Source organism: Callospermophilus lateralis, unplaced genomic scaffold, assembly GCF_048772815.1.
Source record: "Callospermophilus lateralis isolate mCalLat2 unplaced genomic scaffold, mCalLat2.hap1 Scaffold_105, whole genome shotgun sequence".
NCBI lineage: Eukaryota > Metazoa > Chordata > Mammalia > Rodentia > Sciuridae > Callospermophilus > Callospermophilus lateralis.
The window spans coordinates 3,344,188-3,416,276 of NW_027510702.1; the positions used below are offsets into that span (position 1 = coordinate 3,344,188).

Consider the following 72,089-nt stretch of genomic DNA (forward strand, 5'->3'; position numbering starts at 1 on the left):
TTCTATCAGACGCCATGTCTCTGATTTGATATCAAGTTCCTTGATCCACTTTGAGTTAACTTTTGTGCATGACGAGAGAAAGGGATTCAGTTTCATTTTGTTGCAAATGGATTTCTAGTTTTCCCAACACCATTTGTTGAAGATGCTATCCTTCTTCCATTGCATGCTTTTAGCCCCTTTATCGAATATAAGATAGTTGTAGTTTTGTGGATTGGTTTCTGTGTCCTCTATTCTGTACCATTGGTCCACCCGCCTGTTTTGGTACCAGTACCATGCTGTTTTTGTTACTATTGCTCTGTAGTATAGTTTGAAGTCTGATATAGCTATACCGCCTGATTCACACTTCCTGCTTAGCATTGTTTTTGCTATTCTGGGTCTTTTATTTTTCCATATGAATTTCATGATTGCTTTCTCTATTTCTACAAGAAATGCCGTTGGGATTTTGATTGGCATTGCATTAAACCTATAGAGAACTTTTGGTAATATCGCCATTTTGATGATGTTACTTCTACCTATCCATGAACAGGGTATATTTTTCCATCTTCTAAGATCTTCTTCTATTTCTCTCTTTAGGGTTCTGTAGTTTTCATTGTATAAGTCTTTCACCTCTTTTGTTAGGTTGATTCCCAAGTATTTTATTTTTTTTGAGTATATTGTGAATGGGGTGGTTGTCCTCATTTCCATTTCAGAGGATTTGTCGCTGATATACAGGAATGCCTTTGATTTATGCGTGTTGATTTTATAGCCTGCCACTTTGCTGAATTCATTTATTAGCTCTAATAGTTTCTTTGTAGACCCTTTTGGGTCTGCTAGGTATAGAATGATGTCATCTGCAAATAGTGATAATTTGAGTTCTTCTTTTCCTATTTTTATGCCTTTAATTTCTTTCGTCTGTCTAATTGCTCTGGCCAGTGATTCGAGAACTATGTTGAACAGAAGTGGTGAGAGAGGGCATCCCTGTCTTGTTCCAGATTTTAGAGGGAATGCCTTCAGTTTTTCTCCATTCAGAATGATGCTAGCCTGAGGCTTGGCATAGATTGCTTTTACAATATTGAGGTATGTTCCTGTTATCCCTATTTTTTCTAGAGTTTTGAACATAAAGGGATGCTGTACTTTGTCGAATGCTTTTTCCGCATCTATCGAGATGATCATATGGTTCTTATTTTTAAGCCTATTGATGTGTTGAATAACATTTATTGATTTCCGTATATTGAACCAGCCTTGCATTCCAGGGATAAATCCTACCTGATCATGGTGCACAATTTTTTGATATGTTTTTGTATCCGGTTCGCCAGAAGTTTATTGAGGATTTTTGCATCTAGGTTCATTAGAGATATTGGTCTGTAGTTTTCTTTCTTTGTAGTGTCTTTGTCTGGTTTAGGAATCAGGGTGATGTTGGCCTCATAGAATGAATTTGGTAGTTCTCCCTCTTTTTCTATTTCCTGAAATAGCTTGAAAAGTATTGGTATTAGTTCCTCTTTAAAGGTTTTGTAAAACTCTGCTGTATACCCATCCGGTCCTGGGCTTTTCTTAGTTGGTAGTCTTTTGATGGTATCTTCTATTTCCTCAATTGATATTGGTCTGTTTAGGTTGTCAATATCCTCCTGACTCAATCTGGGCAAATCATATGACTTAAGAAATTTATCGATGCCTTCACTATCTTCTATTTTATTGGAGTATAAGGATTCAAAATAGTTTCTGATAATCTTCTGTATTTCTGAAGTGTCTGTTGTGATATTGCCTTTTTCATCCCGTATGCTAGTAATTTGAGTTCTCTCTCTTCTTCTCTTCGTTAGCGTGGCTAAGGGTCTGTCGATTTTATTTATTTTTTCAAAGAACCAACTTTTAGTTTTGTCAATTTTTTCAATTGTTTCTTTCGTTTCGATTTCATTAATTTCTGCTCTGATTTTAATTATTTCTTGTCTTCTACTTCTTTTGCTGTTGTTTTGCTCTTCTTTTTCTAGGATTCTGAGTTGAAGTATTAGATCATTTATTTGTTGGTTTTTTCTTTTTCTAAGGAATGAACTCCAAGCAATAAATTTTCCCCTTAGAACTGCTTTCAATGTGTCCCATAGATTCCGATATGTTGTGTCTGTGTTTTCATTTATTTCTAAGAATTTTTTAATTTCCTCCTTGATGTCTTCTATAACCCATTGATCATTCAGTAACCTATTGTTCATTCTCCAGGTGATGCATGATTTTTCCTTACTTCTTTTATCGTTAATTTTCAATTTCATTCCATTATGGTCAGATAAGATGCATGGTATTATCTCTACTCCTTTATATTGTCTAAGAGTTGCCCTGTGACATAATATATGATCTATTTTTGAGAAGGATCCATGTGCTGCTGAGAAAAAAGTGTAACTGCTTGATGTTGGGTGGTATATTCTATATATGTCAATTAAGTCTAGGTTATTAATTGTGTTATTGAGCTCTACAGTTTCCTTATTCAACTTTTGTTTGGAAGATCTGTCCAGTGGTGAGAGAGGTGTGTTGAAGTCTCCCATGATTATTGTATGGTGGTCTATTAGACTCTTGAACTTGAGAAGAGTTTGTTTGATGAACATAGCTGCACCATTGTTTGGGGCATATATATTTATGATTGTTATGTCTTGTTGGTGTATGGTTCCCTTAAGAAGTATGTAGTGTCCCTCTTCATCCCTTTTGATTAACTTTGGCTTGAAATCTATTTTATTTGATATGAGTATGGACACTCCTGCTTGTTTCCGAAGTCCATATGAGTGATATGATTTTTCCCAACCTTTCACCTTCAGTCTATGTATGTCTTTTCCTATCAAATGCGTCTCCTGAAGGCAGCATATTGTTGGGTCTTGTTTTGTGATCCATTCTACTAGCCTGTGTCTCTTAATTGGTGAGTTTAAGCCATTAACATTTAGGGTTATTATTGAGATATGGGTTGTTCTTCCAGCCATATTTGTTTATTTATGTTACTAAACATGGTTTGTTTTCCTCTTTGATTATTCCCCCCCCTTTACTGTACTACCTCCCGCTGTTGGTTTTCATTGATATTTTCCATTTCCTCTTCCTGTAATATTTTGCCAAGGATGTTTTGAAGAGATGGTTTTCTAGCTGCAAATTCTTTTAACTTTTGTTTATCATGGAAGGTTTTAATTTCATCTTCCATCCTGAAGCTTAATTTCGCGGGATACACAATTCTTGGTTGGAACCCCTTTTCTTTCAGTGTTTGAAATATGTTATTCCAGGATCTTCTAGCTTTCAGAGTCTGTGTTGAAAGATCAGCTGTTATCCTGATTGGTTTACCCCTAAATGTAATCTGCTTCCTTTCTCTTGTAGCTTTTAAAATTCTCTCCTTATTCTGTATGTTGGGCATCTTCATTATAATGTGTCTAGGTGTGGATCTCTTATGATTTTGCACATTCGGCGTCCTGTAGGCTTCTAGGATTTGGGATTCTGTCTCATTCTTCAAGTCTGGGAAGTTTTCTCGTATTATTTCGTTGAATAGATTGCTCATTCCTTTGGTATGGACCTCAGTACCTTCCTGTATCCCAATGACTCTTAAGTTTGGTCTCTTTATGTTATCCCATATTTCTTGAATGTTCTGCTCATGGTTTCTTAACAGCTTTGCTGAGCTGTCTATGTTCTTCTCCAGTTGAAATACTTTGTCTTCATTGTCTGATGTTCTATCTTCTAAGTGTTCTACTCTGCTGGTAGTATTCTCAATTGAGTTTTTAAGTTGGTTTATTGTTTCCTGCATTTCCAGGATTTCTGTTTGTTTGTTTTTTATAACCTCTATCTCCCTGTATAATTGATCTTTTACTTCTTGGATTTGTTTATGTAATTGATTGTCAAAGTGGTCGAAGTGGTCTTTCATTGACTGATTTTGCTGTCTAATGTCTTCCTTGAGACTCCAGATCATCTGAAGCATGTATATCCTGAATTCTTTATCTGACATTCCATCTGCTGCAGAAATTACCTCTTCTAAAGTTGAGTTGACCTGCATTGCTTGTGGTCCTTTCTTTCCTTGTCTTTTCATATTGATCGCGTTTCTTTCTGCTTGGTGAAACTGTTGTGTTATTGATTTTTTCCCCTATATATTTATATTGCTCTTGTATAGCTGCAAAGTCTCCCTCGCAGGCTTTGGCGGTGGTTCTTCCCCTCCTCCAATTGAGGCAATGTGCCTACCACGCCAGGAGGCCGCTGTGCCTGTACTTTCGATGGGCCTGTTCTTTCGGTGGTCACAGGTCCGTCTACCTTGCAGGCGTGAGCAGTGGCTTTGCCCCTCCGCTGGCCACTAGGCCTGTTCTGTCTGTTGGTTGCAGGTCTGTCTACCTAAAAGGCGCTGGTGGCGGCTCTGCCCCTCCCCCAACTGGGGCGATGTATCTGGCGGGCCACTGGGCCTGTTTTGTCAGTGGTCACGGTTCCGCCTACCTTGCACGTGCGTAGAGCAGCTGTGTCCCTCCGAGAGTTGCTGGGCCTAACCTGCCAATGGGTGTCAAGTGCACCTACCTTGCAGGCCCGGGGGTAGCTCTGCCGCTCCGCGGGTTGCTGGGCCTGATATGCTGGTGAGACGCAGGTTTGCCTACCTTGCAGGCGCCTGGCGGCTCTGCCCCTCCCCCAACCGGGGCGGGGCGATGTGTCTGGCCGTCCTCTGAGCCTGTTCTGTTGGTGGTCAGGGTACTGCCTACCTTGCAGGCTCGTGGGGCAGCTGGGCCCCTCCGCAATTTGTTGGGCCTGACCTGCCAGTGGGTGGCAAGTGCCCCTACCTTGCAGGCCCGGGGTGGCTCTGCCGCTCCGCGGTTGCTGGGTCTGATCAGCTGGTGATTCGCAGGTCTGCGTAACTTGCAGGCGCCCGGCAGCTCTGCCCCTCCCCCAACCTGAGCGATGTGTCTGGCAGTCCACTGGACCTGTTTTGTCGGTGGTCACAGTTCTGCCTGCCTTGCACACACGTGGAGCAGCTGTTTCATTAGTGCCTGGGCACACTCTCCTTGTTTGCCTCCCTCAGGCCCTTAGTTTGTAGAGCTTGGGGCTGAGCACCCCCAGCAAACTTGCTTACCTTCTGGTACCCACGCCCCCGTATCTGATGCAAGAGACCTCAGTTGTCAGCACCGGTGGGAGCTGTAGCCATGAGTCCCATGCCAAGGCGAGTCGGTGCAAGAGACCTCAGTTGTCAGCACTGGTGGGAGCGGTAGCTGGGAGTCCCGCGCCGCGCGGTTCCCGCCGGCTCCTGTGCCAGCACCGCCGCGGCTCCCACCGGCTCCCGTGCCGCTGCTGCAGCTCCCGCCGGTTCTGGCCGGCTCCCGTGCCGCTGCCCCGGCTGCCGCCGGCTCCCTCGCCGCAGCCCCAGCTCCCGCCGGCTCCCTCGCCGCAGTCGCCGCTGCCGCCGGCTCCCTCGCCGAAGCCGCAGCTCCCGCCGGCTCCGTGCCGCCCTCGGTCTGGCTATTGCGCTCACAGGAGAGCTGGGAGGGGCCCTTAAGTTTTCCCTGCTGATCTATAGCTGAAAGAGCTGTGATCAGTCAAAAAAAAAAAAAAACAGAGATGATGACGTCAGTTCTCCAAGATGGTGGCCGCTGGCTTCCTCTGTGGTCTGACCGATGTGGAGAACCGAATTGGATGGCTTCCTTCCCCGTCTCAAGCCCAGAATTCAGCTCTGAGTACAGTATTTGCACAGCTGGCGGGAGCCTGCAGAATCCGTAGCACTGTATCTTTGCATTGTTGTCTTACCGTCGTTTCCCAGCGAGCGCCGCAGACTCTGGCCGCAGGGCGATTTGCTGCATACGCAGCGTGACCCTCCGTGCGGACAAATCTCTCGTGTTTGAGCTCCAGTAGCAGGTCCTTATGCAATGGAAATCCTTCCTCTAGGTTTCGGAGCACCCCAATTTTGCTGGAAATTCCTAACAAGCTAGCTTTTATCCATTCTACCTTGTCTTTTTCCTGCTCAGTGACGCAGTACACGGGAGTGCTGCACTCCTTTCGCAGCCATCTTCCTAAAGCCTTTCTTGAATTTTTAATAAGATGAGTTTTCATATGTGTAGATAAAAAAAATTGAGAGCCAAGACTTAACTTGACTATGTTAACATAGGACTGTTTTCCATCTTCAACTTGTCTGAGAGTTGTCACCAGGGATATTAATGGCTTTCTGCACTTTTTACTGTATAGTGTTCAGTGGCATTAAAACCATCCATGCATTTTCTTTCATGTAACTTTTAATAAGCTGAGAGCAAAATATCAAGTTAAAAAAATGAATTGAGTGCTTCATGCATGCCTAATTCTATTCAGTTTACTTGAAATCAGCATGTTTTAAATTCTGGTTTCCTGTTTGTATTGAATGCATTTTGTTGATGAGCTATAAAGTATTACAAAAAACCTGCAAACTAATTCATGATTCAAATGAACATTTTGTGAGTAAGACCAATTAGGCTGTGTTAATCTGAGCTATTCTGAATTCACCAGGATTTTTTCAAGCACATGCTCTCTTATTTGACTTTGTTACCCTGTGCCTTGAAGAGAAATATCTGTCCTCTGTGATCTTTTCACTCTCATTTATATAGCTTCTTCTCCTTCATAAGCCTAATATGAACTTCTCCTTCTTGAGATGGTGAGGTTTAAAAAGATAATAACAGGAAGAATTCAAGACACTTAAGTCTAGACACCATACCAGTAAACTTCCATATTGTCTGTCTTCTACTGGCTCTAATGTAATAACCAATTTTATTTACATCTTGACAAACAGATTCTGCCTGTTGAAAAAGACAGCTATAAAAAATATTGTCAAGGGCCTTGATGCAGGAAAGGATATGAAACTGGAGATGTTTTTGCATTTCATACCTTTTTATTTTCCTTTTCTTTTAGAACACAATTGTATTCCTATTCTAAATTAATTAAATTGTACAATACCACAGGTACTAAGAGGCTCGTAAGGTTTTGAACTCAGAATCACAATTGCCTGCCTCATTAACTCAAAGATTTTTCTAGGCCAAAGTAACTATGCAACTTTTCTAAGGCTGTTGATTTAGTTCAATTGGTAGAGTGCTTGCCTTGAATTCACAAGACCCTGGGTTCAGTCTCTAACACCACACAACACACACACACACACACACACACACACACTGCAACTTTTTTAGGAATTCAGGAACTTCTCTGCTAGAGAAGCAAAAATTTTTTTAGCTTCATATCCCTTACTACATTTTTAGTATTCAAACATTTTCAAGAGAACACTCAAATATTTCATTCTTTTTCTTTTGTTTTCTTTTGTTTTATTTTCTAAATAGGGAATAATTTGGGTAAACAGATTTGGGCTATGTTTTGAAAATGAAAGTCAAATTATCCATTTTTATTTCTCATCATGAGATAATAGTAAAAATGTGAATAACACACACTATGTCTGCAACTGAGTTCATTCTTTTTCTTTATTCCTTCTAGTTTACTTATGAGTTTTAACATAGATTAAACCTAGACATTGTTCTAATGAAAGAATTTCTTGATATGAAAGCAAGAGAACAAGACAGGTCTACTGAGAAAACATATTTTTTTTCACCAACAGTTTGACTAAACACTTGAGGATACAAGAAAATCATTCTTTTATTTTTTTAACATGGACAAATTTGTTTTTTATAAACCCCCACATGAAAGGCTGAAGTGGACAAATCAACACAGCATACATGAAAACCACACAGAGCTAATGCATTTTCAATTGTGAAACAATGGTTCTTAGTTCTGGCTGAAGTGTACTGTCACTTAAAGTGCTCTTTAATTTTCAAAAACCAAATTGCATTAAAACAATGGAATCCATATCCCTGGATATGAACTCAGTCATCAGTGTTTTTGAAAAATTTGAAAGGAATTATTATTTGTAGCAAAACTAAAAGCTAGTGCTTTAAATTAACATATTTTGTTGAATGAGTTGCAAAGACACATAAGATATATGCTCATGACTTTGGCCTTTCAGACTCACCCAATTTGCCAGTCAGGTTTTTCTAACTATGAAAAATACCTGTGATAATCACATTAAAGAAAAATCTTTATTTTGAGTAAAAGTTTTGGAGATTCTTCTTGATAAATGATAAGTGTATTTGGTATTACAGCTTTATGTTTGAGGTGAGTGAGTACATTATGGCAGGAGCACATGGAAACAGAAAACTAAAAAAAAAATAACTTTCAAGTACATACTCTACAATGAACTAAATGATTCCCACTATGCTTTACCTTGTAAAGCTTCCACTAAATACAACACCCTGGGGACCAAGCCTTTAGTACATGAAATATTATAGGGCAGTTAATTCAAACTAGAGCCCCTGCATTGTATTATTGATATCCTTTTCAGACGTTGATCTTTGATAGTCACTTTTGTCCACTCAATACAGTTAAAAATTATTTAGAATACACAAGATACAGGACACAGTTCTAAGTGCCTTGTTCATGAACCATATCAATTTAAAAAAATTTAATTGGAAAATATTATTACAGAAAATGTGTTAAGTAATTTGTTGTGGTTCATGCCAGTATTTCTTGCAATGAAGGAATCTTATAAAGCTGGATTGCAGGTACAATGACAGGATTGGCAACATAGTAAGGTGCCATATCAAAATTTTAAATATATATATATATATATATATATATATATATATATATATATATATATATATATATATAAAGCTCAATGGTAAAGTGATATTTAATTCCATCCCCTGTACTCAGAAGAAAAATAAATGAATAAAATATTATATTTTCCAAATTGTTGCTGAATACAACTTCACTACAAAATAAATAAGTAAATACACACACACACACACACACACACACACACACATACATACGACTTCACATGTTAGAACATGGAGAACTTCAAGTGTTAGAACATGGAGAAATGCCCGAGAATAATAAAATATAAAAATCTAAAGTGAATCAATTTGAAATTTGAATAAACTAAAAAATAGTTGTTAATATTCTGTGCTAGTATTCTGAGATACTGAATAATTTCACAGACATAACTTTAAAAAACTTCCATTGAAGTATTATGCACGTATACAAACACACAAAAATGTATGTGAAGATTCAGATATTTTACAAAAGTAAACACATTTTGAATCAGGCTTGCTCAAGACAGACTAAATCATTTTCTTCATCTATGATCCTAAAGAGCAAAGAGGTTCTTAATAACTAGATGAAAATGTTTTATTACATAAATGTAAAATGTATATAAATAAAGTGAATATTATATCTGTTACCCAGAATTAATACCTGCTTATTACATGCCATTTTAAGTTTTTCTATGCTTGTACTTATTTCCTAAAATAGACCAGCCCGCCCCTCCTTATATTTTTTTGTTGTGAAGTCATATGTACTGGTCTTGAATCCATAGATATTAATTATACAGTTTTGAAAAATAGAATGATAAATCTTTCACTGTTTTTAAGCAGAAAATATTTACATCATTCCAAAAAAATATTTTCTTATTCATGCAACTTTGTGTTCCCAGAAGGATGTTACTATAGTGGATATTTAACCATAATTTTATTTTGCCTGACATCATGCAATATAATTTAAATACAACTTCTGAACTGTACAGTACCTGTGAGAGTCAACAAGCATGTGTGCTTAAGTAATGTCTTCATTTGTATTGATGACTGCTCTTGTATTTTATATGTGCACTATATTTTTTTTTTATTTCAACATTCAAGAAAATCTGAGTTATTTCTTATTTTCGACCATTAGGAGTAGTGGGTTCATCAATATTTTTAAACAAATAATTATTTGTATTTCAATGACACTGCATTTTATTTTTACTGGTTACTATGAGGATTACAATTTCTATATTATCATTTCAATTAAAATCAGTATTATATGATATTACTAAATACAAAATAAAAATCTTATTATAGACTGTATCCTTTTTTTGTATCCTTTGTGCAACTACTGATTTTCTACCTATTATACATCCCAAAATATACTGTATAATTTTTTGTACAAAATAATCATAGATTGTTATAAAACAAAGATCAAAAGTATTATTCGTAAGATTGCTAATATCTGCCAGCCATGGTGGTACACACCTATAATTCCAGTGACTTTCGAGGATTAAGCAGGATGATCCCAAGGACAAATACTTCCTCTATTACTTAGCAATGCTCTAAGCTACTCAGTAAAACACTTTCTAATAGAAATATTAAAAGGGTGGAGGAACTCAGGATGTGGCTCAGTGTTTAAGTGTACCTAGGTTTAATCAATAGTACAAAAAAAGATTTCTAATATATTATAAAATTAGCAGTGTGGTAAAACTTTGACAATAATATAACTCATACAGAATTTAATAGATAATAGTAGCAAATTATGTAATCTTATCAGTGACATATTTGCTACAATATTAGTGGATATGAAGATTTTTGTTAAATTTTCTTTCCTATGTACCACATAGTCCTAAGTATAAATTTTCAATGTCATTATTTATAGCCTGAAATACCATTTAAACAACAGGATATATTATATTTTATACTGATTGTTTTATGTTTTACAGGTTATTTTGCTCTCAGTTTTTTTTAAGTCACAAAAGTAAATTCAAGAATGGTTTCAAAGTCACTAAACACTACACAATAAGGACCACAGAGATAATTTAATACCCCTGGTCACAACTCTAAGACACATTAAATATGAAAAACAGTTTTATGTGGACATACTAAACATAAGTCTTGACTCTCAAATTTTTATCTACACAATGAGAACTCACTTCAGATAACAGTCAGAAATTCACCACATTATATACATTAATCAGAAGGCCAATTGCAAATGCTTTGTTGGCCTTTCCATTTCATAAAATTTTTCCTATATTTACACACTTCTTTTTTGTGACCTTGAAAATATATACTTTTTAAGCTCTGTTGTTTATCATTTGGGAAAAGAAAAATATTAAGAAAGCAAGAGACACAAGGAAGAAACTGCATGTACCTTACTTTCACCATATTAAAAACATTATTGGGAATCTCACAAACATACAACTCAGAAACAACAACAACAAAAAAGACTACAAAACAGACACAAATACATACATCAGCACAAGAAGTAAATGAAACAGGAATGAGCAAATTCCCTGTTCTCAATTAAGTAGAAGACAGAAACAATAAAGAAATCCTCCAATCTTTGAAAATAAAAACACATTTGATGAGGAAATTTGGCAGAATTATCTCTATTTTTTTTATTGATTGTTCAAAACGTTACAGAGCTCACGATATATCATCTTTCATACATTTGACTCAATTGGGTTATGAACTCCCATTTATACCCCAAATACAAATTGCAGAATCACATCAGTTACACACTCACATTTTTACATAATGGCATGTTAATGACTGTTGTATTCTGCTACCATTACTATCCCCTACTATCCCCCCTCCCCTCCCCTCTTTTTAGGAAGAATAAAATTACAAACATGTTAATTGTTTGTAATTGTCAAATTCTTTTATTTTTTGCCATGTAAACTTTTAGAGACTTGTGGAAAATTGGTTTGGTACTATCTACATAGGCATACCTTAATTTGTCATCAGTTCTACTCTTTGACACCAAAATATTCTTAATGTTCCAACAGGTGGCTGCCACTTCTGCTTTCACCACCAAAAGAGACTGAATCTGCTATTACCTTCCACTGTCTAGTCCCTCTAAGTTAGGGCCCTGGTAACCAAGTTTCCCATGAAACTATGCCCAGTACCACAAAAATGTCAGAGAAAAGCATAGGGAATGTGGAATGTGGCATAGGTGAGAATCAAGTATCTAAAAGAGAAGACAATGGAAGTAAAGGTAAACTTGACAAAGAAGAAGAAAAATTGGTGAAGGAACAAGATAATGGATCTCAGGAGAAAGAAAAAAATGGCTAAGGGTGTATTAGATAAGAAAAAGGCTGATCACATGTGGGAGAAGAGAGAATCTATTGTGGCAGTATAATATGTATGCCAGTGGCCTCATATATGGAAATTCCTAAAAGCCAAAACTTAATGGTGTAATGGTGAAATCAAACAAGTATGCCACACACCTGGCTTCTTGATCTTAGAGTTCTACTGGATATGTGACACTTTTTTCTCTCAAGACTTGTAATTTCTTCTTCTTCAGGCACTGCTCATCCAACTTCAATATGCTTTTGCTCCACTTCTGTATCTGTGCCATTTGAGATTCCTCAGATTGTCTCTGGTAACTCATACCCAATCTCTTTTTTTTCTTCAACCAATCCAACCAATACTTATACTCTGATAAATTTTTATAATTGAATTCTTAATGTCCCAACCCCTCTATATTCTGACTCCTTGATAACTCTCCAATTTGCTCCACCAACAAAGAATCAAGCATGATTGGCATAAGGTTTGGTTTCCTACACAATTAGCTACATAATCTACACTTTTAAAATAATTAAATGAGTAGATGTTCCCAATTCTGTGTTTTGTTTTCTTTTAAAAAATAATAATATTTTTAAGCAATTAGTTGGAAGAAAAAGTGGAAGATACCACTAGGGTGACTGGAGGGTATAGTGAAAGCAAAAAGACATGAAGCTGTTCTATGTACCATCATTAATATTCTATTTCTGAATATAAATAGTAGTTACATAGTTTATTCTCTTTGTAATAATTCACTGATCTGTATAGTTTTGATGCTGTTCAATTATTTGCATTGTTACATAATATCAACTTAATTTCATGAAAGGTGGTGGGGAAGAACTTAAGGGAGAGACTAAAATGGTAATAGAAAATACTTTGGGGTAATGGATGAATTAATTGATTATTGAGCTGTTCTTATGGATATGTGTGTGTGTATATATATATATATAGAGAGAGAGTTTATATATAAAAGTATACACCTTAAATATTTATTGTAATTAGAGCAAAGGATATAGCTCAGTTGGTAGAGTACTTTCCTCACAAGCAAGTCCCTGGGTTCAATCACCAGCACCATAATATATATATATAGATATAGATAGATAGATAGATATATATATATATATAGATATATATAGATATAGATAGATAGATATAGATATAGATATAGATAGATAGATAGATAGATAGATAGTAACTATATCAATAAACCTGAAAAATTTGTTTAAGTTGAGGTAAAAAAAGAATTCACACTATTAAGAGTTAAATTCAAAATAAAACTAAGAATTTGTTAGCTACTTATCAGTATCAGTATTTTGGGAAAGGTAATTTTTATAGGAAGAGGCTCAGGAAAAATACTGACAAAGGAGTAATACTTAAACATATTAACAGTGAACATAGCAGAGAAAGTATCAATAATACCAAATGTTGCAATGAGAACACAAAATTAAAAGGGCTATGGTAAATTTTACATGTAAAAATTTTATATTATTTATATATTATATAATTCAACATGTATGGTATGTATAATGATGCTTCATTTAGTGATGTGGATACATTCTGGAAAATGCACCATAAGATGATTCTGTTATTTTGTTAATATGATGGGTACTAACACAGTCCTAGATGGTATAGAGCATTACATACCTACATTATAATTTAGCCATTATACTGTACATGAAGTCCATCATTAATGAAAACAATATGATTTATAATGTTAAATCCATAGAGCCACATATGACTCTAGGATTTAACATTATAACAATCACTGTAGACCTTATAATGAGACAAATAATTAGCCCTGTGAAATTAAAGACAGAAAACTTAAAAAGGCTCTCACCACTTATACAATGATGAAAGACAGATACTTTACTGCCATAAAGGAGAAGAAATGATATCCTTTTCAAAGAAAGCTGCTAAAACAATGGAATATCTGCATAACAAAAAAGTCATTGTATTATTTCCTGGTAAGACATAATAAATCATTCATTGGTAAAAAAAAAAATACTTTTAATATAAAAGAAAAATATAAGATATGCAAAAACTTTTACAAGAAAGGGATTTATACAATTTATATAGTGGTGGGTGACTGTAATACCAGCTACTTGGTAAGAAAAGTAAGAAGAATTGCAAGATAAAGTTCATCTTCAGGGCTGGGGCTGTAACTCAGTTGGTAGAGCACTTGTCTAGCATGTGTAAGGCACTGGGTTTGATCCTCAGCACCACATAAAAATAAATAAATAAAATAAAGTTATTGTGTCTTTCTACAACTAAAAATATTTTTTAAATGCTTAAGCATTATAGTGAGATACTTAAAATAAACTTTAGAAAGGACGCAATTGTACCTGAGTAGTATGGCAAACCTTTCTTTAATCATCCAAAATAAAACAATAATAATCATAATAATAACAATAATAAATACATGAATATGGTTGTTTGTTTTCAAGTTATATAATGTTTCCATAACAAAACAGGGAAATATTAAAATGTAATTTATAGTTATGATACCATTAAACGGTACCAACTGAAGTAACAAATTTGGAAAAACTAATTGCCTCACATATGACAAAATGTATGCCTCACATGTGAAAAATAGAAAAGGAAGCGAGGGCAAGAGAATCCCAAGTTTAAAGGTAGCCTTAGCAATTCATTCAGGCCATAAGCAAATTAGAGACATTGCCTTAAAATTTAAAAATAAATAAAATAAAAAGAGAGGGGATGTTACACAGTAGTTACACATTTCTGATTTTAAAACTGGGTAACAAAAAAGTAAATAATAATTTAAAGAATGTCAAAAACTGAGACCCCAAGGAAGAGAACATAAAAGCTATATATACATAGTAGAATATTCCTATAATATTAGCAGCTTGGGATACTCAGGAAGAAGAATTGTGAGTTCAAATACAGTCTCAGAAATTTAGTGAGGACCTAAGCAATTAAGTGAGATTGTGAGTAAAATGAAAATATTTAAAGAGATCTAGGATATTTTTCAGGGGTTAAGTGCCTCAGGATTCAATTCCCAGAACCAAAAAAGAAAAGAAACATATTTCATTATACATCTTTCAAAAGGAAACATAAGTGTTAAATAATCATAAGATATCTCAATAGCATTAGAAATTAGGAAATGACAAATAAAATAATAACTGTGAGACAAAATTAAATAGTATCAGTAAACACATGAAACAAATTTTCATTAACTAAAGAGGAAGTAAAAATTGTTATTTCTTCAAAGAAACTGGCTATTGAAAATACATGTTTATTCCCCAACAGAAGCATATGCTTATAAAAATTACTGCACATCTGAACCATGATAACATATAAAGATATGACAGTATTGGTCCAAACAGATAAAACCCAAAACATGAAGAAAAGGCAATGTACATTGAGAAAGATATAAGAATAAAGTGAGGAAAATGATTTCCAGAACCCATTTTATCATAATATATCCAGTTTGACAAATATGTAAATCATCAAATAGTTTTATGTAGATGTAACATATATGTAATATTTTGCTTGCATACATATTTAAAAATATGTAGAGAAAATAAATATATACATATAAAAGACTTGATTATACTCACTATTGTGTACATGATAAAACTCATCATTACCAAGATGTAAAATTCCCCCTAAATCTCAAACATCACCTCATTAAAATGTTAACATATTTTACTTTTATGGAAGAAGTGACCAGAGCAAAATTCTAAAATTTATCTGGAATGTTATATGTTATACATAAAATTAGCACTCAAATTCTGAATTAAAAGAACTTATTTTTCAATAATAGAAACCAAAGAATCATAATACAAAACAATATCCATAAATGAATGTATATGTCTGTAAAACTCAATGTTTATTTAATAAAAATTGAAAGGCCAACATAAATCTAAACACCTTAAGAAACTCACCACATGTGAAAGGATGACATGGCCAAACCTAAAGGAAAATCAACTACAGGGCAGAATTTACTGGTATAGTTTATGTATACAATATGCAAGGCACTGGGTTCAAATTGCAGCCCAATAATAAAAGGCATATTTTAAGTGAGGGCAATCTTGGGAATATAAAAGAATAGGAGCTACTGACTCTCTCGCCATCCATGGATACATTGAATGCAAATATTGTTTCAAGTTCCTCTTAGGCAAAGTAAAAAAATGAGTTGAAAGATTTATATAAATTGAATAGCTGGGAAAATACCTGCCACTTGATGATTTTAAAAAGCTAGGGTAAACTTGGGCCTCAGTTCAGCCTTAGGCATTGTACTATGTAATTGGAACAGAATTACCAACAGCCAGTATCTCCCTGAAAAGAGAAAGATTGGGACCATATATATAACACAATACCTCTAAATAGTTTTTGTGCTTACAGCTTAATTTTGCTTGTGCTGAAGAAGGATCTTGATATTAATAAGTGCTAAGAACCCAGAAAAAGTGATAGTTATCTATGTCCATGCAAGGGCATCCATGTGCTTAAACCCTGAGATCAGGAGAGAGAAATTAATCACAAAAGATTTGGTTTATGCATTTGTGTGTGTTCAACACACAAAGAACTCCAATCTCCAGCTTGCCTTTCTAAAAATTCCATGACTGCCAATTTTTCCCAGGAGAAAAACATTTTCTTCACTGACCATTTAATCTTTTAACATGTTCCACTCAATGGACAAAAAACTATTTTCCTCATATATAACCAAACACTCTGAAAAAAAAAAGTATAAGGCTTAGGCAGGGGGACCACAAATAGAAAGACATTTCAAGCCCTCAAAGTTCTGGGAGTAAAGCTTACTGATCATTTGCAAATATCTACTAGATCAAAACCCGAGGTCTTCTACTGGTTTGCAAGCATGTCTATGGGCTGCTAAAATCCCAACCAGTAGTTCAGAGAAGAGGTTAGAAAGCACAGATATCTGTTAATTCCCAGAAAAGATTTTCTACACACTCTCTCTGTGGCCACTTGACAGATTGGACTCTACAATCTTCTAACATGAATTTTATGCACTAGCCAAACAGTGGACACTTGTATACTGAACACCACTATTAGAGTAGCTTTTGCCACCAGGCATGGTTGCACATGCCTGTAATCCAAACAGTTTGGGAAGTTGAGGCAGGAGGACCCGCAATTCAAAGCCAGCCTCAAGAAAAGTGAGGCACTAAGCAACTCAGTGAGACCCTGTCTCTAAATAAAATACAAATTAGGGCTGGGAATGTGGCTCAGTGGTTTAGTGCATCTGAGTTCAATCCCCAGTGCCTACACTAAAAAGGAGAACAGTTTTGTCAATAATTTAATAATAAAAATGAGTCAAGAAATTATGGATATAGAAAAAAAGAAATCCTTGTACACTGTTGGTAAAAATGTAAATTTAGAAAACTCATTTGGGAAAATCATGTAGACTCCTTGAACTATTTAAAACAGAGCTAACACATAACATGATTACATTAATTCTGGGTAGAATTTCAAGAAGTTAGAATGAGGAAGTCAAATAAATGACTGCATGTCCATTATCACATAGCAGTATTTTCAATAGTCAAAGAAAAAAAATGATAGACTTAAGTGAAGGGTGTTCCAAGAGATTTCTTTCAGCTCCAGGGCATCCAATTACTCACCAGATAATCTTCACACCATATTTCACACTGCTCGCTTTTGTCAGAAGAGGACACAGAGACACAAATGGGCTATACACTCCAAAATTATGTGGACATGATAGCTATGGATACATCAGAAACCCCTGACCAAGGAGAAAATATGAGAGTTACATGAGTGACAAGAGGACATATCATCTTGTAAAGTCCACAAGAGGGAATCCCGACTCAAAGACAATCAAGTAAGTATCTGTTTCTATAAAAGACAAAGAGAGGAAAAGAATAAGCATTTCATTACAAAGTGTCAGTGACACTTTTTTTTCTGTCATATTAAACACAAACTGGAGGATAAAAATTCCATAACACTGCCACCTAGTGCTTGAGTTGTGGCTCAGAACACTCACCTAGCATGTGTGAGGAACTGGGTTTGATCCTCAGCACAACATAAAAAATGAAATAAAAATATTATGTCCACTTATATCTAAAAAGTATTAAAAAACAACAATTTCAACTAGTTGTTACCTGAATGTAGGACTATGTTTTCCAGACATTTTATATTCTCCCAAGTTGCCATATGCACTATAGATATTTTAAAGTACTGATTTTAGAGGCTGGTTTGTAGCTCAGAGGTATAAAACTTGCCTAGCATGTGCAGGGCCTAGTACTGCAGAACAAAAACCAAAAATATTTATTTTCTGCCAATTATTGATGCATTATTTAACTACACTACTGTGCTAGATATTACTCTGAAGTAAAAATAAACCATAGACTCACTGAGTCACTCAAGGCTAAAACCAGTTTTGAATTTCTTAATAAACAACAAATAAACCGATTTCAACTTTTTTTCTCCTTTCTCATATATTGTCAATTTCTTTATTATATCAAAACCACCAATTAATTAAATCATGGGGTTATAAAACAAATACCTAATATGAAAAGAAAAACTTCAGCTTAAAAAAAAATTATAATTGTATATGGACAGAACGCCTTTGTTTGCTTATTTTTATGTGTTGCTAAGGATCAAACCGAGTGCCTTTCAGGTTAGATAACTACTCTGCCACTGAGCTATAGCCTCAGCCCCAAATTTCAGCTTTTTAACTAGAATTTTAATATTCCAATCAGTTGAAGATTTGTGGGTTTTTTTTCCTTAACAAAGTCTAAAGTTTTAAAAATATTATTATTAGTTAGATTAGCCTTTTTTACAAGTCTTTGGGAAGGTTTAATTTAACACAATTGTGATGTTTTGGATATCTGATGAAACAGTATAGACTCTCACCCAAAATGTGGTTTGCATATTGAGACTGATGATGCCACACATCCCCATTCAAATAGGATATGAAAAGATTTTCTACTCACATAACAAGATTTTATGGGGAGGGGAGGGCAGGCCTCCATATTGATCTGAAATTGGCCTAAGAAAAGAGACTGCTCATGGGTTTTTAAGGTGGTTAGGAGTGAAGGTGGGGTGAGAGTTCTTGTACACTTGTTACTGACACCAAAGGAGAGAGCCCCTAGATTTTCTTATCAGTTTGACCAGATGTGGGAAAGAAGGGGAATCAGAAGAAGTAAGGTTTAAAAATGTGACAGCAGTTACACATCAAATATGGTTTTATACTCTTTATTACTTGACATTACAACCAATTTAAAAAGCACAAAATACAAGATACTGTACAATATTTACATAATTTCAGAAAATTTTAAACATCTTGATTTAAGTTATATATAATTAATTGAAAATACAAAATATAAGTATGAAATTGTTTTCTGTTGAAGACAGGGAATAAAGTTTTATATGTTCTTCAAAAAAGGTTTAAACAAAAAGCAGGAACACCATTGATAACAACAACTCAATTTTCAGAAAATAGTCTTTCTCATATAATTTTCTTCCATTAAAGATAGAAAACATAACTGATAAAATTAGAAATTTACTATTTGTTGTATTTAAGAGAAAACAACAGAGATTTAATTCACTGTCAATAATAAAGCCTCTAAAATGATTATTAGAGTATTATTCAAATTCTGGAACACTGATGCATAAGTGAAACCCAGTAATTGTAAAAAAAAAAAAATGTTTAGTTGCTATAGTATACCCGAGCACTAATTTTAAACAGTTGCCACTAAAAAGTCTTCTGATGACCTCAGGAATTCTTCTTCTTATGAAAACAACTAAAATACCATTAAGAATGAAATTTGGACTCCAGGAATAAACAGATTTATATTTATAATAAAAAGTAATGGAAGAAGTATCAAATTTTACAGATTAACAAAAGTTCTGCCTGGGTACGCCTTGCAAAATCAAAACCAAAATAAATGACTAGCTAATGTTATAAATAAAAAATATTAAATATTTAAATTAATATAATCAAATAATTTCACTATGGTAAACCATTTCATCTCATCACCAAAAAAGGAGTATCTTCAGTTTTTAGTAGTAATGTAAATTTATGCCCTAGATGATTATAAAATATTAAAATCATTCAAAAATTAATAACTAGTTCAAAAAAAAGTAAATTGTGCCGTATTTTGGAGGAAGATGAAAACCTTTTAATGAAGAAGAAGGTATTGTTTGATCCTGTTCAAAAGAAAAGGGAAAACTAAAATCATCTTTTCCAGTACCAAATGTATGAGCTGAAGTGTCTTATGAAAAAGAAAATGTAAAGGTGCCTTCTCCTTCTGGTTTCCCAAATAAATTTCCTGAGGAAGACAAATATTACAAGATCATGCTATCCATGTTATATAGAATGCATATAACCTACAGGATTACAATATAATGTATACAATAAATACAGTACCACTGAATTATTTACCTGTTTAACAGATATTTAAATGCACTCTTCTCACATGGGAGGCATTATTCTTGACACTATGGAAGGATAAACAGACTCAAACATAAACCCAACTTGTAAGTAATATAAACTCAAGTAAATAAAGAACTACTATATGTGGTAGAAGGTGTAGTAAAACACTTCAAATGAAGAGACTAGCACAGAGGCCCAGAAATAGGCATAGGAATTATTAGAGTAACAGAAATCAGCTCAACTTGACAAGATATTGAGAAATAATAATGATATATTAAGCAGGAATTAATGAAGATGAGCTTGGAAAGACAGTTGAATGTCTCACTAGAGAATCAGGACTTTATTTAGTAGACAACAGGAAAACATTAAGCATTATCAAATATAATATGATATTAAATAAATTGTTTTATAAGGATTCTTCAGGAGAGATGTGTAGAAAGGCTGGAACAGAAGTGTCTAGAAGTGGAGAAAACCACAAAAGGAAAAAACTCTATTGTCCAGCAAAGAGATGGTGAAAATTGACCTTACCTATACCATCATAACAATGGAAATGGAGAGAAAAAATGTTAGATCTGAGAGACATTGCATAAGTCAAACTTATCCAACCATTATTTATTGACCGACTACAATATACACTCATAGCATTGTTCAAAAATCAACTTTATGTATAGAATTATTTGGTGTTTGACTCTCTGAATTTCCACTAAAGAAAAATACTGTTTTCATCATTATATTATTTAAAACTATAAATATTAAATTTGTCAACATCTTAAATTTAAAATCAATTATTATTAACTCTACAATAAATGAAAGATTTACCTAAAACAAGTCTTCTAAGGCACCTAATATTTTTTTCCATAGAGAACTGATCAACTAGTACATTAAGCAAAAGAAATTACTTTGTAACACTTTGAAGTTTTCTTATATTTTTTAATATCTCAGTTATTTTACTCTAAATAAGCCAGCTAGCAATTAAAATGGCTGACTGACTGGATGGACTGATTACCAGACAGTTGTGTTTTGTTTCTCTCCCTTTCTCATTCTACTGTCTTCAGCACATACCCATAAATCTTAAAAAGAAAATTTAGACATAGATCCAGAAAAAACTAAAATCTTGAATCACTTTTTGCATAAATAAATTTGATTTTATTTTTTAATTTCAGAAGATTATATGTGGGCTTCATAAAACTATGTTCACTGTAAATAAATATAGATTGCTATGCAAGGAAGGATTCTAGGTGCTGTGAGGAATTCAGAAGTGAATATAACAGGTCTTTGCCCTTAAAGAAACAAAAATCCAGAGAGTATCTCATTGTGTATATATATATATATATATATATATATATATATATATATATATATATATATATATATACACAAATAATAAATGATAGGAGGTAGAATATTTAAAAGTATAAAAAAGGGGTTGGGGATATAGCTAAGTTGGTAGAGTGCTTGCCTCACATGCACAGGCCTTGGATTCAATCCCCAGCACTACAAAAGAAGAAGAAGAAGAAGAAGAAGAAGAAGAAGAAGAAGAAGAAGAAGAAGAAGAAGAAGAAGAAATAATATTCACAAAAGTTAAAAAGAGGTCTTTCTGGAATGCAAGGTTGAGGGGAAAATAAAGTTTTTTTGGAAGAGAACTTGAAAGATGGTTAGGGATGGAAGTTGGAGATTACAAGAAGAAAAAAAGCAGATAAGAAAATATAGCTTATCTGACACTATGTTCTTCAGTCTAGCCAAAGCATGAGTAATTCTTACAAGGGAAAGGGCTTGAAAGGTATGTTGGAGCTAGGTTAGAAAAGTAGGAAAATAATTTGAGTTGATGGAGAGCCACCAAAGGCATCTGATTTGTGCAATTACAAAATCAACATTAGGCATGAGGAAGATCATTTAAACTGTGATTTATGGGTAAGCTAAGAAGATGAAAAGACCAATTAAGATATGACTGCAGTAGCACTGTGAATAGTTATTAGAGTTTGAAATATAACAGTTTTGATTAATATAGAAAAAGGAAATAAGTACTTCAGAGGAAGAACTGATAAAACTTGATTAGCTGAATTTAGTCACAGTCACAAGGAGAAGTTAAAATTATTACTGAATTTTGGCCACCACAATAATGGAGATAACATTAGGGACATTAAAAGAACAAATTTGATTTCAGATATGGTGAGTTTTTAATGTTAAAAGATATCTTCGATATAAAAAGATTTTCATTACAACTTCATTCTTACAGTTATTGTTGTCAAGATCTTGGCATCATCCTTGTTTCCTTCTCATCCTTAAAGGTGATAGACAAATTCTTCCAGATCTATCTTCAGAAAAATTGACAACCAAAATGCCATTCCTTCTTACCAATTCTACTGTCATTATCTTAGCCATCACCAATTCTTACTTGTATTATTTTAATAGCTTCCTAATCTGTTTTCACTCATTTCCATTATTTGTTCCCCATATAGCAGACAGTAATCTTTTAAAAGCCAGTTAGATAATTTCAGTCCTTTGCTCAAAACCCTCCAATGGTTTCCCATCTTACTTTCCAAAGATCTGAACAGTCTATAGGTCCCATGATTTGCTTCCTCTCCAACCTCTCTGATTTAATCTTCCTACATAATTGCTCCTTCCTTATTCCATTCCAGTTATACCAATTTACCTGCTGTTCTTTGAACATACTGAGTATGTGCCTATCTTAACTTTTCATCCTTCACTTTGAAAGCTTTTCCCAGTAGCTTGTACTGCACCTCCTTCATGTCTTTCCTCAAATGTCACCTCTTAATGATTGCCTTCTCTGACTCTCTCGTAACACAGCAACTGCCTTCTCAATCCAAGTTCTTCTTATTCCCCTTATTCTGCTTTACCTTTATTTATATTATTAATTACAACCAGTAAGTACAGAGTTAACCTCAAGCCTAGACTGATTCAGACCCACTTGGAAGAATGATCTTGGAGTCTGATTTCTCACAGCACTGTCTCCTTAGAAAATACAGAATTAAGGTAGATACGGAATGCTGAGTCTACAGCATTACTTGTCTACAGTTCTGTGTGAAACTACACCTGAATTATAAGAGTTGTATAGGTCTTGGGCCTCATGACTAGATTTCTTTAAGAGCCTGCTGAAAACTGAGGCTGCAGCTTTTGTGTGTCAAGGCAACCTACATGCAATATAACTTATCCACAGCTGCCTGAAATCTTTCACATGGATGAGGTGGCAGAAGTAAGATTATTACTTGGGTATCTGATGAGCCTCTCAATGAGACAAAAGATATTGTACCTATGTTATTTCTTATTCCTCCTCTTATTAAGCCATTCACATTTCAATAAATTCTTACAGTATTGTCAAACCTTGGCATCATCCTTGTTAGCTATAGAATAAATTAAATACTGAATTAAAAATCACAACATATGATCAGTTGCCATTCAAACCCATAAAAATTGTTGTTTAATGTTCCACTTGATATATTCTATATTGACTTGTCTTATCTTCAGTCTCTCCCACTCTAGTGGGACAGAAACCCTATGAGAATTTTGCATTTTGTCCACTGTTCTATCATCAAAACCAAAGTAGTAATTGATAAAACAATATAATATATACACACACTTATTTATATTTTGAACAGATAAAAGAATAAAAGAAAGAAAATGCAATAAAAAGTAAGCACAGAGAGATAGGAAGAAATCCAAAGAGTCCAGAAAGAAGATGTGAACAGTCAACTATATCATGCTGCAAAGGGACTGAATATGATAAACAATGCCAAATATTCATAATGTTTGAAAATTGAGAAGTTATTAATAATCTTGGAGAAAACAAGTGTTGTCAATGCAGTGAAAAAAATCAAGCTAAATTGCTAAAAATAAAAGCAGTGAATAGTACAGAAGTCAAGAGTAATTTTTTAAAGAATTAACTGAATGCCTAGAAAAATCTATTAGAAACAAACTAAAATACCAAGGGGGAAAGTTAGCATGTTTTTATAAGTAGTAAATCACTTACCAATTCCTTGTTGTGATGAGGGAGGATTTAGATTTACTTCAGAATAATGTTCATTAAGCTGGAAAATAATTTCCATAAAATATTACTTGTCAAACCAGTAGAAAAACATACACAGCATTTGTATTTGAATCCAAAGCCTGGTACTTCTAATATGCAGCATTAGAGTAAGCATATAGCAATATTCTATACAGCACATTACTGTACTTTTTTTAAAAAAAAAGTTGTATTTTTAGGCTGGAGATGTAGCTCAGTGGTACAGTGCTTGCCTAGAATATGTTAGGCCCTGGGTTCAATCTCCAAAACTGAAGAGAGGTGGGGGGAGTATTCTGTCTTCAAAAGCTGTCATTTACTTATTAAAATAAGGCCTACTAATTTTACTATACTAATAGATAAAGAATTAATAGCCAATATGCATTGCACTAAGGATAATTCCTGCTTCAGGATCTTACTATAACATTAAATTCTAATAAAACTTGCTTGATTCTGAAGGCCTTTAACAAATCAGGGTCTCAGTACTGCTTTTCTGACTATAAAAGTAAAAGGATGCTGACAGCTTCATGTCCATTCAGATCAAATTTTGCTGCCAAAAAAAGTCTATTTTCTCAGTAAGATGGGCTTTTAAAAATGTTTTCATGATGGTTTAGTTTTTTTGTCCTTTTTTTTATCTTAATATTACCATATGACCATGTTGCTATTCTTCTGAAACCTCTTTGTGGCAGTATAATATTCCTCCATATAGACATACTGTACTATTCAATTATTCATTTATTTTGAACATTTAGGTTGTTTTGATTTTTCTAATTATAAACACCACACTTAAAACATTTAAGCACAGAATCATATTTCTTTAACAATTAATGAGAAAAACTTTTTTACCATAAATTATGTAATTTAATTTTCTTTTTCAGAGGACTACTCACCAAATGGATTTTGCCCATTTCTATACTGAGGTAGTAATTTAAGTTCTTTTTTAAAATTTTTAAAATTCTTTTAATATCTATTTATTTATTTATTTTTAATTTTTTTTAGGTGTCATTGGACACAATGCCTTTATTTTATTTACTTGTTTTTATGTGGTATTGAGATCGAACCCAGGGCCTCACATGTGCTAGGCGAGCGCTCTACCTCAGAGTTACAACTCCAGCCCAGTAATTTAAGTCTTAATATAATAAAGATGTTAATTATTTTTATACTGTTATCATATTGCCTGTCCAATTTTTTAACTTGGAAGTCTGAATGAAATTAACTTAATTGCTTTTTCTTTTGGTTCTTTTTCCACTGCTTTTATGCTTTGGGCATCCATCCTTCTGAGGTCTAGTAAATGTTAACTTATATTTCCTCTGAAGTATATTATGGTTAATATTTTTTCATTTATTTTAATTCATCTGTAAATTTACTGGTATACAGTGTAAGTTGAGTGTCTAATTTATCCCTGTGTGGTCTCACCTTTATCATATTCTAAATTCTTTTTTATCAAGACTATTTAACCCATACCAAATATCATTCTTTCAATCTTTATATCACACCATTTTGATTACTCTAAGTTTATATAGGGATGTTTTAATGTGTAAAAAGTGAAGTTCCCTTCACCCATCTATTTCATAATATATAGGATTTGTAATGATATTCTCTCATGTTTAATAACTATCTTTCCTTCTCTGTCAATCTAGATGGGAATGTATCAATTCTGTCAATTATTTTAAAGTACAATCTTTGGTTTTGTTTATTCTTATTTATTTATTTGTCTATTTCAGTTATGTCGTCTTCTTTATTTCTTCATTCTACTTTGGATTTGCTTTATTGCTCTTTTTCTAGTTTCTCAATATAGGTCATTAATTTTAAATCTTTCCTCTTTTCTATTAAAGTAATTATTTAAGTTATTAACTAACTAAATAATTTAAAGTTATAGTTTTGCTCTGGCTTTGGCAGCATCCCACAATTTTTGATAAACTGAATTTTCATGATAATTCAGCTCAAAATGTTTTCTGACTTCTCTTATGATTCATGACCTACATATTTAGGATTTTTCTAGATATCTTATTGTTAGTGAGTTCTAATTTAACACACTCTAATTCCAATGCTTTTAAATTCTTTTACTCTTATTATAGCCCATAATATAGTTGATCTTGGTGAATGTACTATTAGCACTTGAAAAGAACATGTATGAGGCAGTTGTGGGATACAGTGTTTAAAAATGGTGTAGGGGATTGATGCTGTATTCAGATATTACAGAAGATCTGATTGTGTTGTGTGATTCTATCAATTGCTGATAAAAGGGTATTAAAAACTTCCAACTATGCTTGAGTATTTGACAACTTTGATTTTATGTATACTGGAGCTGTTATTAGGCACAGTTACACATTTGTGATTGTTGTATCTTCCTTAAAAAAAATTCTGGGTAGCTGTAGTATAGCATGCCCCATATTCACTGTATTTATTTATTTAAATTTCAAGATAGGGATGATTTAAATTTCAGTTAAGGGCAATTTGCAATGAATTTGTCTTTTTAATTAACGTGCCTACTAAACAAACTACATATTCTTTTTTTTTTTTGAGAGAGAGAGAGAAAGAGAGAGAGAGAGAGAGAGAGAGAGAGAGAGAGAGAGAGAGAATGAATTTTTTAATATTTATTTCTTAGTTTTTTGGCAGGCACAACATCTTTGTTTGTATGTGGTGCTGAGGATCGAACCCGGGCCGCACGCATGCCAGGCGAGCGTGCTACCGCTTGAGCCACATCCCCAGCCCCCAAACTACATATTCTGAAAACAAACTTTACATATTATCAGTGAACTTACAATGGCTTCATGTTTTGTCTTTTCAACTATGTGTGTGTACATGGCAACATTATCATTGGTTCATTTTAAAAGACCTAAGGAATTTCCTGCATCAACATTGCTACTGTTCAGTGGAAATGCTTATTTCTGTATTTAGTAATTAAGCCCCCAAATTAAGACATGCTTTATTTGAAAAGCAGAGACAATATAAATTTGTGGTTAAAACTAGACTCTGAAGCCTGATTACTTGAGTGTATACTATATGTAAGATTTTGGGTAACTGTCAGTTTCCTTATCTGTAAAAGTTCTGTATATACTTTCAAATTACTCTTTTTAGAGCTTTCTGTATTGCAAATATATCTTCTGGCTTGATGATGCACTTGATACTCTTTTAGGGTATCTTTTGATAAACAAAAATCTTAATTTTAATGTGGCCAAATTCATCAATTTTTCTTTTATGACTGGGCTTTTTAATTCCTGTTTAAGAGATCTTTCTCTATATTGAAGTCATGACAATATTATTCTATCTGATCTTCTGAAAGCTTTCTTGTTTTTGTCTTCTGAATTTAAATAAAAATTACTATTTTCATTACATATTAATTTCTTCAAATTTTGGGTCTAAAGATTATTGAAATAAATATTTTTATTTCAAGATAATTATATGACTTCTTGTATATGAACAACAGGTAGAGTTATGCCAGCTATATGCAGTTCCCTGCATTGTTTGATTAATTATTTGTCCTTGTTTAACACTGTTGGTTTGGTATATAGAGAGAATTATAAATAGCTAGAACAGATCACCCGTACAGGTAAGATAAGTTTTTATCTTAGAAGAAAGCAAGGAGACTATTCATTTGTGTACAATAAACATATTGTGTTGGATCTCCTAGTAAGAGTAAGAGAAAAAGACTCTAAGTATATAATCGTTCTAAAATGCATACATTAACAGAATTTTCCTGGGATCAGAAAAAGCCATCTTTAAAACTTCAAAATAAAAGTCAATAATCCAAGAAGAAGAGAAAAAGACTTCCATATGGCATAATAAATTAAATAATTATTGTGAATTACTAGATTACCAAAATACATATGCATGTATGCACTTAATATACAATATATACTCACGTTTATATTTATATATTCATGTATACATGTATATACATAACTATACAAACATGCATATTGAAATGTATATGGAGAGAAAGAAAAATAAATTATATTTTCAAAGATATGAAGTTTCAATAGCTAGTTCATTTGAGAATAATAAATTCATGCATATATACTGTGATCTTTCTGTGACTTTATTCAAAGAAAATTGTCCAAGATAATAATATATCAATGCAAAAATATAATAACATTATTTATAATAGTAAAAAACAGGAAATCAAAAAGAATTCAATGTGAAAGAATGGCTAAATAATGGCATATCCACACAATGGGACATTATACAGTCATTACTAATAACAATTAATTAATGATATGTAGAAATAACCTCAATAATTTATTATGAAGGGGAAAAGGATGCAAAATTATATACATAGTATAATTAAAATTTGGAGGGTAAAAGAACAAAACAAACATACACATAGAAAAAAAGACTAAAAGAATATACACTGGTATGTATCATGTCCATTATTTCTGGGTGGTAGTATTTTTTATATTGTTTTGTATTTCAAAATTTCTTCAATAAAATACATTTACTTAATATTTAGAGGGAATATGTTTTAAAACCAGGTATGCATGATCAATTATTACAGAGATGTAAACAATCCAAATAATCCTAGTATAAAAAACTGATGTAATTTATTACCCTTATTTATTAGGAAAAATATGAATAGCAAATACCTGTTTGTCTTTTTTCAAACCACTGATTGTTGTTTGATCGATTCTGAGGAGTTAACAATCTAAAATGCAAGGCATATAATTTTTATATTATTTTGAATTGATATTCACAAATTGCAGAAATTAAAGTTTTTTTATTGGGGGCAGGTAGGGGTGGGGATTGAAACAGGGACCTAGTAGCATGCCATGTAAGTCCGCTACCACTGAACTACATTCTCACCTCTTAAGAATTTTCTTATTTTAAAAAATTACCTGAACTGCATAAAATTTTGTGAACATTTAATAGCAGTAACATGTGAACATTTTGAATTGTTATTCACACCAGAATCATTAAATACCTGAAAGAAAAAAAGAAAGCATTGAACTGACTACATACGATGTAGGGAGAAAGGTACACTCATACATTGCTGGTGGGACTACAAATTGGTACAGCCAATAAGGAAAGCAGTATAAAGATTCCTTGGAAATCTGGGAATGGAACCACCATTTGACCCAGCTATCCCTCTCCTCAGTCTATACCTAAAGGACTTAAAAACAGTATACTACAGGGACACAGCCACATCAATGTTTATAGCAGCACAATTCACAATACCTAAACTTTGGAACCAACCTAGATGCCCCTTCAGTGGATGAATAGATTTAAAAAAATGTGGCATATATACACAATAGAATTTTACTCATCACTAAAAGAGAATAAAATCATGGCATTTGTAGGTAAATGGATGGCATTGGAGAAGATAATGCTAAGTGAAGTTAGCCAATCCCTAAAAACCAAATGCTGAGTATTTTCTCTGATATAAGGAGGCTGACTCATAGTGGGGTAGGGATGGGGAGCATGGGAGGATTGGATGAATTCTAGATAGGGAAGAAGGATGGGAAGGAAAAGGAGAGGCTTGGGATTAGCAAGGATCATGGAATGTGATGGATATCATTATCTGAAGTACATGTATGAAGACTCGAATTGGGTATCAACATACTTTATATACAAACAAAGATATGAAAAATTGTGGTATATTGTGGGAGACCAACCTTACATGTGACTGAGTAACAGTCCCCGACTGGATTCTGAGGTGCTCAGTCACAGAAATGTGGCAGAGCTTTCCCCACCCTTCTTGGGTTCGAGGGACAGTGTCTTGTGCATGGATGTGTCTTGCTACAGCCCCATGGGTGAAGCTATGCTCACCTGCTCCTTTGTAATATAACCCCTTGCCCTGTTTAGGATAGAATCTTCCATGGAAGTGCCTTGTGTGTCCCCTTCTCTTACTTTGTCCTTGGGTGTGGCTTGCCCAGGTGTCAGTCAACCTGCTGACAGTGGACATCATGAAGATAGACTCAGCCCCCTAAAACCTGACCCCTTGCCTCATTTGAATAGCTTCTCCTCAATAAAAGGGGTCAGCGTGTGCTCTCGCTCTCTCTCTTCCTGCGGACTATTAAGGTCAGAGGAGCCTTCACAGCAACCCCAAAGAAAAAGGTATTTGTGTCTCTTGTGTGGTTATTTTGCACAGCCTAGTCAGCCCAGTTTAACTGGAATAAACCCTGAGCCTTTTAGTCGAGAGAACAGAAACCCGGCAGTATATATGTGTAATAAGAATTGCAATGCAAAAAAAAAAAAAGTACATGTAAAAAGGCATGAATTGAACATACTCTATATACAAAGATATGAAAAAACTGTACTCTATATGTGTAATAAGAATTTTAATGCATTCTGCTGTTGTGTATTTAAAAAAATAAAATCAACAAAACAAAAAAAAAACAAAACAAACAATAAACATTTGCTAAAGCTATACAAGGTTCTCTCATTTCATTGGCATTTCAACCTTATCATCATCATTAGCAATATAATGCTTATATACATTAATTGAAACTATTACATATAAGACATACAAATACTGGAAAACAAATTCAAAACCCTCAATGAATTTGATGTTTATAATAAATATAATAACTATTTTTATAACAGTTAAGGTAAATATTTTTAAAATTTATTCCCTTCATATTATAATTAATTAAGAAAATCTTGCCATTTCTCAATTGATGATCTGCTCTGTGTCCCTCTATCCTCTAAAATCTTTGAAACAGAATACAGAAAAGTAAAACAACAAATTAAAAGATTGAAGCCTGAACTTTCTTTTTTATTTACATATGAAAGAGCTAATACTTCATTTTTAACTTTAAATAAAATTTGTTTTATATTAACATGTAAGCCACTGCTTTATTATGTTCGTTTACAGCCTTTAATTTTTCCTAAAAATATCTGGCTTAAGTGGTAAGTTTATTTCATTGTTTTTGTTATGATAGATGTTCTGTCAATTTTTGCTTTGCATAATTTGGTGCAACATGGTTTTTATGATTTCTCAATGAACTGTTCTCTTTAAAAAATAAGAAATATATATATATCCTTGCTAATGCTTTTGTTATTTCTATATATTGTTATATTTGCTTTTTTGTTTGTATTCGCCTGATACATACTTTCCATTTTTTATTTTTAGCCTTTATTTGTAAAATTATTTCAGCTATTCTGTTTTAATAGTATGTAACTGTATTTTTAAAATATATCCCATACAAGTACCTCTGTCTTCTAATAGTGGTTTAACCCAGTCAGATTTTTATGATTGTTTATCTGTTCAGAACTTTTTCCAGCATCTTGTTTGTTTTCTATCTAAATGCTAACTGTTGTTTCCACTCTGTTAACCTAATTTTTATCTTTTTTCTTCTACTTTTAAAAAATTTACACCTTCCATTTCTCTTCTGATAATTTTCTTAAATATTTGACATACAGACATAAATTTACATTTTTCCAGAATGTATACTTAATCAGCATTTATATTCTCTCCCTACATCTACTACCCCTCCACCACCAAAAAATTAAAAACTTCGGTAAACATTTGTTTTCCTCATTTATCTACCTTCATCCCATATTAAAATCATCTGTAATTTTAGATTCCTATAATACATATTTAGACTTAGTTTCATTTTAGTGTCTGTATTAATTACAAATCAGTGAAAGGACAAATATTTTTTTTCATTGAGGAATTCCCTCTGGACTGTTTTCAAGGGAAAATAAAGATATGCAATATCAGCAGTCAGTTACTTGATTGGTGTAGTCCTTATTTTTCACAGGCATCAAGAACCACCCAGGACACAAGCCAGTTTCTCTTACCCATGCTCCACTACTCACTGCTTCCACCTGGAGTCAGTCATCCCATTACTGAGGCTGACCAAAGGCAAAGTAGAGAAACAAAGATGAACATGAGTTAAGTTACTTAACTCCCTCTGAAGGAGCCCAACAAATTATCCTATTGATTGTCCCTGGATCTCTATTTTGTTAACAGAATTATCCTATGCATGTCCCAGGTTATAATTTCTTTCTTCAATCCAATCAGTTTTGTTTCTTCTTCCAGAGATTTTTCAAGTTTTTGGTTTAATAGATAAAGGGCTTGGTATTTTAAAATATTTTTTCCATTATTTTGAAGGCAATGGAGCATATTATAGTCTATATTCAGATTGTCATATTCAAATTTTAATTTTTTTAGATCCCAAAGGTTATGCTAATGGCTGATTTAATATATTTATAACACACACCTGCACACACACATCTCTGTCTCAAGTGTAGTACATTACTCTCATTTAACAAAAGCAAGTATTTAATCTATATTATTTAAAAAGAAATACCTACGTGTGGGTCTTTTTCCTTTTGTCTGAAGTCAATATTGGCAAGATTTCACTGCTCCACAGAACTTTCTTCTTTTTTATCTAGATTAATAAGTAATACTACTTAAAAATCAATTCTGAAGATAGAATCAAACATCTGACTTTTTTCTCATACTGAGGATTAAATCCAGGGCCTTATGAACACTAAGTTTGCACTCTACTACTTAGCTACAACCCTGGCCCTCATCTCCACCATTTAATCTAACCTTATCATTTAGACAATCAAGTCTATATGAATATTAAATTTAAATTTAAATACACAATTTTTAAACATCACATCTCTTAATTTATCACTCTATATTCACTATGATAGCAATTAAATATGAAATGATAAAATGACCAACTGACAAAACTGTATCTTTAGAATCCATAACCAAAAAAGACAAAGTAATAATAGTAATGATGGAGGGGAGACTGATAATATAGTTAAACTAGTTAATCTATGGATCCTTGAATGAAATCTAATTCAAATGTCTCAATGACCAAGTCTCAAACACTATTAACACAAGTATGCTACCCATAGAAATCATACATATGACAATATAATTCCTCAAATAAAAATATATAATTATTTATATTCCTCTGACAGCAGAGCAACCCAACCAAAACACATTTTATGTAAAAAGTTTCCTTCTCAGAGGAAAAAAAATATGTAGAGAAGATATTTTTTGTTTGCTCTCCGACTCAAAGCAGTACTTTCCTGAGTCTGTAAGTCTCCAGTATTGTTTGTTCTTGCTCACATCAAATGATAACTAAAATTTATTTTTATTTCTCCTTCTGTGGGTTTACCCAAACAAATAAAGTTATTAAATAATAAACAATTCTGTACCTGTAACTCTTGGTTCTGAAGAATGCATCTTTTTTGGTCTTACTAATTTATGAGGTTCATAAGGAAGAAATAATTGAGTGCTTTGAGGGATTTTATTCAATACAAGCATATGCTCATCTTTTTCAAAAACTCTAAAGAGAAGAATAGATTACATTAAATGAGCTAAGTAAAAATTAACATATTCTGAAGATAGAAGGGATATTTAGATTCTATGTAGTTAAAATCCTCCACTTTGCAAATAATGAAACTAAGTTCCAGAGATTTTTTTTTTAAAGAGAGAGAGAGAGAGGATTTTTTTAATATTTATTTTTTAGTTTTTCGGTGGACACAACATCTTCTGTTTGCATGTGGTACTGAGGATAGAACCCGGGCCGCACACATGCTAGGCAAGTGCGCTACTGCTTGAGCCACATCCCCAGCCGCATTTCCAGAGATTTTTAACAGACTTTTGTACAATAGTATTAAATTACTTGGTAATAGTGTCAGAGCTAAAACACCTTTCCTGATTAAGTCCAGTAGTCTTCTCAGTATGTCACAATTTTATTTTTAAGACATAATCATTCTTTTTGTTTTGGTACTAGGAATTGAACCAAGGGACACTTAGCAACTGAGCCATATCCCCAGGCTTTTTTATATTTTGAGACAGAGTCTCATTAAGTTGCTTAGGGCCTTAAGTTGCTGAGGCTTCAAACTTGCAAGCCTTCTGCCTCAGCCTCTCAAGTCACTGGGATTACAGACATGTATCAATACATCCGGCAAACATAGTCATTTTTAACGACTTTTCAAACATATCAAAAACATCTTAAACCAAAAGTCTAATCATAAAAGTAACATTTTAGATTTCAGAGTACTTTAAACTTTAAAAAGACTGATTTGGAAACAAATCAACTACCATGAATACAGAAATCATTAAAACAATAATACAACATAAGTGGGTATTTTAAGTTTTTTACTGAAAGATAATTTCATTGACTTCTTCCTAATCAATGAAGTAGAATAAATGCTACCAAAATACACTGATTCTACCTTATCAATTTAGGACACATGATAAGTTCCCCAGTACCGAACTTTACATATACCATAGTTTTTCCTATACATACATAGACAAATTTAAAACCTTTTCCATCTTAACTAAGCAAGCACTTATTACACATTGTAGCTTTTTTTTCTCCTGTGATGGATTTAACACAGGAGTACTTAATCACTGGGCTACATCTCCAGTCCTTTATATTTATTTTTTAAATTTTGAGACAAGTTATATCTAACCTGCTTAGGGCCTAAGTTGCTGAGGCTGGTCTCCAACTTGCAATCCTCCTGTCTTAGTCTCCCAAGGCATGCACCCCCACACTCAGCTGTGGCTTAACTTTTGCAGTGTGAGGTATGATAGCAAAACTAGCATAAATTTATTTTTTCTTCTTCACAATTTCATGGACAGATAAATCTAATCACAGATCTTGACATCCTAAGCATATAACTGTTTTTCCCCCTTATCTTAAGAACTTTCACCTTTTCACTTAAATAAAGCATTTACAGCTTCTATTCAACATATCCAAATTGCCAGCATCACTAATCTTTCACTTTGGGGTCATTTTTAAGTAAAATAAGGGTTACTTGAACACCAGCGCCATGATAATATAACATTCGATGGGATAATTGAAATGGCCACTAAGTAACTAACAGGCAGGTAGTGTATACAGTTTAGACATACTGAACAAAGTGATGATTCACATCCCAGGTAGGATAGAGTACAATGACATGAAATTTCATTAGACTATTCAGAACAGCATGCAATTTAATTGTTTATTTCCAGAATTTTCTATCTAATATTTCTGGATCATGGTTGACTACAGGTAATTGAAATCATGGAAAGCAAAACCATGGATAAGGGGGTGCTACTGTATACACTGAGTAAAAAATGACTAAATATCTATATAAGTTCCTCTCAATATACAGAATTTTATGTTAAAACATTGTTGGCAAAGCAAAATTCTGTATGTTTGCCTATTTTTTAAAATCAATTTCATCATAAAACTAAATACATACTGCCATAGATACGATATGTGGGAGTGCAACATGTTGGGGAGGAGGTCAAGCAAATAACAGATCCAAGGAAGTGGGTTCAGGGAAATAAACTCGAGAAGAGTGTGTTGAAAAATTAACACAAAGGCAATGAAGACTGAGGAATGGAAATTTAGAATGAAAAAAGGGCACAGGCAAAAAGAAAAAAATAGAAAGTAGATCAGAAACAGCAAGAGTAACACATCTATTTTTCTTTAAGAGAAAAATTAATGACTTTTTCTTCATGCTTCCATCACGAAGGTCTATTTTATCAAAAAACAGGACAAAAAAACAAGGAAACATATTACGTCATTGATTAAGTCACAATTATAGGCTCCTCTACACTCTCCATGATAAAGAAAGAACTAAACAAGTTGGTGACAAGATGATAAAAAGGTACATTGTGCATCAGATGTGCTGTTGCTACCCACTCTCCCTCTACAATTATAATATCCTCAGCCTCACTAAAGCATACTAAATAATAATAGTTCAAATCATTTAAATTAATATTTAAAAAATATTTTATTTTTTAGTTATAGTTGGATACAATAGGTTTTTTAAATTTATTTATTTTTTATGTGGTGCTGAGGATCAAACCCAGGGCCCCACACGTGCTAGGCAAGCGCTCCACCACTGAGCCACAACCCAACCCCTTAAATTAATATTTTTCATAAGAAATTAATAGAAGATAGCCTGCATGACAAAGGTGTAGAAAACATACATTGGAGAAAAGATAGCCTCTTCAACACATGATGCTGGGAAAACTGGAAATCATATGCAGCAAAATGAAATTAAATTCCTCTCTCTCATCATGTACAAAACTCAACTCAAAATGGATCAAGGACCTAGGAATTAGACCAGAGACCTGTGCCTAATAGAAGGAAAAGTAGGCCCAAATCTTCATCATGTCAGATTAGGTCCTGACTTCCTTGATCAGACTCCTAAAGCACAAGAAATAAAATCAAGAATCAATAAATGGAATGGATTCAAACTAAACAGCTTCTTCTCATCAAAGAAAAAGATAAATAACATGAAGACAGAGCCTACAGAGTGGGAGAACATCTTTACTAGACACACATCAGATAGAGCACTAACTTCCAGGATATATAAAAACTCAAAAAACTTAACACCAAAACAAAAACAAAACAAAACAAAAAACCACAAATAACCTAATCAACAAATGGTCTATGAAACTGAATAGACACTTCTCAGAAGAAGATATACAATCCATCAACAAATAAACAAAAAAAATATTCAACATCTCTAGTAATTAGAGAAATGCAAATCAAAACTACTCTAAGATTTCATCTCACTCTAGTCTGAATGGCAATTATCAAGTATACAAGCAACAAAAAATGCTGGCGAGGATTTGGGGAAAAGGTACACTGCAAATTGGTGCAATCACTCTGGAAAGCAGTATGGAGATTCCTCAGAGAACTACGAATGGAAACACCATTTGGCCCAGCTATCCCACTTCTCTGTCTATACCCAAAGGACTTAAGATCAGCATACTATAGTGACACAGCCACATCAATTTTTATAGCAGCTCAATTCACAATAGCAAAACTGTCTGATCTGGATGCCTTTCTATAGATGAACAGATAAAGAAACTGTGGTATATATACACAACGGAATATTACTCAGTATTAAAAGAGAATAAAATTCTGGTATTTGCAGGTAAATGGATGGAGTTGGAGAATATCATGCTAAGCAAAGTAAGCGAATCCCCCAAAACTAAAGGCTGAATGTTCTCTCTGATAAGTGGATGCTGATCCATAATGAGGGGAGGGGGCATGGAAAGAATGAAGGGACTTTGGATTGGGCAAAGGGGAGGGAGGGAAGGAGAACAGAAATGGGGGTAGGAAAGATGGTGGAATGAGGGCATTATTACCTTAGGTATATATATGACTGCACAAATGGGTGACTCTACATCATGTACAACCACAGAAATGAAAAGTTGTGCTCCATTTGTATACAATGAAACGAAATGCATTCTGCTGTCATGTATAACTAATCAGAACAAAAAAAAGAGGATAGAATACAGAATCAAACTTTTAGATGCAGAATCTCTGGTCACATAAAATTGAATTTTAAAATTTACCTATACCTTTCTTTCAATTCCTTTCTCTTTTCTGTACTTTTTTCTTTTCTTCAAGAGTTTCTGAAAGATTCTTGGTTTCATTAAGTCTTGCAATCAGCTAAAAAGAAAAATGGGAAAGGAAAATGAAAAAATTACCTGCAAAGAAGAATATTTTATCTTAATTAATGAATATGATTTTTTTTTTCTGTAGAATCACAAGATTTGTATTTTTGGCAGAATTTACTATCTTCTATTGAAAGTCATTAAGAGTTACATCAATATTAAATCATACCCCTTTAACTTTTCCTTACTACTAAATTTTCAATCATAAATATCAATAATTTCCATTTTTTAAAAGAATAATCATAAGCAAAATAGACATTGAATATTTACATAGGGACATAGTTATCACATATTTTAAAGGAAATAGCATCCATTTTTCTCTCATTATTAAAATTATATTGCTGGGGGCGCTGGGGTTGTGGCTCAGTGGTAGAGTGCTCGCATAGCATGCATGAGGCACTGGGTTCCATCCTCAGGACCACATAAAAAAATAAAATAAAGATATGTGTCCACCTAAAACTAACCAATAAATATTTAGAAAAAAATAAAATGATATTGTTATTATTTTGTACCTTGTAACTATGAATGATCACTATAAAATCTAATTTTTAAAAAATTTAGAAAATTTAATTTTCAATTTTTTCTCAAAATTTATAAAATGATTTTGATGAGTTCTTGTATGTATGTGAATCAAAGCCACAATTCAATGGATGATACTAAAAATATTCAATAAAACCTTAAAAGCTTAACTGTTTCTAGACTGGTTTCCTAAAAATTATAAACTACAGTTGTAAATTTTGCAAGATTAAATTATTTAAACTATTTACTATTCACCTTTTTGAAAACACTGTTGCTTTTTCAATGCTTTTAAATTCCTGTTACAGGGTCAGAGGTATTAGGTACCAGTGGATCAAACCCAGAGCCTAGTGTGCATGAGGCCTTGGGTTTAACTTACTGCACCACAAGTCAATAAGTAAATTCCTCTTAACCTACATCTTGATCCTTCTTCAGGCCCTCCCAAAAGCCAACCTATTCCCCCAAATTCAGAGTTAAATAAATTCCACACCTGAAAAACATTTTGGCTTCAAAGTGATCTAAAGCTTATCAATTGGCCTTTGTCTACATTGAGGCTATCTTAACAGCTCTCCTAAGGTGTCAACTAACACACTATTATATATTAATACATATTTTAGAAACAATAACAAAATATATACCTTGTTTAATGAATTAATTTCCATTTCTGCTTCATCTGCTTTTTCTTCAATTCAGATGAACTTTTGGTAAAACTGTTGGCATGTTTGAGGATATCTTGTGTTTTACATCTCAGATTAACTCTTTTTATGTTAAGGAACTATGCTGTGCAAGTAAACCTTACATTTAAAATAAATGTACTATGTCAGAAATAGTTAATATTATATAATGTCATTTATATGTGTGGTATATATAAGCAATAAGCACTGTTTCTGAAACAGGTAAGATTAATATAAATATCTGCAGACTAATGAAGATAAGTTAGTATTGATCTCTATTAACTTAAAAGTAACATCCATCAAAAATATTTGTTAGAATGTTTTTATTCAGTTAAATATTTTCACAAGGTGTTGTTTTTTTTTTTTTAAACTAAGTTCACTGTGTCATTGGGATGACTAATAAAATATAATAAATTCAGGTCCCAATTTAACTTTTTATGCTTCCATCATGTATTATTCCAAAATCAACATTAAAAATCCACCCAATTTCCCTTTTCTTGCCTTATAAGTTTCATCAATGCACCCTCTGACAAACAGAGAGATCTTTCCTGATGCTGAACTTGAAACTTTAATCCTCTTTCAACCTCCAAAATTCTTTATATGACTTTCTATCAGATTATAACTCCTATGTTTGTACAAAGTCTTCTTTATCCCTGTATTCTACCTTGCTTCTTTTCTGTTTCATCCTAAACCATTCTTTTATCTCTTCTGCTGCTTTTTATCCTTCATGTTTTGGTTTGAGCCTATTATATTTTTATGAACATTTGTTGTTTATCTATGCATTAACTTCTTAGTGGGAAAGGGCAGAGGTTAGTTGGTAGATGAAATACAGAAAGTATAAGGGAGTTGGATATGAGTTGGGATGAGATGTAAAATTGCATGTTAAACAAGAAGAGGTAGATGGAGGTAGGAAGAATTAAAGATTAGGATTTAAATATCTATTTCTAAAAATTTAAACTGATACTTTTGGTAATAACTTAGCTTTATAAATAATATTCACCTGAAATGTTTGTTCTAGCATATAAGTCACATATTTTTAAGGCAGGATAGGAAGTTCTGATAAAATTTCTCTAGAGTTCTTGTTCACTGTTACTCTTCTATTCATTCTAAATTCTAGATAGATAATAGAGGAACTTAGGTAATTGTGTTAATTAATAACCATGTAGGATGTCTATTAATAGCAGATAAATTTTCTACTTGAAATTGAGTCTAAATCCTCCCTAAACAGAATGTCCAGATGAAAGTAGACCAATTAAGAATTACTTAAGCATCTATCACAGTGATACTGTATTAGAATTCTTTATTTGTCTTTCTCCTCTATTAAACTCTGAGCTCCTTGCAAGAGAGCTTTGTAATTTCTTCAGTACTGCCTGACACAAGGTAAGTACCCACTGAATTTTTAAATATTAGTGAATAATTGTTGACTCACTTCCTTACCACCATCTATCATAACAAGTAATAATTAATCAATTTAATCAGAACTTCTTTGAAAAGACAAAGCAAGATGACATTTTCATTAGTTTGATTGTTGATATGCCACTTTAAAGCCAAATACATATACAATTTTATTCCCCTTAAAATTACTTGCTTTTGATCACATGTACATGAGAACTAATCCCAAAAGACCTTAAAGTGACCTTTAAAACCTGAATTAAACACAAAAACAAATCTATGAAGCTCTCACCAGGAAAACAAAATAATAATTAAAATACAGAAACAATACTTATCTAATAAAATTATAAATAGAAATACTATTGTGGATACATGTGTAATGTCCACTCGGTAAGTGATGGAAAGGGTGCAGGCACTGAAAAAAAGTCATAGTTGAGACTGATTTATTGTATTCTTCTCAGTACAAAGATATAATAATTAAAGCATCATATTACAGAAAGGTTAATACCTAGAAATTCCATAAGAATAGTTTCACTCATTTTTAGTTGTTCAGAACATGCCAACACTGTCTTTTGAATTTCTTCATGTTCTCTTTTCTTCTCATAATATTCACGTGAAAAGGGTGTTTCTGAATATTTTAGTTGGTATTGCTTCAAAACTTCTTTATACTGACATACATAATCATGATACATTTTTCTGTTAAAAATAAATGATGTAGAATAGATCTAAAAACCTAGTAAATATCACTTGTTAAAGTATCCTAAATTAAGTATAAAAAGCAATTCAAACATCTATTTGTCTGTATTACTCTCATTATTGTCTGTCCTTCAACTTTCTTTAACCCCAAGACACTTCTCAGCCACACTTTTTTTATTCCTCACCTGGTTAATCTTCTTCAATTTAACTTCCACTCCCACCAGTATAATGACATTATTCTTTCCATGGTCATCAATGATCTAAATTATCCAATCAAATGATCTATTTTTTATGTTCATCCTAACTGACATTGAAGAACTGGGTTCTTTTAGTCACACCTTTTTTTCCCCACATTTTATATTGGTGCATTACAGTTGTACATAATGATGGGATTTGTTGTTACATATTCATTCATGCACAGGATATAATATAATTTGGCCAATATCAGTTATACCTTCTTAAATATCTATGCTCCCTGGGTTCTGACCTCTGTAACTATGCCTTTTAAATCTCCTTTAATTTTCTTTAGCTGAAACTATTACATGAAGTCACGTTCTATGCGTTAAAACTCTGGGTTCATAATCATTCATGTATACCCCACAAGTATTCTTATAAAAAAAAATTTGAGCCGTTTGGAGGAACTCTTCTATATCAATTCAACTAATAATGGGTGACCATCTATTTAGGCACAAGTTGTAAGTGAGGCATTATTCTTACAAAAGAATATTAAGACTTCTTTTTTATTTGACCCATACGCCAAAGGAGTTGATTACTACTGCCTATGTGCCAAAACTTTGTGATGGGGTAGGGGAGAATATACTGAGGATTGAATCTAGAGCCTTGCATGTTAAGCAAGTGCTCTACCACTGAGCTACATCCCCAGGCTGCCTATGTGCCAAATCTAATCCATCCTCTGTTGTCTGTGAACTAAGAATGGTTTTTAAATTATTGAAAAAAACTCGAAATATACTCCATGACATAATAAAATTATATGAAGTTCAAATTTCACTGTCCAATAAGGTTTTAGTGGATCATATCTCATTTATTTATGTATGGCCTAAAGCCATCTTGTACCACACAGTAGAGTTGAGTTACAATACTTACTATCTGGTATTTTACAAAAAGTGTTTGCCAATCCTGATCTATAACACTGAAAGTACTCAATACAGTTCTTCACTGAAAATATACCCTCAGCCTCAGTGTTAGGGACTGCACCGAGAGCCTCACTCATTGAGCTATACATCCCCAGTCCTACAGAAAATATATTCCTGAATCTCTTTTTACCAAATTCTGGTTTCAAAAATAATATTCATAGTAAACTTTTTGAAAATATATAGTCCTTATATTCCTCAAGATTTTATTTCTTGGATCAAGAAATTTCTTAAAAGATGCTATAATGATTGTTCTCCTTAGCAGAGAATAGGAGCAAGTATTCTTAAAACTTCTGGTTTAATAAGTAATGATTGATAAGTACTGGGTCAACAAGTCTGAATTTTAAGAATGATCTAATTTTTTAATATTGCTAAACTCTGTCCCCTTTAGCAAGATAAAGCAGTTGAGCCCCAAATAAGTTCCTGTTCTTCTAAATGTATGTTGATTAATTAAGACCCCACTTATATAATAACTTGGGAAAATGGTCCAGGGAGAAGAGAAATACCATTGAAAAATTAGGCCTGGGTCACCTGTTTCATATGAGATTAGCATACCATATTCTATCTTGTTCATACTATATAGTCATATCTACTTCTAACATCTTCCATATAGAAACTTTGGCAGAACACAGCATAGCTAAGTCATGATTCAGAAATTCATTATTATCTAATTTATTCTAGCAGTACTAGTCTTCATGAATGCTCAGAACAAGAATGGGAGATCAGAAATAAGTAGCTAGTGCCCCTACTTCCTCAGTACTGATTGTTGAAATGAAGGAAATTATATGCATTTATGAATATGTCAAAATGAATACCACTATTATGTATAACTTAATGCATTAATAAAAACATTAAAAACGGGGACTTTTTTGAAAGAACTTACTGAAAATATTACCACACTCCCCAATTTCCCCTTTTTGAAGACCCAGGAGAGAAATTTCTCTCAAGTCTCGGGAAAAACTTCATAACTTATCTTAAGCAAGTAAACTGCTAAGGATTAAAACCAGGGCCTTGAGCATCCTAGGAAAATGTTCAACCATTGAGTCACACCCCCAGCCTCTAATTAAATTTTTTTAAGTGAACACTCTGATCATATTTCTTGATCAATGCCTTGACTACTAAGAATTTCAAAGCCTAATTTCTGTACTTTTAACAAACAATATGCAGGACCACATGTAGCCTTGATTTTTTTTAAACACTGTTGTATTTTTATACAAATATCTCAAATTATTTTGGGATTGAAGCAGGATCTATAAATGACAACCTAATAGTCTCCTTCATCTTTTCCACCTTCTGTCTACTCTTTGGATGATAGCATACTTTTGCCTTTCTCCACTTTGCTCCATATATTTTCCTGAGAAACCTCATCTACATACAAGATTTCTAATGCCATTAAGTCCCAATTTTAAACTTTAGTTCTAACCTAAGACTCATTTTTGAAAATAATGGATTATAGATTTTACATGGGTAGTTATTTTAGGAGGATTTTTTGTTTGATATTGGGGACTGAAATCAAGGGTGCTTTACCACTGAGCTTTATCCCCGGCATTATTTATTTATTTATTTATTTATTTATTTATTTATTTATTTTATTTATTATTTCTTATTTTTGAGACAGTATCTTGCTAAGTTGCTTAGGGTCTCACTAAGTTGCTACAGCTGCCCTTGAACTTGAGATCCTCCTATCTCAACCTTCAACTTGTTAGGATTATAGGTATGCACCACAAGGCCTTCAACATATGTGTTTCTTAAATAAAATGTAAAAACTGATAAGTGTTCTCAAATCACTTCAGTTTTTAAAATTAGGTAAAATTTTAATGCCATATATATCATGTTCAAAGTCTCTAACATTGTTTTATTATATTCATTAATTACATTTAAACCCTAAGATGATGTGATTTTACACGAAGTAAAATAAATTCAGATAACTACTGGTATTTCTCCATTAGAATATAACCACTTTACTAAATTAGCAATCTGAAAAACTGAAATTTGACACAAAATGCCTTTAAAAAACCAATACCTCAAATTTTTCAAAATGTTTATTCTACAAATAATTATCCTCCTAAATGTTTGCTTACACTGTTCAGTCAAAAATACCATTAATTGAAGAACTTTGCTATAAATGCTGCTGATAGATAAATGGTTTATATCTAAGGCAATATCTCAACATATTCAAGCTTTTACAACAAATATGGAGACCTTCAAACATTCAGTCCAAGATATCACATTTACTTAAAAATAATTCCCTCACAATACACACTTTCTAAATTCTTACAAAGTATGTTCCAGTAATACTAATTTATAAAACTGATACACTTAAGTTAATATATATACTGTACTTGTCTTTTTCAATGGTTTCTTGATAAATAGTAAATTGGTCCTGCATATAATCTTCATGTTTATGAAAAACATCACATGTTGGCTTCCAGCTATAGAAAAAAGTTATAGTTGTAATTAGCACTTCAGAACGATAAACAAATAAAAAAATTGGCAGAGATAATAAAAAATGAACAAAATCATTTAAAGAGAAATAAATGTGTCTTCCTAGAGAAAACAAGTTTACATCAAGAAAACATTCCCTATGCCACAATGAAATCTACTACTCTGTATAATTAATATAAACCAATTTTTAAAATAATAAATACAACAGTATAAAAAAGAAAAAAAATTGCATATCCTATCCCCATCACTATCAATATCCACACACTCATATGCTCAAATATTAATATTCATTAATTTTTACATAAAATTTGTTTTTGAGATATGATAGGGAAAGAAGCAAATATAGCATGGCTGAAACTAGGCCAAAATAGATTATCAAATCAGATAGAATAAAATGAATATTCACCTCATATATTTTTGTTTTATTATATAACTTGAAAACTATTACCAATGCAAAAAATCTAAAATTACTATATATACCATGGCAGCTTCCATTCTAAGTATTGTTTGAATATTTCCTCTATTTTCATTTTTTTTCCAAATTCAAAAAGTACATATGCAAAATGAAAAAGAAAAAAAAAGTCCATATGCCCATTTGGAAGCACAGAAGAGTATACATAAGAAACTATCTTACATATTCTCAATATTAAATAACTACTATGATTTTAAAATTGTTTCAAGATTTTGCTACAATTATATATTTTAACATTATTGAGATCATATTCACATAAAATTTATCCTCCTTTATCACTTACTGAAATTATACTTAAATATTTGTCTTAATTTCTTTTCTTTCTTTCTTTTTTTCTTTTTTGTGGTGCTGGGGATTAAACCCAGGGCCTTGTGCATTCCAGGTGAGCATTCTACCAACTGAGATATATCCCCAACCCCTTAATTTCTGATACTTAAAATATATTCCCCAAAAGGAAATTTGAAGGTCTAAGATTATACATGCATATATTCTGAGTATTTAAAATTCCATAAGAAACATAAGCTCAATGAGAAGATATTTACTATAAGCTTTTCAATGTGCATCCTTTGAGGTTTTTCTTAGATATAGATATATTATCATGGATTGGGTTCTTATTATGAATAATGATGCATAAACTGCTTTGTTCAATTTGCAATATACTAACATTTTCCCATGTCAAACATACACCTATGTCATGATTTTATTGGCTGCCTAGTGTTCAGTCATCTGGATATACCAAAATTCATTTAACTAGTCCCTTAATGTTGAACATTTAGAGTTACTTCCAATATTTTCCTATCATAAAAATGGTTGAAGTAGAAGTCACACAATTCAATGGCAAGAAAAGAAATAGCTTGATTAGAAATTGGACAAAAGACCTAGAGAGATATTTCTCAAAAGAAGTGTTTTATCTTGAAAAGTTTTAGGTTGGATTCCCTTATACAAACTAAGATCTTAAGCCAGAGTGTAGTTCGGTGGTTCTTGTCTATCATGTATCAAGATAGCACTTGCTTATCATGCATAAGGCCCTGGATTTGATTCCCAGCACCACATAAACAAAAACACTAAGATCTTGAAAAGTCAAAAAATGGAAATTATTTCAGACTAATAAGACTTACATAGACTACACTAAAATTCTTTATTTATACTAACTATATCTAAGTTAGTGAAATCTCATAATTCAGCACTTAGGGCAATGGTAGAGAACATGCTTATTAGCATGTACAAGGAAGACCCTGAGTTCAACCCCCAATACCAAAAAAACAAAACAAAACAAAACATGCAATGGTGTCTTCAACTATAAACCTAGAAATCTTGAATAAAAAAATCAAATGGCAAATACTGAAGGTTCATTTCTTTCAAATACTCACTTATTACAGTTGTCTTTGATTTCATTACTATGTTTACAGTAATGAGCAATTTCCTCATCTGTTGTTTTTATAGTTTCATGTATCTTACAAATAGTTGATTTGTTTTCTTTTATGTCTTCAAAGCATTCTAAAAGAGGAAATGTTTATTTTCTTAAAGTAGAAATTATAAATTCAAAATAAACAAATACAGTAAGAAAAACAGTTTATGTCAACTTACCTAAAAGGAGGACAGCCAGAAAGGAGAGGAAGTGAGGCTTGAGAAGGGAAGCCTCCTGTACTAAAAACTAGAAGACCACAGCCCCCCAGAAACTAAGGAGGATTTGTATTTGCAATTGAAGAATGTACACTGGGCTAGATTAGGTAACACTTAAGGTCAATTCATCTTATGATGCTATAAATTCATGCAAATGTTTACTCATTAATTGTATTAACATAAGGATTTTGTTATTGACAAATACATAATTTCTATCAATTAATTATTAAATACACCATCAACTAACTTATTTACCAATGATTTAAGATAAACTTAGTTCTTGAAAATATTAAATAATTTCATAATATTTTATTTTTTGATTGTAGAAAAAAATAACCAAATTCAATCTTTCTGTGACAATTAAGAAGTTAATAGTTATATTTTTAGAACTAAAATATTTAAAGCATTATATTTATTTAATTTGCGCAGCCACTTCACTTATATTTACTAGCCAATTCACTTATTTTCAGAATTATTATTCCTGAAAATGTGGCATCAATTCTGGTTCCTAATTTTTGATGATTTCTTTAAAGAGAAACATTTCACTCAAATATTTGAAGTAACCTTGTTATTTGAGAAATATAACATTTTTTAACTGCACCTTAGGGGTCATTGCTGCTTAAAGCAAAATTCTTCACAAAATAATTAAATGCAGAATACACAAATTTACTGAAAAACAGTAGGTGAATCACAACTATTTTGCCTAGGCTAAAAAGCTCATTATTAGTGGAGAGAATTAGTAGAGAATTTCCAGAATTAGTAGAGAATTTATACTAATAAATTAGTAAAGAATTTCCAGAAGAGTTACAATGCCAACTACAAGTTGCCATAAACAGGGCAATTATATATTATGCTATATGTCATAAAAATTAAGACAAAAACATCTTTAACATGCAAAACTACTTACTATTAATTCTTTGAATCATGTCTTCTTTAGTACTTGTATCTTGCTCATACTGGAAAACTAAAACAATTCTATTGTGACTTTACTTCATTGTTAAAATGTCGAATAATAATACAGTTACCTATTTATTTTCATTTTATACCTACCAAATTCTAACAAAAGTCTGTCCAGACTGACAAAGAGGCTGTCATTCATCTTGGATACTATGTAAAGAAAATAAAAAATAAGTGAATATACACATGAACATAAAATGAAAATACACATGTATATTCAGTAACAACTTTTTAAATATAACATTCTCACAAAAAAATGTGGATGGAGCAAGACAGAGGGTAAGAGACGTTTTCAGTCCACAGCCACCTTCCTGGTAGAGCCCTAAGAGACACTTAGGCAGCTGCTGAACGTCGTTGCATGGCTGAGAATAGGGGCAAGGGTGGGCGCCTTCGTGATTGTTTATTCCTGGTACTGCAGTAAGTCTTTGAATCTCTGGGGATCCAGACACCTAGACTTCTCAAAAGGGCGTGCCCTGTAAAATAAATATCTGAATATGTCCCTGCTTGGCGTGTGTACTGCCCCGCGCAGTGAAAGTCCTTCACCAACAGCAAGGTGAAACCCAGAAAAGTGGTGCAGGTTTACATTTACCAATTTGCCTCCCAATATTTAAAAAAAAAAAATTCACACGAGAGCCAACTCACTGTACAGAACACGCCAGAGGTGGGGTTCACAGCTCTGGCTCCCCGTAGACCCGAGGGGCGGCTCGCAGCTATCAGTCCAGACTTGCGGCGGGAATTTGCTGGCCCGCCCTCCCCTCAGGCAGCGCTGGTGGTCTCTGCCCACCACAAGCCAACCACCACGCAGCGCGCATCAAGCGCCCGCCACGGGATGAGGCGCCACGTCGCAGGTAGTTCTCCGGAGTAGGGCCAGGCTAGCCACTCAGCCCGCTTTCCTCAGAAACCACCACACACGGTTCCTTTTCCCACCCACCTAAACAGCCCCTCAAACCCCGACGTCCAAACCCTCTTTCCTTAGGTTCCCAAACTCCACTTAGGGCCCGAGTCGTCAGGAACGTGACCCCAAACCTAACTCTGAAAGTCTGGAGCCCCGTCCTGCTCTCGCCCCCTGGCGTCAGCGTGGGTAGACCCCGAGGAGCACGCAGCAAGAAGCAGATGGCGTGGAAGAGCGAGATCCCGCTCCCAGCGAGAACAGGGTGGCGATCGCGCGGTCCGGGGAGCGTAAAAGAGAACCACAGGAGTGAGTGCAGGGTGAGGTAGCACTCAGAAAAACACAGGGGGTCTGTCGTGAACTCTCCCGCTGCCTTGCAACCTAGTGTTAACTTCAAAGACTATCCAGCCCTCTTCTAACATAATAGATTTAGACAAAAATTGCAGAATAGCAATAAAATTAACTTTAACATGACAATAAGAAACAAATCAATCAGAATTCAGTTTTGAATTCAGCATTTTGCTTCTTTGAAAAGCATAATTCAAACACGTTTTAGTAAACATTTTATGACTACCTCATTTGTTGTTGCAAATAAAGCATATTTTCTGCCTAAAACTGTCACCACTAGGTAATTTATGTTTTAGATTTTTTCATGTCGAAGTGAAGAGTGAAGAAACAATAATGTAAACAATTTGTCTCAATCCGTTGTTGTTGTTCTCAGGACTGAACCCATGGCCTCAAGTATGCTAAGCACGCTCTCTACCACTGCGCTAGATCCCTCTTGAATCTTTTATTCCTGGTGAACATGTGAAATATTATCAATAATTGCCTTAAGCCGACAATACTAAATCATTTCATAGATTAAAATGGAAAACAAGCTTTTCTTAAGTACATACCATATGTATATTTTATTATAATGTGTTGTAATATTGATCACTAGTATTAATGATAGTGAACCATCAAAGCTAAGTTAGGTTCTGATGATTTAAGAATTTACCATATTTATTTGTGTGTGAGAAAGAAAACCTTTATTTTTCCAGCATTATTGAGGTATAATTAATCACTTTCCAAAGGCCCCACCTATGGACTCTGTACTTGAATTGTTCCACCCTGTTAGTATCTCACAATGGGGAGTAAATTTCAACCCATGAAGCCTTGGGGAACACCCTCAAACCATATCCAAGCCATAGCAATTATGAAATAATTATCACAATCAAATTAATTTGTATAACACATTAACAACTTCATATAGTTATCATTTGTGTGTGTGGTGTGAACATTTAAGATCTACTCTCTCAGCAAATATCAAGTATGCAATTCAGTGTAATTAACTATAGTCAGCATGCTACACCATAACTTTTCATCTGCTTAACTCAAACTTCATACCCTTTGACTAAAATCTCCCCATTCCCACTTTCTACTTCCCCTCCCACTGGCAACCATCATTCCACTCTACTTTTATGAATTCAGGTTGAACTTGACCCAAATCCAAAATTATATCTTCCTGTCTAATATTTCCCGTCTTTCTGACACTTCCTAAGAATCAACACATGAAAATTGTTATCTTATGTGATTATCATCATCTCTTATAAATAATTATTCACAAGACATTGATTTTTTTCCTTTGATATATTCTTTGTATGCATCCAATCCACTCTATACATAGTCTTTGTAGTCAAACAGATATGATTGTAACTATTGGTTCTATCATTTGTTAGGTCAAAACTGTGAGCAAGTTTCTAACCTAAGCTTCAGTTTTCTCAAAAGCAAAATGAGAATTGTTACGATAGGATAGTTTGAAAATTAAATTATTTCTATAAAGCCCCTAATGTAATGCCCAACTGTAATGGCCAACACATGGTATATAGAAAATTAAAAAGCCATTCAGAACAAAATTCTTCAAGTTCCATGTGGTCATATTTCATATGATCCCACTTACATTTTCATTGTAGAGGAGGAATAATTTATTTGGGGGCTCACAGTGTCAGAGGTCTCAATCCACAGACTGCAAGCTCCATTCCTCAAAATTCAATTTGAGGCTGAACATCATGGTGGAACAATGTGGGGGAGGGAGACAGCTCATAGGATGATCAGAAAGCAGATACAGATTCCATTTGCCAGATATCAGATATATACCCCAAAGGCAGCCCCCAATGACCCACCTCCTTCAGCCACAGTTAATTCTATCAGGGGAATCCATTCATTGATTGGGTTAAGGCTGTCATATCCCAATCATTTCTCTTCTAAATCTTCTTGCTTTGTCACACATGAGCTTTTGGGTGACACCTCACATTTAAAGCATAACAGAAGCTATCTCATCTCTTCCATAAAGCCATTTCCTCCACGTCCTGAGTATCATCTCCTTTCACCTCCTCAGGAATGTTAAAATATCAAGTATTCCTTTCCTCTTAGGTGTATTCATCTTTTTCCATTCAGGTAGCTCTTGACCATAAGTTTTTAACTTGGTGAAATCTCTACCACTAGAAAGAAAAGAGGGCAGAAAGAGAGAGAAAGAAAGGGAGGGAGGAAAAAAGGGGAGAGGAAGGGAGGGACGGTGGAAGGGAGGAAGGAATCAATCTTTCCTAGACACTAAAAATCTCTAATCGTCAACATATTTCTCTCATCCCTCCGATCTGGTAATGCTAACCAGAATACAAGTTAGTTCCACTGGAGCCATGGGTATCCACCTGGCACTGGAACAAGTCCAGAGGCTCTAAATAGGGGCACTTCCCTGGAAACAGGGGACACTGGAATCTACCAGATGTAGGATCGTATTGACTTGATGCTTAATTCCAAGGCAGAATCCTGTACTTTCCTCTCCTCTTTCCCAGCAGATGAAGTCTTTCTCTACTCTGTGCTGTCCAAGGTTGTGGCAAGGAAAGGTGGAGGCAGACCCATGGTGGTCAGTCTAGAGTGGGTTCAGAGGCTCCATTCATAGGCACTGGCCTGGGTGTAAGAGTATGGACCTCTGGTTGGTACTGGGTTTCACTGTGGTAAGCCAGGATTACAATTCTTAGGCTGGATTGTTCCTCCCAAAGAAGAACGCATCTTTCTCTATGCTGCCCTGCTTGGAGTTGGGGGAAAGGTAACAGGAACAACTCTGCTTCTGTCCTTCTTTGATAATTCTTTCATTATTATGCTACCATCTGGACTGGTTTCCTTAGCTCTTGTGAAGGTTATTTCTGAGCATAAGTTGGTGTTCAAATTAATATTTCTGTGGGAAGAGGATTCCTGGAAGGTCTCAGTCCATCACCGACTTAACTCTGCTTCTAGCCAACCTGATTTCTAAACAGGTGCCCAAACTCCTACCACATTTCTCAATTTACTTCAATCTGCCTTCCAACCTCATTACACAATAAAATTTGCTCTTGTTAAGGATGACAATGATCTCATGTTATTAAACCCAATGAACATGTTTTAATCCTTATCTAACCTTACCTCTCCACAGCATTCAACAGTATCATTCCTTAAAACACAAGTTTACCTGATTTTTATCCTGTCTACAGAAATTTCTCTATCACTTCCTTCAGGTTCATCTCCTCCTACTCAGCCATTAAATGTTATAAATTTCTCAGGTTCAATCCTAGGCCTCTTCTCATTTTGTATTTCATGTACAAGTTTCCAATACAACCATTACATAGATGACTCACAAATGTGTATCTATAACTCAGGCCTCTAGTACCAATCCAAGTTGGTTATTGCAAACAACTTTTTTTCTTTTCTTTCTTTCTTTCTTTTTTTTTTTTTTTTTTTGGTACTGGGAATTGAACTCAGGGCCACTTAACCACAAAGCCACATCCCTATCCCTTTGTTGTATTTTATTTAGAAACAGGGTCTCACTGAGTTTCTTGGTGCCTCGCCATTGCTGAGGCTGGCATTGAATTCGCAATCCTCCTGCCTCAGCCTCCTGAGCTGCTGGGATTACTAGCGTGCGCCACCATGCCCAGCTACAAACAACTTTCACTTCAAAGTTAGTTTATTCTGGCCAACTATAGCAAAGGTAGAATTTGTTAAAAGATATGGTGTGTTGCGAAACTGCCTAGAATGGCTACAGAGCCAAACTCAGAGGCTATACAAGAAGGAGTACTACCTAAAGTTGCATCACAAATTTGGTGGTCAAGATACCTTCATCACAACCAGCCCCTAACGTCTGTAGCTCACAACACTGCCATGAACACTAAATACCACAATTACCGTACAAACTATCTTTCTTCAGCTGTTACCAGTGGCAAAGAGGATACTTCCTAGGGCACACTTTTTTGTGTTATGCATTTCCAATTCAAAACCTTGAGTAGGTACACTTGTTTAAAAAACAAGCACTTACCTGGCATGTGTGAGGCACTGGGTTCAATGCTCAGCACCACATATAAGTAAATAAATTAAATAAAAGTTCATCAACAACTAAATATACTTTTTATTTATACATAACAGTGGAATACATTACAATTATTATTACATTTATAGAGCACAATTTTTCATATCTCTTGTTGTTTACATAGTATATTCACATCAATTTGTGTCTTCATACATGTACTTTGTTTTTGTTTGTTTTTTTAATATTTATTTTTTTTTAGTTTTAGGTGGACACAATATTTTACATCTATGTGGTGTTGAGGATCAAACCCAGTACCTTATGCATGGTAGATGAGTGCTCTATACTGAGCCATAACCCCAGCCCCATACATGTACTTTGAATAATAATGATCATTACATTCAACCATCATTAATTATCGAATGCCCCCTCCCTTCCCCTCCAACCCCTCTGCCCTACCAGAGTTCGCCTATTCCTCTCATGCTCCCTCTCCCTATCCCACTCTGAATCAGCCTCCTTATATCAAAGAAAACATTCAGCATTTGTTTTTTTGGGATTGGCTAACTTCACTTAGCATTATCTCCTCTAACTCCATCCGTTTACTTGCAAATGCCATGGTTTTATTCTCTTTTATTGCTGAGTAATATTCCATTGTGTATATATGCCACATTTTAATCCATTCATCTATTGAAGGGCATCTAGGTTGGTTCTACAACTTAGCTATTGTGAATTGTGCTGCTATAAATATTGATGTCTGTGTCCCTGAAGTATGCTGTTTTTAAGTCCTTTGGGTATAGACCAGGAGAAGGATAGCTGGATCAAATGGTGGTTCCTTTCCCAATTTTCCAAGAAATTTCCATACTGCTTTCCATATTGGCTGCACCAATTTGCAGTCAGTCTCACCAGCAGTGTATGACTGTACCTTTTTCCCCACATCCTCACCAACACTTATTTTTGTTTGTACGTATAATAGCTGCTATTCTGACTGGAGTGAGATGAAATCTTAGAGTGGTTTTGATTTGCATTTCTCTAATTGCTAGTGATAATGAACATTTTTTCATGTGTTTGTTGATTGCTTGCTCATCATCTTCTGAGAAGTGTCTCTTCATGCCCTTGGCCCATTTATTGATTGGGTTATTTGTTGTTTTGGTATCTAGCTTTCTGAGTTCTTTATATACTCTCGTGATTAGTGCTCTATTTGATGTGTGAGGGGTAAGATTTGCGCCTAAGGTGTAAGCTCTCTATTCAGTTCACAGGTTGTTTCTTTTTTTTTTTTTTAAGAGAGAGAGAATATTTTAATATTTATTTATTTATTTTAGTTTTTGGCGGACACAACATCTTTGTTTGTATGTGGTGCTGAGGATCAAACCCGGGCTGCACGCATGCCAGGCAAGCTTGAGCCACATCCCCAGCCCAACAGATTGTTTCTTTTGCTGAGAAGAAACTTTTTAGATTGAGTCCATCCCATTTATTGATTCTTAATTTTAATTCTTATTAAGGAAGTTGGGGCCTAATCCCACATGATAGAGATTAGAGTCTACTTTTTCTTCTATTAGACACAGGGTCTCTGGTTGTATTCCTAAATTTTTGATCCATATTGAGTTGAGTTTTGTTCATGGTGAGAGATAGGGGTTTAATTTCATTTTGTTGCATATGGATTTCCAGTTTTCCCAGCACCATTTGTTGAAGAGGCTTTCTTTTCTCCAATGCTTTTTGCTGGGGGCGCCTTTGTCTAATATAAGATAATTGTAGGGGCTGCAGATGGACTCAAGAGGTAGTGCGCTCGCCTGGCATGCGTGCAGCCCGGATTCAATCCTAAGCACCACATACAAACAAAGATGTTTTGTCCGCCGAAAACTAAAAAATAAATATTAAAAAATAATTCTCTCTCTCTTTTAAAAAAAACTAATTGTAATTTTGTGGGTTAGTCTCTGTGTCCTCTATAATGTACCATTGGTCTACTAGTCTGTTTTGGTGCCAATACCATGACGTTTTTGTTACTATTGCTCTGTAGTATAGATTAAGTTCTGGTATAGTGATGTCACCTGCTTCACTCTTCCTACTAAGGATTGCTTTAGCTATTCTGGGTCTCTTATTTTTCCAGATAAATTTCATGATTGCTTTTTCTATTTCTATGAGGAATGTCATTGGGATTTTGATCAGAATTGCATTAAATCTGTATAGTGCTTTTGGAAGTATGGTCACTTTGATAATATTAATTCTGTCTATTCAAGAGCAAGGTAGATCTTTCCATCTTCTAAGGTCTTCTTTGATTTCTTTCTTTAGGGTTCTGTAATTTTCATTATATAGGTCTTTCACCTCTTTCATGAAGTTGATTCCCAAGTTTTTTTTTTTTTTTTTTTTTTTTTTTTTTAGGTAGTTTTCCTCATTTCCCTTTCTGAGGATCAATGCCTTTGATTTATGGGTGTTGATTTTGTACTCTGCTACTTTGCTGAATTCATTTACTAGTTCTAGAAGTTTTCTTGTGGAACTTTTAGGGTCTTCCAGGTATAGAATCGTATCATCAGCAAATATTGCCAATTTGAGTTCTTCTTTTCCTGTGTATCCCTTTGCTTTCTTTCGTCTAATTGCTCTGGCCAGTGTTACAAGAACTATGTTATATAGAAGTGGTGAAAGAGGGCATCGCTGTCTTGTTGCAGTTTTTAGAGGGAATGCCTTTATTTTTTCTCCATGTAGAATGATGTTGTTCAATGCTCAGCACCACATATAAATAAATAAATTAAATACAGTTTCATCAACAACTAAAAATATATATATCTTTATTTAACAACTCAGGAAAAGCAAAAATTGATGGATTTTAACATGATATGTGGAGAACAAAGTCAAAGAATACAAAGTGCCCAAAAAATCATTCTGTTCAATACCGGTGCCTTCAATATTACCAAACTTCTGTGAAAGAAGCCTTATAACAAAGAAAGACTAAAATCAACATGGAAATTTGTTTTTTTTTAAAGTTCATTTAGCAATTCTGAAAATCTAGAAAACAAGGTCTGACTATAATACTGGATAACATAGACATCATGTTTTAAGTAGAAAACACAAGAACAAAAAGTAATTATCACTGAAAACATTGTACAACTTCAGCTGTTTCCTCCAAATTTGCTTTATATAATTGGATGGATATAAATTAATGAACAAAAAATTAAGCAAGATACATTAACAATTTAACAGAACCCAATAATCTAATTTCTTCCAATTTTTCTCAAATTCATTTGAGTGTTTCCATAATGGTGCTCATAAGGAAATCAAAGAACATATGGCTACTACAGTTGAATGTCAAATTAAGTGCTTATGACTTACTAAATTCTTCTACAATACAATTATGAAGAATCTTTAAGGAACTCTCATGTTTTGCACACAAATACAGAATTTTATAACCGCATGACTTTACAGTTGTGACCTCAGAAAAGGAATTTCTCCTTTAATTTTTCTTGCAGTTAATGTAAAAATACTCTAAATCTCTAAGCTGCTGAAGTGTTAGAGGTAGAGATGGTCTAATAAAGATGTAGTAGTAATGTTTATCCATTTAGCATGTGTTTATTTTTCCTTATGTACTCAAGGTGATTTATTTGTTCAGCTCAGTAATATTACAGCTACAAAACATTCATTAGCAAAAGGAGAAGCAGTCTATGCCTAACAGAGGAATCAAAAATGTTTCTTATTTTTGTTGAGTTGAATGTTTGACTCTAACACTTTTAGCCTGCTTATCACCTTGCTCTTCACACTTTTTGCCATTCTCTTACAACCCCAAATAACATAAGTTACTTGAAACTATAAATGATACATTTGATGTTGAGTCTCCTTCACTAACTACATAAGTGTGAAATGGGTATTTTTGTTCATAACTTTTTCCAGAGTACCTTCAACAGTACCTGGTGTACTGCAGGTCTGCAGAAATCATTTGTATTTCTTTGAAAAGAATGTATATCATCTACAGGCTTTCATAGAGGTAAGTGTAATATAGACTTTCTCCTACAGCTTTCCAGTTGAAGGACATTTCTCTTAAGTGAATTCCTCTGTTCAATAATTTAGGAACAAAAAGTGTGTGTATAGGAAAAGCATTTATAATATTTAATAACTTATTCCTAAAAAGAGTTAACTAAATTTCCCTTACTAGTGCAGTCATGGGATTTCTTTCAAACTATCACTTAGTACCTTACATTTTTAATACCTGTATAGATCAGAAATAAAAACCATCATCAAAAGGGAAATATTATTATATTAATTAATAATGTGTTAATAAATAGTGTATTAATAATGTTGTAAAATCTTTGTCAAAACAGATTGATGCTCAAGACTCTCAGCAGTAGGTCTAAGCTCCAGCTTATGCTTTTGAATGCTTCATTTATTCTGTGGTTCACTGGTTGCCTACTATCATAGGCCAAGCACTAAGTAAAAAGAGACTAATCATCACCATCAATTTGGGAAAAATTGTCAGCCAGTGAAAAAGAGTTTTTTAGAATAAGTAGAGTGAGGTTAGTTTGGGATGGCATGAAATAAAATGACTGTAATGGCGAGTATATATCTAATAGAAACAGTTGAGTTCAGGTGAAGACTAGGGACGAGACAACAGGATTTGGCCATGATTAGCTCAGGAGTCAATGCTACTTCTAAGTAGTAGTGGCAGTGATCACTTAGAATAAATGGTAAACAAAAAACAGATCTCACTTATTTGATATTCCTACCACCAGGACCCAAGCTTTACAGAGCATTCTAGGTACAAAATGATTTTATAACTAGAATTTCTGAAGGTGTCCTTCTCTTGATGTGCATGGCTTGCTTGCTGTGAGCTTCTCTAAACCAGTGTAATTCTATAAACCATTGTTGACATGATGCTTTTAGAGTTTAAAAATGTATTATTATAGTGAGTTTTATTATTCTGTGGTTACACAAGAGACTTATTCCTATTTTGTGCAAAGTACAAAGGTTTAAGTGAGAAGATCAGAGGTAGGTAACCACTGATTATCCATAGCCCTTTTGATGATCTATAGTATCAGTATTTTAATAGAAATAATGATTTTTCATCTTCACTTCTAGTCTTTCCAATTGCTCCATATTACTTTATTGGAAATTTTTCTTCACAATTAATCACTCTCCTTACCAAAATATCTTTCCCAACTAAGATAACTGCAGGGAACTACCCACAGCTACATTTTCCCTAATGTTTTTACACCACAGACCTTGGTAATGTATAGTCCATCTATTGTGAGAGCACAATAGATCGATAACATGTAGATATGACTATTTTCAATTATTTAAATTTATTTAACATCCTTTCCAGCAAAATTTTCTCCAAGGAGAATGAGAACAAGAATTTGTTTGAGAGAAAGTAGAATTTTTTCTATACATTGATTTGCTAACATTCTATAAAAAACCATATATGCAGAGTTTATCAAAGATGCCAAATAATCTGTTCCTTCAAGACTTTTAAAAAGAAATTCTGTGTGTGTATCATAGCTAAAATGTAAGGGTATGGATGCTTAGAATCTGAAAACAAAATGAAAGAGTTCCATCAAGTGGTCACATACAGACATGACAGTTTGCATTTCACCAATTCATGGAGGAAAATAATTGTTCTGCTATGTAGTTCAGGCACATTTTTCAAGTAAACTCCCAAAATGTAATGCCAAGCAACATTAAAAATATTAGATACCTTCTAAACATTATCACTAACTTATTTTTTATACTATTAAACTTTAACAGAAATAGGAACTAAGGATTTACTTTCTCCTTAGAGCTTGATTTTGAAAATGCATGGTTAACACCTTTACTCATGTTTATCTGTTTAAATTAGTTAGCAGATACACCACAGGATATACTAAACCAAGTATGAGGCCAGCACTGTAAATTCACACACTAACAACTAGCAAATGAAACAACACACTTAAAAATACTACCCTATAAATACAAAGGAAAGTCAACCTAGTGTTTTCTAAAAAGTAAAATAAGTTTTAAAATATAAACATGAGTTAACTTACTTCCATTAATATTCTAAGTTGAATTTTTTCCTATATCTTGGCAAATTGCATCTCCTTATCAAGGTAGAGAGAAAGGCCACGTATAATTTTAAATTACAGCCCTGTGAAAGGCTTATAGGTCTTACTTCTCACTTCAGAAAAGAATCATAGTTTATTTTAAGGTTGTAAATGCTATTTTAAAATATGCATTACATATTTTTTTTTACTTTTTTATTGGTTATTCAAAACATTACAAAATTCTTGACATATCATATTTTATACATTCTATTCAAATGGGTTATGAACTCCCATTTTTACCCCAAATACAGATTTCAGAATCACATCGATTACACATGCACATTTTTACATAATGCCATATTAGTAACTGTTGTATTCTGCTACCTTTCCTATCCTCTACTATCCCCCTCGCCTCCCCTCCCATCTTCTCTCTCTATCCCATCTGCTGTAATTTAATTCTCTCCCTTGTTTATTTCCCCCTTTCCCCTCACAACCTCTTATATGTAATTTTGTATAACAATGAGGGTCTCCTTCCATTTCCATGCAATTTCCCTTTTCTCTCCCTTTCCCTCCCACCTCATGTCTCTGTTCAATGTTATTCTTTTCCTCCTGCTCTTCCTCCCTGCTCTGTTCTTAGTTGCTCTCATTATATCAAAGAAGACATTTGGCATTTGTTATTTAGGGATTGGCTAGCTTCACTTAGCATAATCTGCTCTAATGCCATCCATTTCCCTGCAAATTCCATTATTTTGTCATTTTTAGTGCTGTGTAATACTCCATTGTGAATAAATTCCACATTTTTTTATCCATTCATCTATTGAAGGGTGCTGCAGCCCGCCTGGCTGGGCAAAATAACCGGGGGGTGACAAACAACTTGTGTACTTTGATACAGCAGGAGTGGAAGCCGTTTATTGTAGGACAGGTGTGGTATTTATACATTTTACACAGCTTATCTAATTAGCATAAAATAGATACAGCAGTCAACCAATAAGGAATCTCCACACTTAATGGCTTGCTTTTGTTACTTCACAAACCACTCCCTCTGGCATTTTGCCAGGCACCATGCAGACTTGTTTACAGACTCTAACATTTCTCTGGCAAAATACCAGGTGCCATCCTGACTTGTTTACAGACCTTAACAGAAGGGCATCTGGGTTTGTTCCACAGTCTAGCTATTGTGAATTGTGCTGCTATGAACATCCATGTGGCAGTATCCCTGTAGTATGCTCTTTTAAGGTCTTCAGGGAATAGTCTGAGAAGGGCAATAGCTGGGTCAAATGGTGGTTCCATTCCCAGCTTTCCAAGGAATTTCCATACTGCTTTCCAAATTGGCCGCACCAATTTGCATTCCCACCAGCAATGTACAAGAGTAATCTTTTCCCCACATCCTCGCCAGCACTTATTGTTGTTTGACTTCATAATGACTGTCAATCTTACTGGAGTGAGATGGTATCTTAGGGTGGTTTTGATTTGCATTTCTCTGACTGCTAGAGATGATAAGCATTTTTTCATGTACTTGTTGATTGATTGTATGTCCTCCTCTGAGAAGTTTCTGTTCAGGTCCTTGGCCCATTTGTTGATTGGGTTATTTGTTTTCTTATTGTTTAATTTTTTGAGTTCTTTGTATATTCTGGATATTAGGGCTCTATCTGAAGTGTGAGGAGTAAAAATTTGTTCCCAGGATGTAGGCTCTCTATTTACCTGTCTTATTGTTTCTCTTGCTGAGAAAAACTTTTTAGTTTGAGTACATCCCATTTGTTGATTCTAGTTATTAACTCTTGTGCTATGGGTGTCCTATTAAGGAATTTGGAGCCCGACCCCACAATATGTAGATTGGAGCCAACTTTTTCTTCTATCAGGCACAGAGTCTCTGATTTGATATCAAGCTCTTTGATCCATTTTGAGTTAACATTTGTGCATTGTGAGAGAAAGGGACTCAGTTTCATTTTGTTGCATATGGATTTCCAGTTTTCCCAACACCATTTGTTGAAGATGCTATCCGTCCTCCATTGCATGCTTTTAACCCCTTTATCAATTATAAGAAAGTTGTAATTTTGTGGATTGGTCTCTGTGTCCTCTATTCTGTACCATTGGTTCATGCGCCTGTTTTGGAACCAGTACCATGCTGTTTTTGTTACTGTTGCTCTGTAGTTTAGTTTGAAATCTGGTATCGCTATGCCGCCTGATTCACACTTCCTCCTTAGAATTGCTTTTGCTATTCTGGGTCTTTTGTTTTTCCATATGAATTTCATGATTGCTTTATCTATTTCTAAAGAAATGTCGTTGGGATTTTGATTGGCATTGCATTAAACCTATAGAGAACTTTGGGTAATATCACCATTTTGATGATGTTAGTTCTTCGTATCCATGAACAGGGTATATTTTTCCATCTTCTAAGATCTTCTTCCATTTCTCTCTTTAGGGTTCTGTAGTTTTCATTGTATAAATCTTTCACCTCTTTTGTTAGGTTGATTCCCAAGTATTTTATTTTTTTTTTTTTTGAGGATATTGTGAATGGGGTGGTTGTCCTCATTTCCATTTCAGAAGATTTGTCACTGATATACAGGAATGCCTGTGATTTACGCGTGTTGATTTTATATCCTGCCACTTTGCTGAATTCACTTATTAGTTCTAGTAGTTTCTTTGTAGACCCTTTTGGGTCTGTTAGATATAGTATCATATCATCCACAAATAGTGATAATTTAAGTTCTTCTTTTCCTATTTTTATGCCTTTAATTTCTTTTGTTTATCTAATTGCTCTGGCTAATATTTCGAGGACTAAATTGAATAGAAGTGGTGAGAAAGGGCATCCCTGTCAAGTTCCAGATTTTAGAGTTTTTCTCCATTCAGAATGATGCTAGCCTGAGGCTTAGCATATATAGCTTTTACAATGTTGAGGTAAGTTCCTGTTATCCCTAGTTTTTCTAGTGTTTTGAACATAAAGAGATGCTGAACTTTGTCGAATGTAGTCAATATAAGACAAATCTTAATATGTAATGCATTTTCTGATCATCTCGATAGATGTAGAAAATGCATTCATTACATATTAAGATTTATCTTATATTGACTACTTTATGAAAACAATAGTTAATTTAAATGACTACAGTATTGGTTAATCCATTCTGCCTATACTCAGTGTTTCCTACATTGTATGGAATAATACATATTACTAATAAGATAGTGTTCAATAATAAATATCTTATATTAAACCTAGGAAATATTATAACATTATATATAACCTAAACCGAATTTTACAGTGTGCAGTGATGAGGAACAAGGGATTTTGCATGAAAGAGATTGAATTTGAATCTCTGCCACTTTTTTGCTGTGTAATTTGCAACCATTATGTCTTTCTGTAAAAGAGATAAACAATGCTTCTGATATGAGTTCTGTAGAAATTAAAGGAAATTTTTCATATCAAGAACTTACATACATAGTTTACTTGCATTGAATGAATAATATTTTTATGGTGAAAAATCTTTCCCTGGTTCTATCTTGTCATTAATAGGTTAGAGTGGCAGAGAATTTTGTGGACAAATTTATTGAATTTGAGAAGTTAAAAATTATGAACTACCAATAAAGTACGGGTGCTATGAGGGCAACATGACTATATTTTTTATTAATGCTCTTAGACTTTCTCATTCTAGGTAACCTTTGGACCCACATTTCCATTTTTACCAGAAGTCAAAGAAGAAATATAGTTAGTTTTCTTCAGTCTCTCCTTTGAATCTTGCATTGATAAGAAATCAGGCTGATTTAAAATCCTCACATCTCATAAGGTAAGAACAACTCTTCTTGTCAACAGGATAATATAATGAACACAGGAAAGAGGGGAGAGAAAGAGGCATTTGGTAATGTGTAAAGCAGTTGAGAATGTGGGTGTAAGATATATGGGAACTATTTCTGCTCTTCATACATATTTTCAATGTTTGAATTTCTTCAAAGGGAAAATATAAGTAAACAAAAAAGAAAAACTAAAATCCCTTTTAGAGATCCTAAAAGTAAATGAATTTACCACCAACAAATTTGCACTTTAACAAACTTTTGAAGTTATTTCTGTAAGATGGAAAATAATCACAGAAGGAAAACTGAAGATGCAAAAAGAAATGTGCAAAGAAAATGGAAAGTATGTAGATCAGTCTAACCATCCCCAATCTGGGTAAAATAACAGAAATATGTTATTGAGGAACAAAGAAAAGATAATTTAAACAGTAAATCTTCTGGAAGAGAAGACAATTTGAATTTTAAAATTTCTATGTCCACTTTGTTACACAAGAGAATAAAGATTATTGTAGACTTTGAGGTAATAAACCCATTATCTTTTCACAATAATTACTAAAAGATTAAAAGAAAAGGGAATTTGAAAATTAATGCAAATGATGCAGAGAAGATGATGAAAAATTAAAAAAATGATACAAAGAAGGAATTTATAAAATAAGAAGATGGCAGTGAATTCTAATGTCCAAATATAATTATAACCCTAATACATATAAAAGATTAAATTTCAAATTCAATTTTAAAATTAAAAAATAAAAATAAATGAGTCAAGCTTCATTTTATAAGGCTATGGGAAAATTGATAGTTAAAGGTTGAAAATAATGGAGCTTAAATTTGGCAAAAGAATAGGTGATGCATTGATATTATATTTTAAACATACTTTCAATGCACAAAGCTCTATTAGAAAAGATAAAAATTGATGGTAAATTACTCAATCTGTAAAATTAAAAGAAAAAATGAGAATATGTTTAGATTCAAATATTGATGCCTCTAATATCTTACAAACAAAATAAAGCAAAATAATGGATTCTTTGACTTCTTATGTAATCTATCATTTAAAGGAATATATGTCATTTTGATATACACATGGAAATTAAAAGAAAACAGCCAATTGGGAGGCACAAAGGAAAAAGTAGCCAATTTCAAGGAATAATCATGCAAGTCTCTTCTACAATCACAACCCAATTTAGATATCAGAAAAAAATTAATTCAAAAAACTTGTAGATTTTCAGACATAACAGCATAAAACACACCAGAAAGCAATAAAGACTGAAGTTATTATGGGAAAAAAATAGAACACATCCATGCACACGAAAAAAATTATCTAAGATGAAAATCAATGAATAGTAAACAAAAATATAAAGTTAATATAATCTAAGACTAATATCATATATTTAATATTCTCATCTCTACTCTTAATATCAAACTTCAATCCTTTTAAGTATGTGTACACACACACACACACACACACACACACATCCAGCAATATTTGTAACAATTTTTCTATTATTAAATTTACATAAAAACCTTGAGACATCTACATTTTTGCTTAATTTTTTTTACATTCAGAATTGCTTTTTGAGACCCATTTTATTGGGATATATATACACACAGACACGCACACACACACAAACATACATACGTACATATATGTGTATATATGTAATTATAGGTGTGTGTATATATGTGTGTGTGTGTATGTGTGTGTGTGTGTATATATATATATATATATATATATATATATATATATATATATATATATATAATGGTTCACTTTGTTCCCTTTAACATGGCATAGTAGTCTCACGTTCTGTTTATCAATTGCCCTTTTTCTCTCTGTTAGCAGTATTTCAATGCATGTCCCTGGCATTTACTGTGCATTTGTGAAAGAGGGACACTGAAGTGAAAAAAAATGAACTTTTAAGAAAATGGGCATGTTTAATTTCCCTAAATGTTGGCAAATTCATTACTTTAATATCTTTCCTGAAGCATTTGCAACAAAGGATCTTTCTTCATAGAAAAAGATACATGTCTGCACAGATGTTTAGCTTTCCTATAAAAAGGATAATTGAAAAGTTTTGTCATTTATTCAATTGGAGCAATCTCTGCCATAAGTTCATGAATGATAACTCAAATGTCTTTAAACATTCAGCCTTAAATAAGTCAATGCTACAAAATTTTACTCTACTTAAATTTTCTAAAATTTTTATTCTTACCTCGATTGCTTTGACAATGTATGAGAGGGTGTGTATGGCTAATGTGTGTGATTTATCTACTACATACAAGTTATACAAATATGTTGATGTGAACCCCAAACATAGCCTTAGTAAATGCCATCCTAAAAAGTACTAAGGTAACAAAGATGACATGTAGCTATCTTTTCATATCTGTTACATTTTAAAGTTTATTTCCACTTTTTTGAATATGTATTAAGTTGCTATTTCTTATATAAGTCAAGAGATCTTTAAGTAGGTGATCATGCAATTGCTTAAGAGATCAGGACATCTGAAGAGTAAAAGTAGCCTCAAGAACAAACCAAGACCTATCCTCGGGAACCCATGTATCAAATTGATCCTCTAGTGAGTGTAATACTAAAAATATATTGTGAGTATCATTAAGTTGGTAACCTCTAATCTCCAGTAGGTACTGGACCTGCCTTTTGTAATGCTGGAGGGAATGCTATTCCCATTTGCTTATATCATGATTATATTAAAAAGTGACATTTGTCAAAATGGCAAACTCCTGCTGCCCTGGAAGATGCCCTGAGCAAGAAATAGTAGCAAATTATTGGAGTTGGAAGAACAAGAAGTAAAATGAAGATAAGAATGGAGTATTAATTTCTCAATCCAATTTTAATAATACACCATATACTGGCCAGCAGTTGCTATGCAAAACACAGGCTGTTTTCTTTTGTTCTGAAATCTCATATAACTGATGGCATTTTAAATGGGATTTAATACCAAAGAGATTTATAATCCTCCTTCTATACCTAATTTAATCCATTATTTGGGGACTCCCTTTTAACAAGTTTCACATTCATTACCTCCTTTTTTGGCAAGTTACTTTTAGAAAGAAGAAAAGTGAGAGAATATGTTACACACACACACATACACAGCTTTGTGGCACATATTTGAGAATCTAAGGTGTTCAGGTAAAATTGAGATATGTGGGTACAGATTAGTCCCGACCAATATCTTTGCATTTTATTTTAATTATTTACTTTGTATAATATGGCCCACAGCATGAAGAGTTTACATATCCTGGTTTATCATTTTTCTGGAAAATTAAGATAATATCTATATTAATAAATATTTTATTTATATTCAGGGAACAATTTTCACCTTTAAGTCACTTCACTCTATATCCATCACTCTTTGCCAGGTTCTCTAAGTAAAGTATCTTTACCAAAAAAGCAGACAGGTTTCAAACTAATGTCTGATGTTGAAAATTGTCTCATTTTTTCTTGTGAATTAGTATCCTAGGTAGGCAACAATATAGTGAAATATATACTGATACAATTTTTACACCAAATCTAATCCTTGTATTGTTCATGAATTGATTCAGTATTTTAGTACAAAGACTTTAAATATCAAGTTTAATTGAGCTCTGATATGACACGTCTCCAGAATTTCTTACTGCAGGATAAAGTGGTTCATCTAAAAAGCACAGTCTGTCCCAAACAGATGCATGCCATTAAAAAAAAATACACAACCTTTTTTTCTTTGAATTTTCTCAGAGTATAATGTTGAAAATTTGCTTACTGTAGTAAATGGCCCAAACTAGTAAAATGAAGAATAATTTTAGTCATATAATAGCTACAATGCTCTTTTCTGGATACCCAGTTTAGGCCATTCTCATATTTTATCTGAACCACACGGTGTATTCATCAGCACCATGATCTTGGAAAAAATCACCAACTGCAAGAATTTATTGTCATTTTTGCTGCCAATTTTCTCCTGTGATTGGAAAAAATATTATGTTTGTAAAAATCCTTAAAAACAAATCAAAGTATCTAAGGACAATCTTTAAGCTTGAGAAGACAAATATTTTGTAATTATTAAGATTGAAATCTTGTCACTTTGATTAGCAATATCTTGTTTTCTTTGGAAGTTATTTTCAAGGTCTTTATTCTCAGGTTGTACGCAGTTTGAAAATGTCTGCAAAACTGCTGCCTAACTTGTCACCTGGTTTTCTTCCAAAGTGCAGAAAGAACTAGAAGCCTTTCAACAAATGGACTGTGTTCACCATCTGGCCATTTTGTATCGCACAGTAAATTTTCTACTAAAAATGTCTTTCTTCCCACACCAGAACATAAGAAATTTTCTTTCTTGGTCTGATGTCTGATTTAATTTAGTCTTTAATATAATTTGTTGAGTGCTACAACTGTACAAAGTGTAGTTATGCATATACTATAATTTATAAAGTTCTTTATTACTGAGGAATTGTAGTTACTTCTAAGACATAAGTTGAAACTTATTTTTGAATGTTTATCTTTTTATTTGTAACTTTCAATGTGTATAATGCTATTGAAAACTCTATATTTCGTTAGATATTTTTAAAGTAAACGATGTGAACATATGCATATTTTATATTATGTTTAATATAAATGCACAAGTTTTTCCAAACTTTAAAGCTAAAACTTCCCAATAATGTATATTTTTATATTTAGTCAGTTTAAATTTGACCAACACATAAAATATAAATTATAAAATTACCATGAAACAGTTAAGGACAAACATTGCTATTCTCACCTATTTCAGTTTAGATCTGGAATGTCCCCCAAAAGCTCATGTGTTGAAGGCTTAGTCCCCAATGTACCAATGTTCAGCTGGGGATTTTAGAGATAATGGATGATAAGAATCCAACCTCATCACTGGTTAACACTTGGATACATTTATACCTGACTGGATTATTGGGAGATGGCAGCTAGACCTAGCTGAAGCACATGGGTCCTTGGGGAATATTCCCCTGAGGACCATATTTTGTACCCAACCTTTTGCCTTTTTTTTTCAACTTCTAGCCACCATGAGGTGAGCAGCTTTGCTCTTCCATACCCTCCTGCTACCATGGTTTTCCTTACTACAGACCCATAGCAATGGAGCCAGCTGACCATGGACTGAAACCTATGAAATCAAATAAACCTTTCCTCCTTAAATTGATTTTATCAGGTATTTTCCCACAGTAAAGGAAAGCTGACTACCAGATCATCTTCATCCAATATAAATGTGTGAGACCACAGAAGAGGGAGCAAAAGACCAAAAATATAAGAAGTCTAGAGGCTATGAGTACATAGAATAAGGCAATGAATGTAGGTATAGATTGATATCAGTTCAAGTTATGTAGCTCTAATATATCAATTGCTCTTACATACATTACTTAATTTTAATATCATCTAGGGTTCTTTTCTCAATGAAAGGAATCGGAGTTTGGATAAGTTATATATAAGTAATATTTTCATGTTTCCTGAATTTTAAAAATAATTTAGGCATTTAAATGTTTTACTTATGTAAATTAAAAAAAACTTAAATCATTAGTAAATCACATCGACAGACACAAATACATGAACCTTAACCTCAGATCAAAATCAAAGCTGGTATCAGCTAAATACATTATAGGCGATAGGTCATAAATAAAAACATATTTATTTAATTTAAATCTAACATGGAGTAAATTTTTGCTGAATATGTCTATATTTTATTTCTCAAAACTGTGTTGCATATGAGCCAGAGAAAACTAGTATATTAAGATTTTTCTCTTACATGATATATGTATAAAATGTTATCTAATAAATCACATGTTAATGTACTAAAGAGGATAGTTACAGTTTTCCCTTAAACATCATTTTGATTTTAATGATATAGCTTAATATTTTATTCTGAAAATACAATATATATTTATAATGCTACAACTTAACCTGTCGCGACCCCTTGCCCGCAAGGAAGATGCAACTCAGGAATCTTCTTTCAGCAGTTTATTCAGGCCTTGATTTAAGTATCTTTTAGTGACTCCCTTTCTTTCTCCCTCCCGAGGGCCCAAGCACAGCCTAATAAAGCCTCCCACGTACCAATCTTAAGCCGCCGCGTGGATCTTTCTTATAGGGTGGCAAGAGATAGCGTGCCAACTCTCCACAAAGGAATTTGTTTATCACAGGCCACAGTGGAAGCCGGAGCCATCTTCTAATGGCGGCCACAATTTACAACAATGGCTTACTACAGTTCCCCCTTCTAATTTATAAAACAATGCAGGCGAAAGTAGAGGTCCTATCCTACTGTGCAGAAGTGGCTGCAATGTATGGTTCAGTCCTAAGGAGGCGCCTTCCCCAGACCTGACCCCATATCAGCCGACGCCTTTTTTCGTAGGGCGGGGGTGTGGACGTCAAACCCGCATGCAATAGGACATGCTTTCCTTGAGGTCCTTTGAGGGATCACTCAAGTGCAGTGCTTTGCCTCGCATCCTGCATCGTGATGAAGGTGGACGAAGGGGGACAGCTGAGGCTGAACTGTGGCTGCACACAACGACAAACGAGTTGACAGCACCCTGAAAGAAAGGCACGGACTTTAAGGCGATAGAGAAGCATTAGTGTGGAAACCCACCTGCGTGCAATGGCAGCAAGACCGGCAGAGTGCAAGGGCTTTCCAACACTAAGAGAATAACGAGGAAAGACATGTCGATCCCAGTGCAATGTTATAATAACTTGGGGTGCAACGGCCATGTCAAAGATTTACTGTTTAAGCTGCGCAAGCCAGACTTGAGGTGAATTGCCATTTTCTAAAGCTGCAAGAGCTTGGATGATCATAGCCTTATCGTGAGCATTGCGGGCCTTGAGGCGACAGAGAAACCACAAACAGAGAAACATACCGAAGCAACACATTGCACCAAAAATGCCTACCCCCACCCACTCTTCAAAAAAGGAAAAAGCAGAAGATATCCAATCGGTGAATTGACCCAAAGTCATGGGATCAACACGGGTGTTATTCAAGACAGCTATCTGGGTTAGTTGAGACTGGATCATGTCTTCCGCTTCCATGGACCAATTTCCAGCCAAATATTCGCCACTAATGCGGGAAGCATTCCTGGAATCATTAAATCTGACAGAGGTTATGCATAAATGTGCACGTTGGTCAACACAACCCAAAAGTACTAAGTCAGCCAATTCTTCTACCTGAGCTTGGAGTAAATCTATTCTTTGGTTGGCAGCTAAAATCCCTGACAAAATATGTTGATTAATTGTATTTTGGGATTCAAGTATAGTGGAAGTTTGTTGGACAACTTGATTAATGGTGGCAGCAGTTTGTACTTGATTGGCCATAGCCATTCCGGCCGTAACCGCTGCAGCAGCAGATATCGCCACGGCTGTCACTATAGCCGCTGTGATTCAAAAATCTCTGCGGACTCTAAGTAGCTCAACAATAGGGAATTTATCAGGATCCGCAGTGACCGGGATTGGGACAAAAGTTGGAATTTTCATAACCACTGCTACAGTCCAGGAACCATTCCAACACTCAGATAAAAGACAGGTAGTATGAGAACAATCCAGCATCACCGACGAGGTGGCCTCAGCCAAAAGGAATAAGAAGGGGGGATTGGACACAGACCATTGTAGGAGGCAATGTGGCATTATACAACAGAGAGTTGAAAGAAACAGATGTAAGTCTATTACCTTGTTCACTTTCCCTAACAGTACCAGAAATATTAGCCAGCCAACTTTTGGCTCCTACCAACTGAGCCAATGCAGAAATATCGGCTGAAGCCCCCTTTTCATTGGAAATCAGCCATTGAAACCAGGACCAACCTACTCCTGTAGAGGAGCTGGCATTATTGTTAAAGTTATAAACATACCTATTAAGAGAGGGGGAAAAGGAGAAACCTTTAGCAACTTGATGTTTCTCCCAAGAATGATCCTGACAAGGTGTAAATGTTGGGGGGAAACCAAGATTAGGGGAACAGTAAGGAGAGGCCTTAAAATGAGTGGCATTATAAATACTACTAGAAGAAGGAGGCACTGGGATTAGTACCTCGGAGATAATAGCCAAGGTAGTTATGTTAAGAGTAGAGCTGCTGTTTGCGGGGGTCCCTGAGCCTGATTGCTTCCCCGAAGCTACCTTGCTCAATATATCACTGATAATGCTTTCTGAGGCCTGATTGGACCGCAATGGGTCCTCCCAGTTAGTCAAATTTTTGGTCTTAAGGCTAATGCATTTAGCGTTTCTAAGGCTGAAACAAAAAACTCCTGTAAGATTAACTTGAGATTGATTAAAAATTCTCTCCATGTCCCCTCTAGGAGAGGCACAGGGAGCAGACATCTCACATGAGGTAGAAAAAAGAGTGGGGAGGACATTAGAATTACCATGAACCGGCATCGGCATTGGCCATGCCCGTGCCACTGCCCACCACCGCATTGGTGTCGCCTGTGCCATCGGCACCAGCACCAGAGCCAGAGCACTTAGCAGAATGAAGATCTTCATCACAGGATTGTTGTGGTATCTCTTGTTGCTGGTCAGCTGATGTCGAGACTCTTTTTGTCAAGCGTTCCGGGACCCACAACGGTTCCGTACGATCCTGGGGAAAAACACATACAGATCCTCGTGCCCATGTCAGCACGGGGTCAGGGCCGTTCCATTGGCCCGTAAGAACATCCTTCCACTTAACATAGCCAATCACAGAGGGCTGAGGGGACACATGTCTATCGGCCGCAGAGCGGCCATGAATATCCAAATTCAAAAAATTAATGGTAAAGAGAGCTAAGGACAGGCGTTCTTTAGGAGTGTGTTCAGCTCCTATTCCCCCTTTTTGTTTTTGTAAAGTTTCCTTTAAGGTGCGATGAGCACGCTCAACAATGCCTTGTCCTTGAGGATTATAAGGTAAACCATGAGTAAGTTGCACTCCCATAGTAGAACAAAAAGCTCTAAATTGTCTGCCAGTATAAGCAGGTCCATTATCAGTCTTAAGGGTTGCAGGTGCACCCCATGCTGCCCATGCCTCTAAACAGTGAGTAATGACATTACGTGCCTTTTCTCCCGATAAAGCAGAAGCATGGATAATTCCAGAGCACGTATCAACGGAAACATGCACATACTTAAGGTTACCAAAGTCAGGTATATGTGTCACATCAATTTGCCAAACAACCAATGGCTTTAATCCCCGTGGGTTTACTCCATAATTAGGGGGATGAAGAAATGTGACACAATGGGGACATTGCAATACTATCTGCCGAGCATCCGCTCTTGAAATGGAAAAACGCCTGCGCAACGTTAATGCATTAACATGGAAGTTTTGGTGAAACAACTTAGCCCTCTCTAAGGAGGAAGCCAAGCATATCAATTGACTTCTAGTGGCTAAGTCCGCACAGGCATTACCTTGGGATAACGGACCAGGAAGAGAGGTGTGAGCCCTGATATGCATTGGATAAAAAGAAGCAGTGCGGTTAGAGATAAGCTGTTGAAGCTGAGTAAAGTAAACAGACACATTGTGGGCATCACTAATAGTTCCCACGGCCTCCAGGACTTTTAGTGCTTGTACCACATAGCTGGAGTCCGAAATAAGATTAAAAGGAAAAGAACACTGTTTAAAAACTTCAATAAC

At 34.0% G+C, this 72,089-nt stretch overlaps 1 pseudogene; it reads right to left on the reverse strand.

Annotated features, from left to right (window-relative positions):
• Positions 1 to 17,601: 17,601 nt before the first annotated feature.
• LOC143637775 (protein SIX6OS1-like) lies at positions 17,602 to 47,675 on the reverse strand (annotated as a pseudogene).
• Between the last annotated feature and the right edge of the window lie 24,414 nt (positions 47,676 to 72,089).